Source organism: Salvia miltiorrhiza, chromosome 4 (assembly GCF_028751815.1).
Source record: "Salvia miltiorrhiza cultivar Shanhuang (shh) chromosome 4, IMPLAD_Smil_shh, whole genome shotgun sequence".
NCBI lineage: Eukaryota > Viridiplantae > Streptophyta > Magnoliopsida > Lamiales > Lamiaceae > Salvia > Salvia miltiorrhiza.
The window spans coordinates 39312327-39384415 of NC_080390.1; the positions used below are offsets into that span (position 1 = coordinate 39312327).

A 72089-nucleotide genomic window follows, 5' to 3' on the forward strand; every position below is an offset into this window, starting at 1 on the left:
AATTTAATAGCGAATGCATTAATTTATATAGTAGATGCATTGATTTTAATGGTTCTTATGTTCTCACGATAAGTGTGGTTCTCACTATAACCGCACCCTATATATATATATATATATATATATATATATATATTATATATATATATATATATATATATATATATATATAGGGTATTTGGCTGAAACTAATTAACTTATATATAATATATAAGTTAATTAGTTTCAGCCAAATACCCACAAAAACTCCGAATTGCCAAAGATGACTATAATCAAGTGTGAAGAAGCAGAAATTTATGGAAATGTTAGCCTTCTTCCTTTAGCTTCAGCTTACTTTTCCTTATTATAAAGGTGGAGAAGATCTTGCATGTACTATAAGGAATTGAATGGTAACGTGAGCGGACTCGGTTTCGAAAAGCAGTGAGCTTTCACACTATACAACAAAAAAATCAATAAAAATAATTAAAACATAAACAAGAATTGTTGATTTGTTACCCCATAAAGGTAGGAAGGGTCTTACCTACACCTTGGGCAATGCCCATTGCTGCTAGGATTGTGACACATGGCTTCCTATTCATTCCCTTTTTTCATTAAAAACCAATCAACCCCTTATATTTTACCAAAATAACAAATACCCCACTACAGTTTCATTATAGACAGAATAATCCTTAAAATAGAAAATCATGCACTTTAAAATAAAGATTGGCCCAACATGCTTCCGTACAACTTCAAAATAATTCAAAACATAAATCAACAGTATACCTTTTGTCGATTGGTCACCTTCCGGAGCTTTATCGCGTTTTACGGACTTCTTGCCTCCTCGGCCTTCGTCCAACCACACACTCGCAAGTGATGGTTGCAACCTTCTCCCTTCACTGTGTTCCGGCTTTCGCCGAATGGTCACCTTCAGGAATCAGTTTCCCTCCTTCACTGTGTCTCGACTCCAAATATTTTTGTTGAAAAATGAAAAGAAAATATTTTTACTAAACCGGAAATTGGGCAAAGTTAAATGCGTTAAAAGAGGAATTATAAAATATTTATTTTATTTCATAATAATCTCCCTAAGGGAGGAGACTAACTTGTTTAGCTACTCATAGTAGCTAATTCTTGTATACATAAAATAAAAGAAACAAAACTTAAAACTAAAAACTTTGAAAACAAAATTTAAAATACAAAGATAGTTTCTGAAGAGAGAGTGTGTTGTGTGAGAAATGTGGAGAATTTTCGATGATCCTCTTCTCTCCAGTACTTGTGTTTATATAGAGGTTTGAGCCCCTCTATTATTACTCGGTTGTTGGCCTCGGATTCCATCCTTGTGGCCAGCTTGCTTGAATATGACATCCACCTTCTCTTGTCGGCCTTGATTGCCGACACTTGTTAGTGGCATCACATGGTGCTGGACCCCTGCTTTATCTTCTTGTGATAATGCTGGTAGGGGCCGGCTGCTTTTCTTTCCACTCACTTTTGTCCTGGAGCTTTTGGTGAGTGGTCCTCCTGTTCCTCCACCCACTTTTGTCGTTTCTTTTGTGGGTGCGTTCCTTGCTGTGAATCACATGATTCACTTTGCTTTGTCGGCCACCTTACTTTTTTGGTGCCCGAGGTGTTCTTCCCTTTGGAGTCTGACGCTCGTCGTGTTCATCAGACCGGAACCTCCTTCTGTCAGGTTTCGGGAGGAAACCTTTGCCGAATTCTGGCTCCTTCTGCGACGAACATTGGTCGCAGATCCTCTCGATCCAATGACTCAGATGAGCCATATTGCAGAATTTGCGACGAGTCTCTTTGCTCCCCGCTATCTTGTTTCCCCAAATTGTATGCCTCTTGTTCTCGAAAGACTTTTCGGCAAATTGGGTTGTGGTTCCTGTCATGGTATTGACCAGGAACGTTCCCAGATCTGAGCTCTGAGAGTACTTAAATCTGGACTTCATTTTGTCCATCTCTGTGAGACAGACCCAAAGACCCCATGCTCGTCTCGTGGAGATTTGGTCCTCCGTGAATGTTGAGACGATGGCAGCATTAAATTCAGGAACTTTGATTCGGTTCAAGGCTCCTGTATCCGGTCTCCGAAGCTTGATGAAATGGAAGGCTTCGTAGACTCCTTTGCCCACTGGCTCTGGCGCTGCACTGAAGAAGTACAATTCCAGAACGTCTCCCCTTTTGAGGGACTCGTTGTTCTCCCATGCGTCGAACACCGTTTTCTGGATCCATTTGGGTAGACCCTTGATTTCGGTGAAGGCCGGAGAAGTGGTATAAACTGAGGCTAATGCCCCAAATTCGTACCATTCCTTAACATCGTTTGGATTGGCTCCTGGAGTCATCCAAACCCTTGGATATTTTCCTGCAACATCAACCCGGCAATTTCCCGGATTAATGCCTCTCCTCGTGAGAAGTTTCTCCCACCTATCTTGATACATCTGCCAAGAAGGAGAAGAAATAATAAGATTAGTATCAACCTTAACTTGGCCTGTCATGGGCCTAAGGCTGATCTCTCCCTCTTTTACCCCAGAGGTGGAGGGTTGACATGTTGATTCAGGGAGTGACCCCTTAACAACATCTTTTCCTCGAGCGTCCGGCTGTGAAGCCATTCTCTCAGGACTTGGGCTAGGGGTACTTGAATCCCCTGCTACAGGTAATCCGCCCTGTACGGAAAGCATTGCTTTAGCCCGATTTTCACGGACTGCGCGCAAGAGCGGCTTTTCAGTTGCTTCCTGAAGATTGAATATCTTCATGAAACAGACATCAATTTGGCTAGATACTTTGGCTTCATCAGCCGCTTGTATCTTTCCTGCTTGTTTAGTGTGTAGTACACACTTCTGCCATTCTTGTTGTAGCAGCTCTAAGCTTTCAAAGAGCTGCCCCTGTATTGCCTCGATGGCCTCCGCTTCAGGGAGCTCCATCCCTTGTAAGGAAATCTGCAAGAACATTCTGATCAGATTTCAAAACGACAATATCATAATCATAATATTGGCATTCTGCTTGCCATCTAATTAATCTAGCCTTTTCAGGTTTAGATTCAATCTTTTTAGTTAAGAAAGCTCTAACGTTGGTGTTATCTACTTTCAAAACAAATTTTTTAGCAAGTAAGAATAGCGGCCATTTTTTGAACGCCTTCCGGACTGCAAAAAACTCTTTCTCGTTTATGTGCCATCGCACAGCTTCGTCGTTGGAGAAAAGACCGCTACAGTATCTGCAAGGTTCTTCTCCAAAAGGGGTGATCTTTGTAAGCACAGCTGCCCACCAAAAATCACTCGCGTCGGTGTAAAGGACCAAGTCGTCCTCGTCTTGTGGTATTGAAAGTTTCGGGAGATTTTTACAAATCTCTTTCAACTTCTTCAAACCCTCCCGATGTTCCTCCTTCCAAATAAATGGAACATCTTTCTTCAGTAAAGGACTGAAGATTTTTCGGTGCTCTGCAAGATTTTTGATAAACATTCCTGCAAAGTTAACAACTCCGAGAAAGCTTTGGAGCTGCTTCTTTTCTTTGAGATCCTCTGGAAATCCCTGGACTTTTTCCACAATATGATTTTGCAGAATTATCCCAGATTCATCGATCTCGATCCCCAGAAACTCCATCTTCTGGGTGGCTATGACTGCCTTCTTTTCTGACAGCACTAGTCCTTCTTGTTGACAAACATCCGCAAAGATCTCCAGATGCCTGACATGTTCATGAATGTTTTTTGATGCAATAAGGATATCATCAATATAAACAAACATAAACGAAGAATAATCTTTGAAGAGATTATCCATCTTCCTTTGGAATATCTGAGGCGCGTTGGCTAACCCCATCGGCATGACATTCCAAACATAATGTCCTTGTGGAGTTGAGAAAGCTGTGAACTTCTTACTCCCTTCCTCCATGCGAATCTGGTAAAAACCTGACTTGCAATCGAACTTTGAGAATACCCTTGCACTTCTGATGCAGTTGATGAGGTGTTCTCTACTTGGGATGAAGTATCCATCAAACTCAAGAATATCATTAATCCCTTTATAATTAATGACTAATCTTGGTTTTCCTCGCTTGATCTCCCCATGGTTTCTCACCAGAAATCCCGGACTGCTGTAGGGTGATCTCCCATCTTCGATCAACTTTAAATCAAGGTGTTCCTTGATTATACTCCCCATATCCTGTTGATCTTGAGGGTTCATCAGGATAGGTTTGAACCTTACGAACTCATGCTCCTTTCCAGTTTTAACTTTCAAGGTTGCTCTGAGCTGGTTCCTGTCCCACCATGCCAAAGGATTCTCATGATAACACTTCTGAATCCTCCTTTTGACGTCGGCCATGGACACCTGTTCTTCTTCCTTGATATCTTTGTGTGATATCAGGGATACTTTGAGGATTTGAGTTTCTTCCTCAGAGAGATTCAATCTCTCAGTTCTGCATTTGAGCAAAACTTCTCCGAATCTCCTTTGATCCTTCATTTGAGGTCGCCGGAGTCTGCCATCATCACCACGCTTGCTGCGAAATTTGATTGGCATTGAACGATGAAAAGCTCCATTGAGCCTTTGCACAATGATTTTGTGATCACAATTGGTTGTGAACACTAGTCTTCTGGCTTCATTGTCCTGTATGTACCTCTTGAAGCTTTGCAGAAAATTATTTCCGAATAATATATCTGCTCCGGTATCATGGAAATAAATTGGTGGAGTTTTGACCTTGTACCAAGGTGTCTGTCCTGCTCCGCCGATTAGTATTTCCGTCTGTTTTACTCCCTTTGATAAGAGCAAAACCTTTTTGGAGAAATCCCTTCCTGCAATTCGAGGTAGATCTTCTTCCACTTCTGCTGGAAAGACTCCTCGTTTTGCTGTACAGATTCCTGCTCCTGAGTCCACATAAGCAGCAAAATATTCTGCTTTGTATTTCTCGTATAACATCCCCACCGAGATGTATATCGAGAATGGACTGGTCATTGGATCAACACTCTTTGGCGTCCAATGGTGATCTCCATTCCTCCTGATTTCCATGACCATGGTTTATATTTGTCAAGGAAATCTCGTCCTAAGATCAGGACATCTGCTTCTTGTCCGGCTTGGCCTTCGGTCTGGATTTCAAAACCTCCAACCTCCAGAGTTCCGATATATCGGTTGTCTCCTGGATTCGCCAAATAATACAACGAACTGCAAGGAAACTGGTTTTCCTTGTTGGTTGTATTGATTCTTGTGGAAACCTGTCTCCATCCTTCGGGACATTTGAGCTTAATCCTCATGTCCGGAACTGGTGTTTCCTGGATCGCCCCTCTTTCATATGATTGAGAAAAGCTTCTTGTTATAGGCCCTGAAGTTAGCCTATTTCCTTGGAATGATAGCCTTGGTGCCCCTAGTCTGAGACTCTGGGTATGGCTAAGCACCGGCTTGTCTCCAACATCAATGTCGATTTCCCCGATCTGAGGAGTCTCCACTCTGTTTGGATTTACCGCCTTGGCGACCGCCTTGAATATTTCTGGAATTTCAACAAATTTCTTTCCCAGAAATAATTCTGTGTGATGGGAATTTGATAAGGCATACGAGACTTGATAAGTCAATGAGTATGGCCTATTTCCATCCGTCATTAGCTCCTTCTTCTTGTAGTCCTGATATATTGTCAGGGCTCGGCTGAAGGATGAATCTTGCAGATTATAAGCGATTTGTGGGTAGAATTCGGTTATAATTCTCTTGGCATAGAGATTGCCTGAAAATGCTCCAAGAACTGAAGCTTTAGCATCTCTGATCCTTTTGTCGCAAAGTGCGACATCAATCGGTTGGTCTGTCCCTGGGGAAAGGGATGATTTGATCACCAACTGGATTGCTCCAATATGAATCCATTTAATCGTGCTTGCGACTTCTGGCTTCATTTTCTGAAGGTCTTGGATAATATCCTCGGCCGGAACCAGCTGGATCTCCACCCGATTGCTTGTAATTTCGATTGGAAGCGCCTTTTCTTGGCTTGTTACTCCAAAATAGACATGATGCTTCCTCTTCGTTGGAATCAAGCTATTTAATACTCGATTCAACCTTCCATTAGAAAATCCCTGGTAGGTTTGTACCTCTTCGGACTCTCTGTTGAGTTTCTTCACGAGTTTATTCACCACCTCTTCTTGTGGAATCAGAAAATGACTGGAAAATCCATTCTGATCCTCCTTCTGAGTGTGGTGGACCTCGTGCTCTTCTTTAGTCTGACTCGTCTCCGGATCCATCGGTTATTTCCGAATCCTCAGAACTAAAGATTTCTTCTTGCTCATATATACTCTCATCAGAGGATATATCTTCAAACTGATACACGGGTATCAATTTCTGGTAGAAGATAGCGTCTTCGATATCCGGTGTGGATTCGAATCTTCTTATCTCACTTTTCTCGTTGTCTGGGCAATTGGTCGAAATATGCCCTTTTGCTCCGCACGTCCAGCAGTTGCAATCCTTGAAACTTTCATTTGCTTTGGCCTGAGTACGCCTGAAAGTTCTCCTTGCCGGGATTCTCTTTTGATTTGAGAATCGGTTTCTTGATGATCCGCTCCGTTGGCCTGCGTCTTTTGGTTCGTTGGTAATGGCTGGCATCGTCTGAAGCCCCGCCTCTTTTTGACGAACTTTCTTCTTGGGGCTCAGGTTCGGGCACCTCATCTCCATGGTTCATCTTTAGATCAACCATATTGAGGTTAGCAAAAGATTCTGCTAACTCCTGTAGATCTTCTAATCCGATTCTGTCAAGGCTATTCATGATATTTGCCTTTCATGATTCGGATTATGTCCTTCGGCTGCAACTCTTTGGGTGCTGCATCAAATACAGGGGAATTCGTCGGGTCGTTGGACCATTGCTTCCGAATTTTCCCGGAACATGGTTTTCGCCTTTCGATTTCCTTCATCCTTTTCTGGATATCACGCAAGAGGGTTAATATTTCCTCTTGTTTGAGTGATATTCTGCTTAGCTCCATCGGTAGATCGTACAGCTTGACGCCATAATATTCCACCGTCTTTTGGATCTCCCGCAAATTGACGTTGTCGGAAGAGCTTGGCTCGATCTTTTGGTAGCCTGGAAAAGCTACACTCGCCTTGTCTTTTGGTTCCATCAGTCGTGTGACTGATGTGCCTCGTCTCTGGTTCGTTCAATCGCCGTTCTTATTCCGACGATTCCCACGAGAGTCTCATGGTATGATTGGATACCCGTGATGATATCACGAATAATTTCTGCATCTTCTCCTCGCCGGATATTCGTCACGAGGGCTCGATTATTCCAGTTGAGATCGTCTATAAGACGAGTCGTTTCTCTCTCCAAATCTTGAAGAAATTTCCTGTACAATACATCTCGGACATTCGTCCGGATCCATCTTTCTAATGGAGTCTCCTCCCATATAGGTTAATCCCAAAGGTAAAATCATAAAATAAAATAAATATAATATAATTCCTCAATTAAAACCCGCTCTGATACCATTTTTGGCGAAGCGCGGGGTGCATGAAAACATTTGGAGTTATTCTGATTTTTGTGCAAAGTAAATGGGGTTTTTATGCAATTAAACATTTTTAAGGGGTCAACAAAATATTGTATGGGACTTAGCAAATTTAACCAATTAAAACCTTCCACTTGTCATGATCCTAACATAGAAGTGTATTGCCCAAAGTGTAGGTAAGATATTTCCATAAAGGTATAGGAACAGTTGTGATCGAGATAAAACCCTTTTTTCCTTAAGTCAAAGAATGGTGGTATATAAATGCATGTAAATTTGATTCAAAACACGTATGATGTCACCATAAATTAATTTATTTGATTATAATAAGTTTAGAGAGAGTGTACATACAAGAAAGTCAATCCCTTTTTAAACAACTACATCAGTCTTTTCTAAGGAAACAATATGAAGGATTAATTTTTAAAATACATCATTAATTAGTCTTTTCTAGGGAAACAATATGAAATGAATTGTGTGACATTCTTGAGCAGCCTCTTTCTAGGTAATTTTTTGTTTTCACATGGGTGTTTTTAATCGTTTTTATTCTTTGACAGAATATTAGTAAAGTTTAATAAAAACCCATTACTTAAAGACCTAGCAGATTTGTGAGCTAATACCAAAATTGAAAGAGCTAAATATTTATGTGAGTAAGGATGCAGCGTCATTAATTTCTGAAGCGTATTTAACAATAGATAGCCGTTTGACGATTATTACTTTATTTAGAAGTACATGTATAATATGCTTAATAGCTCATATATACTGGATTGTTATATTTGTTACAATAAATTTTCTTGCATGGTTGATCATAAAATTAATTGTTCCAAATCATGCGGGAACGAGATTTTAATTTTGTATTCTTGATATTTAATTTAGATGATGGATCATATAGATAGATCTATATAAAACGGAAAACAAAAAATAGATATGACTAGAAAACTCAATAGAAATTTGACAGGGAAATACTCTTAATAATTGTATGGTTTGTAAGTTATAATTAATTTTTATAGAGATTTAATTTTTATAATTTGTATACTTTTGAATTTGAAAAGTTAGATATATGTATTACTGAATTCAAATTTATTGACATTTTCTAGTTTAACTTTAAAATTAGAAGATCTGATAGCTCATTACTTTTTTTAGCTACATATTCGAGATCGCTAAATGTTCGTGACTTCTTTTATTCCATCCTTTTCTTGTTTCTGTTCATGTAAATTTGAAATTTACAATGAATAACCAAACCAGCTATAAAGCCCAATTATATTTTATCAAAGTATAAGACAGGTACTATTTATATATATATATATATATATAGGGGCCGCTCCAATGAGACCCCCTATACAGAGACAGTCATTATATCTGCAATGAACTATTAAAAGTAGGAATAATGAACAGTCATTATCCCTTTGCAGGGATTCTAGAACATACCTTCTTCGTCAAAAGATTGACTGTTCCTGAATGCAAATTATATCTGCAATGAACTATTAAAAGTAGGAATAATCACCATTGTACTTTATTTTAAGAAAATGGTGGTTGTTGATGTACTAATATTTTCCAACTCGTGGAAGTAGTGAAATTATACAGAGACAGCATATTAGCTAATAAAACAAACTGCTTTTGAGTAGAGAGATTGCTAGGAGAGAAAAGGTAAAAACTAAGAGCTTTTCACATGTCAAAAACTGCTCTCTTTCTCTCCAAGTATTCATCTAACCAGCCCTGAACCAGCTTGATTTCAGCTGCCCTTAGCTCCACTAGCCAATCGGGATCTTCGGCCGTTGATGGACGCAAATCTATGTGGTGGGCTCCTAATCAGCAATCAAAAGAAAGAGGTCATTTTACAGAAGCACAAAGGGCTTCTTCTCTTTTCTAAATCCAAGCCACAAAGTTTAGTACTTCAAATACTGCAGCAGATTGTTAAATTCAATCAGATCTACATTGGGAAAAGAATGACAATGCACAACACACACCTCATTAAGTTTGGATGAATGTTCTGGTATAGAACTCGATGACACCTAAAAATCTTGAAAAAGATGGTGAACTATATCCAGTTTTAGTAGATTTTTAGCAATCGTCAGAAAGTTCCACTGAAACCTATGGTTAAATTAGGAGCCAGATTGTATAATGCATTAAGAGGATGATGTTTACTTTCAGTGATACCTTGGAAGGATCAAAATAACATACCACAAACTTTAATGGATTAATTATTTTTGAACCTGTGAGATCATTTACACCTTTGGATACTGAATCCTATGTATTATTGATCCATCTATCTCCCAAAGTATAACTGTTAACGTTCCTGACTGTATCAACATACAACTGCTTCCCACAATCATCTCATTTGCAACACTAACGAAGAAGAAGGTATAAGACATTAATTGTAACATTCCCAAGTGCCAACTAAATCAACATAAAACTGGTTTGTCATAGTTACCTTCTTCCGTAACAAGAGCTACAATACTTTCAGAAACATCTTCCAAAACACTGCACAAAATTATTCATCATAGTTAATGATTTATTAGTGAATTCATGTTAAGTTATGGCAAATGTATAAAAACAAACAAACAAACAATATATCAGATTTTACCTGCCACCACTCCAGGGATCCAATAACCCATTTGAGAATATGATGTTGCTCCCGAAGGTTTCCAAGGCATGCTTAAATCCCTATGTAACGGAGAAAATGGAAGAGTCAAAAAACAATATATCAGATTTGTGGTGGTAGAATGCTTATAAGCATTGATTCAAATTGAAACCCTTAAACAACAAAAGCTCAGTGAGGGACTCATCAGGATAGGGGGGTTTTGAGTTAGAAGACAACAGCATACTAAATTCCAATTACTATTTAGTATGGAACCCTCTCAGAATAGTTCAAGGTCCTGTCAGTTTAGGACAATTACGTGAAAAGAGAGATATTATATTGATAAATAGATTTAACTGCAGATAAGGAATTCATATATTACATACATGCCCACCAAATTCAGTAGTTATCCAAGTAGGCCTGGGTTTGACATGATAATCCTCCAAACACCACTCTTCATAATAAGTGTAATTGTAATTGGATTCTGGAAACATGCTGTTCCTGCTAGTAGCCGTTGGCATGACCATCTCAGTGCATGCCTGGTAAACATAGAAAAACATTAATATTCTCGTACTCTGTACTTTCAAGTAAGTATAGAGTTTTATGATGAGAGAAAGCAAGAGAATCATATTGCAAAAAAAAAAAAAAAAATTGCACCTGCCAATTCCACCCATCCATCCCATGAGGATCATCATCCAAATCAAAGCAGTCAACAGTTCCAGTATAGTTGTAATAAACACCTACTCCTTCAAATATTCGTTCTAAGATGCTAGTCCCATCCGGACAGTTATCAATTCTTCTACATACCTGACCAAGAAGGCTACGATGGTAAGCATTTAGGAAAGAAAACATAGTTCCCTTTTACCGATCAGCTTGATCAATAAAAACATTTATACAGAACTTGCTACAGTCAAACTTCAGATTTAAAGCCAAACGAACCTCTTTTATTGGGTTTCCAGGCATTGGCATTAGAAAGTCAGCTGGATATGGGTAATTTGCCATTGCCAAATAACTATAAGCACTATATAGCCAGTCAGAAAGAGCACCAGCACTCTTGAGTTCCCTGGCAATTCAAATTCAATGTCAAACTCAAGAACTATCACCAAGAGTGAAAGATCACAAAGGAAACAGTTTCCAGATACAGGTAATTAGTGAACTGTTTAGGGGAGAAAAGGAAGAGTTTTCGAGCTAGAAACTTGCAGCACATACTTGCAAAATCGAAAAGTCTTAGACAAGAATGAAAGCCCATTCGTTTTCTGTCCCTCGGATTCTATTACATCCCAAGAGTCCTTTATAGTATTGAAGCAGCTAACACTCTCACGCTGCCAAACAAATTAATGAACAGAGGTAAGGACGTGAACACACACACCAATAGTTATCAACCATAATCTGTTGAAGTGATAGGACCACTAAAAAGGTGAAAACCTACCTTAAAATCATTGGAAACAATATCATAAAATGTTTCCGGAGGCACAAGATCCTCAAACTGAAGAATGGGCGCTGAAGAAGCAAGAGCTCCAATGGCAATGTGGGGATACTTGAGTCGCATCCATGATGCTAACACTGTTCAAAGCAGAATCTATAGCTGATCTTACATGAACCAAAAAGCTTCTCATCTAAAGATTCTCTACAACGAAAAAAACAATGGCATTCAAACACAAGAATACATACTTCCACCATATGATCCACCAAACAGCACGACGGGACAAGCCTGAGCCGATAAATTCCTTTTGAGCTCAGTGATGAGAACAGAAAAATCAGCAAGCGCTTGCTCAGCAGTTAAATGGGCTAATGTCGTCGTATTCCTATACGCCTCTTCCCGACTGCCATACGGCATCGACTCTCCATAGTATCGATGCTGCCCACCTCAAATTTCTTAGAACAATTACTTTTCTCTAAATCCTACGTGATACCAAAATTTTAAAAATTCACAAATGAGCCCTAATGAAAATTCATCTCCTCAAAGCATGATCAATACCCAAAATCAAAATTCCTATGTTAACAACTACGACTGCACATGTAAAATTGGTCGAAATAGGAGCAGATAATAATACCTCAGGGAAAACGATCATGGCGCGGAAACGAGGAGCGATCTCCCAGACGAATCCAGTATTGGCGGCAAACCACTCGATGTCGCCTTCATTACCGCAGTAGAAAAAGATGGGGCCGTGGTGGTCAGGGCCCGCCCAGTGCTCGGTGTTTATGAGGTAGCGCTGGCGGAATTTGGGTAGCTCCGAGAAGCTGAAATGGTCGAGATTCTGGTCGAAGTAGCGAGTCTCATATCGGTAAGTGGGAGAAGCCGAATAGTTGGAGCGAGGGAATTTTCCGAGATAGCGGGGAGCATATTTTGATGATCGGGAGAGGCGAGGAGCGGGCAGCGAGGAGAGCGTTGGTGGGAAGAAGGAGAGTACAGCAAAAAAGATTAGGAGAGAGAGAGTAGCTTTGAAATCGGCCATTTCTTACAGAGAGAGAGTTCAGCTGTGGAAGAGACTGTTACAATAACTAATGCAATAACAGGCTGACCAAGCTACTCAAAAAATTGACTTATTCAAAGACTCTGCTCTATCTAGGGATGACAATTTACTCGCGTATAATGGATACCCGCGAAAATCCGAATTTATTAGGGTGGGTTTGAGAGGTATTTGATATCCACGAATAGTTTTATGGTTGCAATTCACTATCCATTAGTTCGTGAGTATGGGTTTGGATACTTACTATCCATACCCGTGAAACCCGTTTACCCGCGAAAAATATCTGCGAAAATACCCGCCAATTACCCGTGAAATACCCGTCAATTATCCATTAAATTTGTTATAAATTTATAATTAAATTTTATTTCGCGGGTATCCGGCGGACAGTGAGTGGCGGGTATCCGACGGATAGTGGATGGCGGGTTTCGACGGATAGCGAGTGGCGAATACCCGACGGATAGCGGGTTCGTGGATACCCGACGGGTAGCGGGTATCCGCGGGTGACGGGTTTGGATACCATTTGATATTCATAGATAGTTTCGTGGTTAAAAACCACTATCCATTTAGTTCGTGGGTATGGATATGGATAGTCACTATACGTACCCGTCGTACCCGATTGTCATTCCTAGCTCTATCTAACGTTTTGAATTCAATTTCATCAGTGTGAGCTGTAATTTTTTCACTTTTATGTAGATAATGATCTCAAACTATGACTACTTTCCCATATTTATTTTTAATTGTGAATAAATAAATAAAAAGAAACTAACACAAATTACGATAAAAATATTAAAAATGATACAATTAGAATTTAGGGTTAATTACATAAAAATGACTACTATTAAATTTTCAATATTCATTTTACACGTTAATTTTAAATTTTATATTGAGCGTGCTTGGTATATTAGTATGGATAATGGGGGATTGATTAATAAGGATAAAATTGCTTAGTTTAAGGCTGATTAGATTCGGGACGTAATGGTTTGGTAGTCAACATAAAAAAAAAACTCCGGATTAGATAATAAAGGTGTTTGGTAGATATGTTTTGGACCATGACATTGTCGCGAAATTACAGTTGTATTTCCATATATAACTTATAATACCACGTGTGCCCTCCATTTTTCTTTTTCGTATTTTTGTGTGATGATTGAGAGATGGAGGGAGTAGTAATTTTTTATAAAAAATTTAAAAAAATATACACAAAAATTAAAAGGGATCTAAAATCAAATTTTGGAAAGCAAGCAACGAATGCTCAACGTCAACTAGTAAATTCCGAATTTCCCCAAACAGATATTGACAACTCTCGAAATGGTTTCGACATCCCATATGAAAGTTAGAAGCATTTCATCGAACGTATTGCGTTTCATACACTACCATCGCAATTGCATTTTGTATAATGTATAAATAATTTCATATAACTCAATGGATGGTCCCAGCCAAGCATACTTTAGGTCTCACCGCCGCAAAATAAGGTGCTGAAAGTGGCATCACTGTAACCCTCGATTTGAATGTCTGCGAACCCTAAAATTGGGGGACCTTTGTATTTTCGATTTTGAATTTGAAATAAGAGGGTAATTTTGAAACCACAAAAAACAAAAGTGAGGGTCAACGACGTATCTAGATTCTTGCTGAAACAGTAAAATTGGGGTGGGCTTTCGCGTAAACTCGGGCCTTCCAATAAAGAATTGTCGCGTACCAAATGCCCGAAAATGCCACTTTTCCTATTTAATCAGCCCACATCTAACCTAGCAAACACACCGTGAAATTATATAATTATTAATTTTGATTTTGGTTTTGCATACTCGAGTGTTTTTCGACCAAATTTTATACTTAAAATAGCCATATGAAATCTTATATATCCAAATCTATGGCTTGGCCCTCTTTATCGAAGAATCTCATGACCACTTGTGTCACCCGAGCTTCTCTATGGAGGAATCTCTCTATTCATTAATAACAAGATAAAAAAATCGAATATTTAGCTGTTTTAGATGCAATTTCATTCTGACAAAAAGAAATCGCAAGAAATTTCGACAAGATGAAATCAAAGAAATCCAATGTTTTGTTGTTGCAATTTTGATTAGATAATTAAGGATTGAGAGGAGGCTAAATACATAAAAAAAAAAAAATAGATTGGATTTTTAACATGTCTAGTAGTATGAAACAACGTCATTTTTATTTTTCCATGCAGTCATATTTGTTGAATTATTTCCACTTTATGTGGAATGGTCCACAAGCCATCAAAATTGACAATGGCTGTGGAAACATTGCAAGATTGTTGCACTTTTTTCCATCAACAATTGCGGCTGGATGAGGAGAAAATATGCAGCCAAAATTCTTCAACAATTGCTGCTGCTCAATGTCAACAATTAGCAGCTCAACTTCACCTATAAATTGAGGTGAGTTCTGCAGAATGAAAGTGTGCAGAAGTGCGAGAAGTGTGAGGCAAAACAAGAGAGAGTGTGGTGAGTGCTTTTTGAGAGAAGAAAAGTGTGAGGAAAAATCATAGGATTTTTCATCTCTCTTAAAATAGTAGCTCAGTCCTCTTGTGTTTTCCAAGTTATTAAACTTGAGTTTTGTGTTTCCCCTATTTTGTGTAGGGAGAATTTTGTAAGCCTACTATATACATAGTGGAAGATTTTCTAGACTACGGTCTCGTGGTTTTTCCCAATTTGGGTTTTCCACGTAAAAATTCTTGTCTCATATTTTCTTATATTTTGCACCAAATATTTTTCTTGGTTTGGATCCCATTTTGTAATCCAGCAAGAGGAAAAAGAATTATCCTGGTTCCGCTGTGCAAGTGTCATTTATTTGGACACTCGTGAATATTTATTCACCACTTTTCCCAACAAGTGGTATCAGAGCCACTTTGGTTCTGAGGCGGATTAAAAATGGAGGAATCGTCGTCGCTTGGTGGTATGTTCAAATTGAACGGATCAAATTACTCAATTTGGAAGCCAAGCATGTTGGATCTTCTCTATTGTAAGGATCTCTATTTGCCCTTACATGGAGATGATGCCAAACCAAAGGATATGAGTGATGATGAATGGGTCATCATGCACAGAAAAACAGTTGGTTACGTCCGGCGCTTCATTGAACACAGTATTTTTCATCATTTTGCTAATGAGGAAAAAGCTGACGTTCTTTGGAGGAAAATGGAAGCTATGTTTGAAAGGAAAAATGCTTTAAACAAAGCTTCCATCATCAGAAAAATCGTTCGCTTGCGATATGCGGAGGGTGCCAACATGACGGAGCACCTCAATGCATACCAGGGTCTTATCAACCAATCCACCAACATGAAGATTTCTCTTGATGATGAAGTCGTAGCTTTATTGCTACTCAGTTCGTTGCCGGACAGTTGGGACACTCTTGTAGTGTCAATCAGCAACTCGGCTCCAGGTGGAGCACTGACCTTGCAGATGGTCAAAGATTGTCTTCTTAATGAAGAATCCAGAAGAAAATATCAAGAACGTTCTTCTGAGACAAAGGCGATGATTGCTGAAAACGGAGATCGAGGGAGAAGTAAAAGTAAAGGCTCTCAATACTCGAGAGATAAATCCAGGGGGAAGTCTAAACCCAGAAAAGACTTCAAATGCCATTATTGCGGTGGTCCAAACCACTATGAGAGAGACTGCAGAAAGAAGAAAAGAGATCAAGCGCGTGGAAATAATGAAAATGCTGAGAAAGACACAACAGCAGTTGCAACTGATGGCGATGTTGTCGTAGTTTGCGATGATGCTCTTGTGAGTTCGTCATGCCAACAAACAGACTGGATCGTTGATTCGGGTGCATCATATCACATTTCACCACATCGTGATATGTTTGCATCCTACACCGGTGGCAGCTTTGGCAAAGTCAGAATGGCCAATCATGGTGTGACAGAAGTTGCTGGTATAGGAGACATTGTCCTGCTTACTGACACTGGATGTAAGCTTATCTTAAAAGATGTCCGACATGTTCCTGATATCAGACTCAATATTATTTCCACTGGCAAGCTCGACGATGATGGCTACATCAACCATTTCGGCGAAGGAAAATGGAAGCTAATCAAAGGCTCTCTAATTGCAGCAAAGGGTAGAAAGCAAAATTCTCTCTACATGATGCATGCAACGTTGTCCAATGGAGAGGTGAATGCAGTCGTCAAAAATTCCTCCATTGAGATATGGCATAAGAGACTTGGGCATCTGAGCCAGAAAGGTCTGGAGATCTTGGCTAGAAGAAGCCTCATCCCTGAGGTTAAAGGAATGCACTTGGAAACCTGTGTTGATTGTTTGGCCGGAAAACAACACAGAGTTGCATTCAAGAGCTTCTCTCCCTCAAGAAGAGCTCAACCTCTTGATTTGGTGCACACAGATTTGTGCTACATGAAAGACAGAACTCTTGGTGGCGCACTATATTTCGTCACTTTCATTGACGATTTTTCGAGGAAAGTCTGGTGTTTTGCTTTGAAAACCAAAGACCAAACGTCGGAGGTCTTTAAGAATTTTCAAGCAAAAGTCGAGAGACAAACGGGAAGGAAACTGAAGTGTGTTCGTGCAGACAACGGCGGTGAGTACCAAGGCCCGTTTGAGCAACACTGCAGGAACCATGGTATCAAGCTTGAGAAAAGCGTCCCAAAGACCCCTCAACACAATGGCGTGGCAGAAAGGATGAACAGAACAATTTGTGAGAGAATCAAATGCATGCTGTCGCACTCCAAACTGCCAAAATCCTTTTGGGGTGAAGCTATGAGGACCGCAGTTGACTTGATCAACCTTTCTCCATCAACTCCTCTGGGTAATGACATTCCAGATAGAGTTTGGTCCGGGAAAGACGTGTCTTACAAACACTTGAGAGTGTTTGGCTGCCGGGCTTTTGTTCACATTCCAAAAGATGAGAGATCCAAGCTTGATGATAAAATCAAACCATGTATCTTCTTGGGATATGCTCATGAAGAGTTTGGTTATAGATTATGGGACCCAGTTAACAGGAAAGTCATCAGAAGTAGGGATGTTGTATTCCTTGAAGATCAAGTTCCTGATGATGCAAAGGAAAAGCCTGAATCTAATTCAGAAGTTCCTGTCAACTTAGATCCAGTTCCTTCACCGACACTCCAGAATTACGGGGGAGATACCCAATCGGAGCATGGTGATCCGATTGATGATGAAGCAGGTGACGATCAGACTCCACCTGTACAAGATGATGTCCCTCCAGTCAGAAGGTCTACCAGAGAAAGACAACCTTCTACCAGATATAGCCCACATGAGTATGTAATGCTCACTGATGGAGGAGAGCCACAGAGTTTTGTAGAAGCCATGGCGCATGACCAAAAGGAGAAGTGGTTAGAAGCCATGAAGGAGGAGATGAACTCCTTAGTTGAAAATCACACCTATGACTTAGTGAAGTTGCCAGCCGGCAAGAGATCGCTGAAAAACAAGTGGGTCTACAGATTAAAGGCTGAGGAGAATAGCTCACAACCAAGGTACAAGGCGAGACTGGTTGTGAAGGGTTTCAGTCAGAAAAAGGGTGTTGATTTTGAAGAGATTTTCTCACCAGTGGTGAAGATGTCTTCAATCAGAGTGGTGCTCGCAATTGCTGCCAGTTTGGATCTGGAGATCGAGCAACTTGATGTGAAGACTGCATTTCTACATGGAGATTTAGACAAAGAAATCTACATGGACCAGCCTGAAGGTTTCAAAGTCAAAGGAAAAGAGAACCTTGTATGCAGGTTGAAGAAGAGCTTGTACGGCCTGAAACAAGCTCCCAGATTATGGTACATGAAGTTTGAGTCCTTCATGTCAACCCATGGCTACAACAGGACCACCTCAGATCACTGTGTTTTCTTCAAGAAGTTCGCAGGAGGTGATTTTATCATATTGTCTGTCTACGTTGACGACATGTTAATTGTAGGCCATGATGCCAGCAAGATTGATAAACTGAAGAAAGAGCTAAGCAAGTCTTTTGCGATGAAAGACTTAGGCGCGGCTAAGCAGATCCTTGGAATGAAGATCTTCAGGGACAGGAAGAGCAAGAAGCTCTGGTTATCTCAAGAACAATATATTGAGAAAGTTCTTGAAAGATTTAGAATGAGCAAGTCGAAGCCAGTCGCCACTCCACTTGCGGGTCACATGAAGCTAAGCTCAGCACAATGCCCGACAAGTGAGACAGAAAAGGAAGAACTGCAAAAGATTCCATATGCTTCTGCGGTGGGGAGTCTAATGTATGCTATGATATGCACTAGACCTGACGTCGCTCACGCAGTTGGTGTGGTAAGTCGATTTCTCTCAAACCCAGGAAAAGAGCATTGGACAGCAGTGAAATGGATATTTCGGTACTTGAGAGGTACTTCTAAACTTTGTCTGAAGTTTGGTGATAACCATATTCTACTTGAAGGATATGTGGATGCAGACATGGCTGGTGACATAGATTCCAGGAAATCCACATCGGGATACCTGATGAGACTTGCAGAGGGAGCTATCTCGTGGCAATCGAAACTTCAAAAATGCGTGGCATTATCCACAACGGAAGCTGAGTACATTGTTGTGACGGAAGCTTGCAAAGAGGTGTTGTGGTTGAAGAAGTTTCTACAAGAGTTGGGCTTGAAGCAAGAGAAGTATGTGCTTTACTGCGATAGTCAAAGCGCAATTCACTTGAGTAAGAATTCGAGTTTTCACTCGAGATCGAAACATATTGATGTGAGATATCACTGGATTCGAGATGCACTTGAAAGGAAACTAATGCAGCTCGAGAAGATCCACACCGATGAGAATGGTGCAGATATATTTACCAAGTCCTTACCCCGAGATAAGTTTGAGATCTGCAAACGTGAAGCAGGTCTAGTTGAATCTCCACATAATGTGGAGGGGGAGATTTGTTGAATTATTTCCACTTTATGTGGAATGGTCCACAAGCCATCAAAATTGACAATGGCTGTGGAAACATTGCAAGATTGTTGCACTTTTTTCCATCAACAATTGCGGCTGGATGAGGAGAAAATATGCAGCCAAAATTCTTCAACAATTGCTGCTGCTCAATGTCAACAATTAGCAGCTCAACTTCACCTATAAATTGAGGTGAGTTCTGCAGAATGAAAGTGTGCAGAAGTGCGAGAAGTGTGAGGCAAAACAAGAGAGAGTGTGGTGAGTGCTTTTTGAGAGAAGAAAAGTGTGAGGAAAAATCATAGGATTTTTCATCTCTCTTAAAATAGTAGCTCAGTCCTCTTGTGTTTTCCAAGTTATTAAACTTGAGTTTTGTGTTTCCCCTATTTTGTGTAGGGAGAATTTTGTAAGCCTACTATATACATAGTGGAAGATTTTCTAGACTACGGTCTCGTGGTTTTTCCCAATTTGGGTTTTCCACGTAAAAATTCTTGTCTCATATTTTCTTATATTTTGCACCAAATATTTTTCTTGGTTTGGATCCCATTTTGTAATCCAGCAAGAGGAAAAAGAATTATCCTGGTTCCGCTGTGCAAGTGTCATTTATTTGGACACTCGTGAATATTTATTCACCACTTTTCCCAACAATATTTATGTCAAACATGACATGTATAGTATTGATTTAAAAGAGATTTAGTCATATTTTTTGAAGCGGTAATTACTGAACTGTTGATTTAATTAAATTTTACCATAGATCAGAATTCCAATCAATTCCCTATTAGTAAATGGCCATCCATTGACCAAGTTTTCCCACTCATCTTTGTTTTGCTTACTTCTAATATTAGTGCGATTCGGCTGTGAGTAAGAAGGAGAAGTTGGCTTGTGCCTTGCTTGTTTTTGTAGAATTCACGCAATTATCATATTTGAAGACAGAGAAAGTAAAAAATGAGAGAGATGATAATTGTGTTAATAGGGAAAAATGCCCCCTTCTTATAAAAACTTGTAAAATTGCCCATTTTTGTTTATGAAAGTGACAATTTTACAAGTTTTTATAAGGATGTGGGCATTTTTGCAAATGTCCCATGATAATTTGTAGTAACCGCTCCAAAAAGGAGACTTATGTTTTCTTATACTCCCTCTGTCCCGTCGAGCTTGAGGTGTTTCTTTTGGGCATGAGAATTGAGCTATTGTTTAGTTATTTAAGTATGTTTGTAAATTTGTGGTTAAGTAGTTATTTATATAATTAATTATTTTAAATTATTTTTTAATATAAAATTTAAATTAATTAAATCTAAATTAATCATTAATTATTTTTTTTATATAAATTTATTACCTATATAATTAATTAATTTTTTTTTTTTTGTAAATTTGTGAACAATGCGTTTTAAAGAGGGAAAGTGAAAATGGGTTAAAAAATAAGGATGTAATTAGTAGCTTTAATTAGGATATTAATTTTCCTAATTTTTGCCAAAAGAGGGTACGACTCAAGCTCGTTGGGACAACCCGAAAAGAAAGAGGACTCAAGTTCGGCAGGACGGAGGGAGTACAATTAACTTACAATCAAAGTTACTGAGTTTTTATACTACGCGTGGGGATGTCAATCGGGTCAACCCACTGGGTTTTGGGCCAGCCCTATCGGATTCCGGATTAATCGGGTGCGGGCTAATTGGGCTGGAGATTTTTTCGGGTTATAAATCTTCAATCCTAACCCTAAACGTTCGGGTTTCGGGCTAGCCCATCGGGCTAATTGGCTTAAAGGCGTAAAAATAAAATAATCATTTGTATTTTGTTATTTTTAATGATCTAATGTATAATGTATAAAATATACATAGAAATTAAAGATATAAATTATATAGCAAGAAAATATGAGATATTATAAAAAACATCAAGATTACATAACATATAAAATAAGTTGGTGACAATAAAATGTTCAATTTTGTTAAAGAAAAAAAATAATAAAATATCCAACAATAGTTTGAACTCATAGAACCAAAGCATCTCAAAAATACAGAAAAGTAAAATGATGAGATTTTATAATATTTTATTATTATTATTTTTTATATCTAAATATTCTATGTTAAGTACTCGAGTTTCGGGCTAGCCCATCGGGTTAGTCGGGTCGACCCTATCGGGTGCCGGGCTATTCGGTTACGGGTTGATCGGGTTGGAACTTTTATCGGGTTGAAAATATTCAACCCTAACCCTCTCGGACAGCGGGTTAATCGGGCCAGCCCACGGGTTTCGGGCTAGATTGACATCCCTAACTACGCGCTATAGCGCTTTTATTTTACACGCTAACCTCCACCATTCATATGTAAGTAGAGATCAATGCTCCAGATTTATTGTTAATCACCAACTGACTGCAAATATTGTTGATGCACTACTGAATGCGTCTTTACCCCTCCTTAAGTTGGAGCTGGTGAAGGTCTACCGTGCCCATTTTGGAAAGCAGAAAACGAAAACCAATACTGAGAAGAGACTTTGTGAAGATATCAACGAACTGTAAATCAAAATCCTTAAGCAGATAAGATAGCCAAAGGAGCTCGCGAACTGTGGCACTCATGGCCCGGTACTCAGCTTCGGCAATGGATAGAGAGACAATAGATTGTTTCTTACACTTCCAAGAGATCAAAGAACGGCCAAGATAGACGTGAAAACCAACAAGACAACGATATGCTTCAGGCTGATCAAGTAAATCTGAGTCATCGTTGGCGAGATTACAACTAGGAGAGAGAGGAATCCCACCCGACTTGCAACCAACCATCCCTACAGGCTTAAGTAAATTCAAAATATATTTCCTTTGGCTAAGAGAAGTCTCGGACTGCCCTCGTGCAATTTCCATCCCAAGGAAATAATGAGCAGACCCCAAATCTCTAATAATGAAGGGACAAAACTCAATATTCCATTCACGAGATGTTTGTTTGATCCCATACAAACTCTTCACCAATTTGCAAACTTGGCTAGGTTCAGCTTTAGTATAACGCTCAATGTAGTTTATCCCATACCCTTGGTTGTAACCCTTGGCAACCAAATGCGCCTTGAATCGTTCCACAGATCCGTTTGTATTCACCTTCACTTTATTTCAATATACAATATCATACATTCATAACTTTAGAATATGTCGAGATGATATCCAAGAGATGTTGTAAATTACGGATCGGTCTCGTTTCCGTTAGTATTTTTTATTTCGAAAAAATATTTATTTATTTATTTTATTTATTTATTTATTTATTTATTATTATTATTATTATTATTATTATTATTATTATTATTATTATTATTATTATTATTATTATTATTATTATTATTATTATTATTATTATTATTATTATTCTAGCTTATACTCCATAAGTATTTTAATTTGATATTTGTAATGTATTTTGAACTCAATTGCATACGTTGAATTCAATCTAACTAAATTGCATACGTTACATAGGTAAGTTCAATGTTGTTTCAAAACATGAAATAAATAATTCAACAAAACATAAATGTAAAAATAAAGTGCAAGTGTAATGTTGTTCCAAAACATGAAATAAATAGTTCAACAAAATATAAATACATAGAAATCAGGAAGATGGACCGAGGATCGGAGACCTAATCAGTAGGGGATTGAGGACCCGACTGCATCATATACTGCTCGAACATAGCCATCCGCTTCTCGAGGGCTTGACGTGCTGCTCGTTCTGCTGCCATGTCCTTTTCAGCCTTCTGTAGCCGCTCCTCCAGCGTGAAGATCCATGTCTCATACATCTGCTGAGACATCCCCGAAGTGTCAGTGCTACTAGTAGACCCCCTACTAACCTGGCTCACACCGGCACTTCCAGTGCCGTACTGTACCGCAGTGACCTCCCGGGTTCTACAATCTCCAAGTAAATCTCATTCAGGTCATCTCGTCCTGTCTCTTGAGCAATGCGATGAATCTCCGCTTAATTCATAAATAACAATGCATAATTGTTAGAAAATAAATACATTTCACTATATATTACTAATATTTGAATAAACTTAAACACTTACATCAAGTCTCCCAGCCCTCTCTGTCACATAACTTCCATCCGAGTATGTGTGGAGACGGAGGAAGGTGCTATAGTTTTGTGCAGTCAGCGGTAGTCCACTTTACGAGCTCTGTTCATGCATGTATAGAAGATAAATAAGTTATTATTTGTGATAATATATATATATATATATATATATATATATATCTTAATTGATAATTACTAACCAGACTCTGCTGTAGGATACGAGTAGACTGAGACCCTCCAACGTGCCTGCTGATCCCTGTACCGGGTCCATTGGGCTCAAACAATCGGTTCGCACGCGCTCACCGAGAAATCGTCTGAACATCCTCCTGCGCTCAGTATGCCTGGTGCCCAGTCCAGAAATCGTCAGTCATGCCTAAGGGTCTTTCCATCGTCTGCCCTGCCTCAGTCCTATCCCTGAGCTTACTCTTCAAGTCATTTAAGGTGTCACTGTACCTAGTATGTGCCTTGTGCTCCCACATCTTCTTCACATCCCGCTCATCCTCAGGGTCCCAAACATATTCTTTCTGTTGAAAAAAATGGTTAAATTAATATATAATATTTTAACAATATGTAATGATAAATTTATATGTATTACAAATTCGATTACATTGAATTCCTCCTAGTACGCGCTCTTCACCCCTAGCGGAGTCAACTTCCAACTGTACCCTCCTGGGTTCTGAATCCTCCTAATTGCTCCTGTTACGTTGCTGATAACACTCATTTTTCCATGGTTTTTAGTGTTCATTTGATGATAATTTTATAGGAAATTGAGTGTTGGATGATTGTTTTGTGCTTAAATTGCTTTATCTTGTAAAATATGATTCTTGCTCGAACTTTGATAGATTTTACAGGATTTTCGAGATGGAATTTGGAAATATTATCATAATAGAAGTTGTAGTTCGTCTCAAGAGAAGTTCGTGAGTGCAAACGGATCGTAAATCGGAGTTCGGACAAGAAAGTTATGGCCAAAACAAGAAAGTCGCACACAGCAGTGAATAGTGTTGACAGAAATTTCCGAATTTTCGGGAATTTTTGGATTTTTTATATTTTCTCAGTATTTTCGAGTTCTACACTGTATTTATCTTCTGTGCCTATATATAGGTTCTTTCCCTGACCTATTAGACACATCTTTTCACATCTATTTACCTCTTTTCATATTTTTCAGTTTTAGACTTAGGATTTTAATGCTTTCATAGATTAGATTTCTTTTCCCGCAAGATTCAAGATTCAAGCTGTTCATCCAGAATTTCTTCCGGGTTTTATTTATTTTATTTATTTCAATTGCTTTATTTTATTTATGCTTTTATTTTATTTTATGATGTACGTCCAGCTAGTTCTTTCATCTGAACCTATGGTTTGTACATAGCTGATTAATTATGTATGTTTGATTTATTGATATCAATTTGCCCTCCAACTTGTGATTCATGATTCCTGGTGCTTAATTTCTTGTGAATTATTTGGCCAATAATTTACATGTCTAGCTGTTCAGTTTGAGTCTTGAATGCGATAATTGTTCAGCCGATTCAGGAATGCATGTTATAGTAGTAGCCTTGACACTTGAATGGGATAGGTGAAACTATAGGGAGCTATTCTTTGTGTACGCTTGGGAGTTAATTTATTCCTTGGAGTCTTGAATGTGAAGGGGGTAAATTAATCTACTTTCATAGGTGTTCGTTAGAGAAGCTTGTGAATAGTTCTGTGATCTCTCATCAGGGTTGGATTAAATTGGTAATTGAATCAATAGATTAAATGCATGTAACTGATTAGTAAAAGTACATCCCTAGGGTCAGAGACTTTTAATATTTGATTTGTTTATCATTGTTTTTCTGTTGTTTAGATTTTTTTTATTAAGTTTAGTATTTGATTCACCGTCTTATTTGTTTTGCCTGTCTACTGTGAGTGTATGTTTAGGGAATAGCTAAAGTAATTTCGGTTTTACAGTCTTTGTGGATACGATACTCGATTGCTTATTATTTACTACAATTGCCTGTGTTAGTTGCAGTTTTTGTTGCTAAGAAATTAGTGATCAACTTTTTGGCGCCGTTGCCGGGGACTGTTTAGATTTTGCTTTAATATTTCCAATAGGACTTTATAGTACTGCAAGTTTTTTTTGTTTTTATTTTTCTTTTCTAACTTTTATAAGTTGTGTTTCTGTAGGTTGCATATGAACACAAGATCTCACGGGAATCCTCTCTTTGAGTTTGACCCTGAAATCAACAAGACCTTGCGCAATCTAAAGAAGCAGAACGATCAAGTTGAGACAGAAACGATGGCTACTCCAGAGCAAATCCAAATTCGAGCTCTGCAAGAGCAATTGAAGAAGCTGCTTGATGCACAGGAGACGAGAGAAGCTCAGAAACAACCAGCCATCAATGAAGCGTTCATACCACAATATGTGTACCAGGAGCCCCCAAGAGTGAACGTTAACAACTTTGAGCTGAAAACGGGTTTGATCACGATGGTCCAACAGAGCCAATATGGTGGACAAGCGATTTAAGACCCTAATGCGCACCTGGCGCATTTCCTGGAGCTGTGTAGCACGGTGAAGATGAATGGTGTCCCTGATGACATTATCCGTCTTCGTCTTTTTCCCTTTTCACTGCGAGATAAGGCGAAGTCGTGGTATCATACGCTGCAGCTGGGAGATAATATCGTGTGGGAGGATTTGGCTCATGCATTCCTACGCAAGTTTCATCCGCCTGGCCTTACATTGAAGTTGAAGATGGACATCATGCAGTTTCAGCAGTACGATGGAGAAAAGCTAGCGGAGACTTGGGAACGGTATCAGGAGAAGCTCAGAAAGTGCCCAAACCATGGATTTGATGAAGGCACGCTAGTGATAATGTTCTACAATGCCTGCGGGGAGCGTACAAGGATGCACATGGATACAGCTGCAGGTGGCTCTCTACTTCAGAAGAGTAGTTCTGATGCATGGAACATTATTGATAGTATGGCTTCTACAAGCTACCAATGGCCATCTGAGCGAATACAATTGAAGAAGGTTGCAGCTGCTTCCAGTTCTGATCCTATTGCAGCAATGGTTACTCAACAAGCAGCGATGGCTACACAGCAGACAGCAATGGCTACACAGCTGGCAGAGTTGACTACAAAACTTGGTGAGTTGAATGTTGGACGTCCTGAGCAAGCTGTGATAGATCCGTCAGTTATGGAAGATGTCAATTATGTGAATGGCAGAAATTATGGGAATTTCCAGCGAGGACAGCCAGGAATGTATGGCAGAAATCAACAATTTCAGCAGGGTCAGCAGCAGTTCCAGCCAGGAGCGCGCCCGCATCCTAACCTTTCTTACGGCAATCCGAATAATGCTTTGCAACCTCCACCTGGATTTTCTGTGTCTAGCGGAGGAGTTATAAATGAGCCGAAGAAGGTATCATTGGAGGATATGATGCAGCAAGTTTTAACAGAGGTGTCTAGCATGAAGACAACTGTTAATTCAAGGATGACTAATTTGGAGTCTCAAGTGGGAAATATGGGGAATAATTTTTCAGCACTGTCCAAGCAAGTGCAGATTTTGGAGACTCAAGTTGGTCAGATGGCCAACCAAGCAGCTGCACAGCACAAGCCAGGCCAATTTCCTAGCAACACTCAGTTCAATCCGAAGATCCAACATCAACAGCCTCAGCAAAATCAGCAATGTCATTCCATCCGGGTGGTTGATAATTTAGCTGAGGATGAAGGTATTTCTGTTTCTCCTCCTCTTCCATTCCCGAGGCCAAGATTAGATGAGCAAAGCTCCAAATTTTTGGAGACATTTAAGAAGCTGGCTGTGAATATTCCTTCTGTGGAGATCTTGAGAAACAAGCCAAATGAGGTGCAAATTGTGAAGGCTGTGATTGAAAAGAAGAGTGCATTCAATGAATTTGAGGAGGTGCTCGCAGTGAAGGAGTATCAATTGCCTCCAAAGAGAGAAGATCTGGGCAGCTTCAATATTTCTGTGAAGATTGGAAAGTCATTGTTTGAGAAAGTGATGTGTGACACCGGAGCAAGCATAAATGTCATGCCTCTCAAAGTTTATAGGAAGTTGCAGCTGGGGAATTTGAAGCCAACCAACAAGACAATTCAGCTTATTGATAAGTCTTGCTCTAAACCTCTAGGAGTTGCGGAAGATGTGCTTGTGAAGGTGAGTGATTTTTTCTTCCCAGTCGACTTTGTAGTGTTGGATATTCCGGAGGATCCAAAGATGCCTTTGCTGTTAGGGAGACCTTTCCTTGCCACTTGTGGAGCAAAGCTAGATATGCAAAGGGGGACGATGACATTGGGAGCCTATGGGGAAACTGTGATTTTCAAGAAACCTCCACCAAAGGAAGTTCCCCAGAATGAAGTGATTAATTTGGCTGACAGTTTTCTAGCAAATTTGGAGGATGAAGAGGTTGAGAAGAATGAGCTGCCCAAGTATGAAGCCAAGAAAAAAACTCCAAAGCCAAAAGAAGTTCTGACTTTTGAGATGTGTTTGTTTTTGGAGCATGATGGGGGGTCTTTGAAAACCCATACCCCCAAGAAGAAAAAAGTGAAATTTCGGATTTTTCGGAACAAGAATGAGAAGGGGGCAATGCTTGTGGAGGATGTCCGAGCCAAGAGAAGTGTTTTTGTGGAGAGGGCACCCAAGAGTAGAAAAGCTTTCCAATGGTTAGAGTGCTGTTTCCGACCTCCATGAGTTTTTGAGGTATCGTCAAGCTCTAGACGTTAAATTAAGCACTTGTTGGGAGGTAACCCAACTGTTTTTCTTTGTTTTTTTTTTTTTAGTTTCTTTTTGTTTCTTTGTTTTCTTTGTTTTTTTTTGTTTTGGGAGTTTAATGCAGTGTTGAGCTTGGAAGATGCGGGAACTCGCGCTTTGTTCATACCACCACCATGGAGCATGTGTTTCTGTGAGTAGTGACACACATATCATCATCCCTCCAAACTTATTTTTGAACTTATGTTCTGTAATAAGTTTGGGGGAGGGGGTGAGAGTAGATATGCGTATCACTTTTATTTTGTTTTTTTTGTTGGCTTTTTTGTTTTATCTTGCTTGGTTGGTGGTGTGTGATTGTTAGCTCCTTTAGATTTCTGGTGAGATGTCAATGATGATTTCTGTGGAAAAAAAATTGAATTTGATTTTCTTTGATGATTTAAGTATAATTGGAACTAATTTGCATAATTCTAGAGTGATTTTGACCTTGACTTTTAGACGTTGAATAAACCTGTGAGATTTTGAGCTATATATGTTTATCATACACAGTTTATTCTTTGTTGTGAGTTTTGTCATTGCATGTGGTGATCTTCTAGAACTTGCCATGGTTTCTGTGTCGAGGTTGCTGTTGTGCCCAGGATTAGGAGATGATTTTAGGCCATCTTTTGTTAACCACATTATTATCCCAAACACTGTCTTTGAAGAAAAAATATTCTTTGTTATCCACTTTGAGCCTATTTAGCTTTTATTCTTTAGCCGGATGATAGTGGGTGATGTAGTATATGGGAATCTTTGTGTGGTGAATATCATAATGGGCCATGAAGAAAGAAGGGATGACATTGTGCTACTATTTACTCTTATAAGCTCTAGAAAGTTGTAAAAAGAAAAAGAAAAAAATTGTTGAGAAAAAAAAAGAGAAAAGAAAAAAAAGAGAAAAAGAAAAAAAGTGTAAAGTCGAGTGTATATTGGAAAATTTGTTAGAGAAGCGACTTTGTGTGTTGGAAATAAATGGAGAGCATAAAAGAGTGTTTAGTTCTGCTTTGTGATGATTAAATCCCTTGAGTTGTGTTGATTATGGTGGCATAGTTGGGAGGAAGATGGAATTTATTCTATACTTGATTTGTGAAGTTATAAGGTTGGTGTTCTTAATTATTTTGAGTCACTTAGCCTATATTTCCCTACCTTAACCAATGTCCCTACATTATAACCCAAAAAGAAAAAGACCTTTTTGATCTTAGTCCTGACACACTTTTAGCGATGGAGATTGTAGACGATTGGCAAGCTTATGGTAAGTGATCTGCATTGCATTGAAATCGATGAGAGCATACACGTCCTATATATTCCATCAAATTGAGAGTTGAGTGAAACACATACTTGTGAGATTCAATTGTTTGGAATGTCAAGGTTGATGTTGCTATAGATTGTGTTTATTGGTGAATTTTATGCTTGATTATTGGAGATTTGATAATTCTATCATTCTTTAATTTTTATGAGGCATCTATGATCTAGAATTCTACCCATTCGTGTTATGATTGTGTTCTTCTCATTATTCGAGGACGAACAATGGCTTAAGTTTGGGGGAGTTGATAACACTCATTTTTCCATGGTTTTTAGTGTTCATTTGATGATAATTTTATAGGAAATTGAGTGTTGGATGATTGTTTTGTGCTTAAATTGCTTTATCTTGTAAAATATGATTCTTGCTCGAACTTTGATAGATTTTACAGGATTTTCGAGATGGAATTTGGAAATATTATCAGAAATAGAAGTTGTAGTTCGTCTCAAGAGAAGTTCGTGAGCGCAAACGGATCGTAAATCGGAGTTCGGACAAGAAAGTTATGGCCAAAACAAGAAAGTCGCGCACAGCAGTGAATAGTGTTGACGGAAATTTCCGAATTTTCGGGAATTTTCGGATTTTTTATATTTTCGAGTTCTACACTGTATTTATCTCTTGTGCCTATATATAGGTCCTTTCCCTGACCTATTAGACACATCTTTTCACATCTCTTTACCTCTTTTCATATTTTTCAGTTTTAGACTTAGGATTTTAATGCTTTCATAGATTAGATTTCTTTTCCCGCAAGATTCAAGATTCAAGCTGTTCATCCAGAATTTCTTCCGGGTTTTATTTATTTTATTTATTTCAATTGCTTTATTTTATTTATGCTTTTATTTTATTTTATGATGTCCAGCTAGTTCTTTCATCTGAACCTATGGTTTGTACATAGCTGATTAATTATGTATGTTTGATTTATTGATATCAATTTGCCCTCCAACTTGTGATTCATGATTCCTGGTGCTTAATTTCTTGTGAATTATTTGGCCAATAATTTACATGTCTAGCTGTTCAGTTTGAGTCTTGAATGCGATAATTGTTCAGCCGATTCAGGAATGCATGTTATAGTAGTAGCCTTGACACTTGAATGGGATAGGTGAAACTATAGGGAGCTATTCTTTGTGTACGCTTGAGAGTTAATTTATTCCTTGGAGTCTTGAATGTGAAGGGGGTAAATTAATCTACTTTCATAGGTGTTCGTTAGAGAAGCTTGTGAATAGTTGTGTGATCTCTCATCAGGGTTGGATTAAATTGGTAATTGAATCAATAGATTAAATGCATGTAATTGATTACTAAAAGTACATCCCTAGGGTCAGAGACTTTTAATATTTGATTTGTTTATCATTGTTTTTCTGTTGTTTAGATTTTTTTTATTAAGTTTAGTATTTGATTCACCGTCTTATTTGTTTTGCTTGTCTACTGTGAGTGTCTGTTTAGGGAATAGCTAAAGTAATTTCGGTTTTACAGTCTCTGTGGATAGAGGTGTCAAACGGTACGGGTCGGGCCAGCCCGGTCCAAATCCATCGGGCTTTGTCTTTTATCGGGTCGGGCCGGGCCGGCCCGAAATCAAATCGGGCTGCAAAATTCTAGGCTCAGCCCAGCCCCTCTCGGGTCATCGGGCGGTCGGGCTAAACCGGCCCATAATTTATACTCCCTCCGTCCCTGAAATAAGTTCCTCTTTTTTCCATTTTGGGACGTCCCCCAAATAAGTTCATCTTTCTTTCTTTCTATTTTTGGACAACTACCCCACCACTAATAATACTTTATTTATTCTTACTTTTCACTTTTTCACCAATCCCAATACTAATTATAACACTTTTTCACCTTTTCATCACTCTCAATACTAATTATAACATATTTTTTTCCACTATCAATACACTTTACCATTTTTCTTAAAACTCGTGCCGTCCCCAAAGAGGAACTTATTTTGGGGACGGAGGGAGTATATTTAAAAACAAAATTGTGACAAAAATAGTTAAAATATATGCTTAGCAGTTAGCATTAAGGTTTTATTCTGTGAATGGTGAGTTTCAAGGATTTTATTCACTGACTAATAATGCACTAGGATTAAGAGAATGTTTGCTACTTTCATTACTTAACTTAATGGACAATGCAGATTAGACTACTTATAAATTAAAGTTTGGTTCGAATTAGAGAATTGTCTAAATGGAAATAAGGAATACAGAATGCACTATTCCTAATTCCTATTGCTGAAATAGAAATTTTATTAGAAAGGAAAAAAAGAAAAATAAGAGTCAAAACAAAAGCAGTCTTAAACACCCGCGAGAAACCACGGGTAAACGAAAACAAACACCTAAACTATGAGAAAATATTTAGAGATTCATCCTCATCCAAAGAGTCGTCGTCGTCCAACATATCTCCACATCTTTTAGAAACCACCGCCGACATAGCTCGAGCAGCGTCGGAAGAAGAATGAATCACAAAATTTTGTAGAATCGCACCTCCATCCTGAGCATGTTGGACTTTATTCAAGAACTCCACTGGCACAATATGTGCTCCTGCGCCCTGCAAAACGGCACCATCCGCACGACTCTTACTCATATCCATACCATTCTTGATTATACGTCGGAGCCGGTGCTTTATAGAGGAATCGGAAACCCTCCCCTTCTTGGTAGAACCCTTTGGGCGCCCACGGCCGCGAGGAATGGGAGAATCCTCCATCATCGCCTTTCCTGGCATCACCACCAAAGCTAGATCCGATTGCGGGACCTGAAGCATAGTCTCCGCAGAGGAAGACGACCCAAGTTGGGCCTCAGGGAGGACCTGATGTAGAATCACCGCAGAAGAGGGAGACCTGGGTCGGGCATCAAGAACAGGCTGCCCACCAGAACCCGTCGAAAATGGTTCCCGATGTGAAAGGGACGCCGAGGGGTGAGGATCCTCAAACGGCCCCTTAGGCAAAGGCTGCGTGTCATGTCGCTCTGGATTATCCGCTTCCTCTTCAACCGAAAATTCCCCCTCCTCAACATCGAGACTAGCAAATTGATTTTTTCCCGTGGCCAGAGACTCCTGCTGCTCTTTAGGCTTCCAGTTACTAACTTTAGCAGGAGGCTTGAAAGTATTCAACACCTGTTTGCTGACTTCCTTCGCTGGCATATTGGCATCCTTGTTCGTCCTCTGATTATTGCCTTCCTTAGTTGGAGCCTGCTTGGAATCATTACCATCGGCATTGATTTTAAGCCGCTTGCATTCATCGAGAACGTGGCCTGTTATTTTGCATAGAGAGCAGTAGCGAGGCAAATGTTCATAAACAAATTCCACATAAAAGGAAGTAATATCGCAATCAATTGTCATAGAGTCAATTAAAGGAAGAGACAAATCAATCTCAACAAGCAATCGAGCAAAACTTCCCACTTCCCGATTCGCCGAAGCGCCATCCAATTTGATAGGAAATCCTAACGTACGTCCCATGGCCGCAAAAACCTCTGGGTGCCAATATTCAGCGGGCATATTATATATGCGAACCCAAACTTGACTGAGGGAAGAAATCTCCTTATTAGGATCAAATCTCCTAATTCCTATTGTGTAGCTTTGTTTTGACTACCAAATGATAAAGGTCGAGATAAGTTAACAACTAAAATCAGGATTCAAATTACTTTTTAGGTTTTAATGTTATAATTTATGAATTTTTAAATATATAATTTAAATAATAATTTATTTATTTTGGGCGGGCCAAAAAGCCCGAAATCCCCGGGCTTTTTAGCCCGAAAGCCCGATCAGCCCGGCGGGCTCATTGGGCGGGCTTTCTAGGCCCGGTTTTTTATGGGCCTATTTTTTTAGAGCCCAACCCGGCCCTAAACTCGGGCGGACCGGGCCGGTCCATCGGGCCAGGTCGATTTTGACAGCTCTATCTGTGGATACGATACTCGATTGCTTATTATTTGCTACAATTGCCTGTGTTAGTTGCAGTTTTTGTTGCTAAGAAATTAGTGATCAGTTGCTTGCTGACAAACATGGTTTTCGTACCTCACTTTCGCATGAATTGTTGTCATTTTTCCCCACGAATTGATTGTTAATATGTGTTTGTATCCCAATTTCGAGTTTTGTTGAGATTTGATGCTTGGTGTAGCTTTTGGAGTGATTTCAGGAAAAAGCGATGATCAATTGGAGAATTTTGGAGACATGAGATTGAAGTACGTCTTGAGAGGAATCCGTGAGAACGGACGACACCAGAATCGGAGCTCGAACGAGGGAGAACGGAGCTGCCAAAGCCGGCTGCGCAGGACCCTACGGCCGCGGCAGCTGGCCGTGGCTGAGGAACACTGGACCGCGGTCCCACCCACGGCCGTGGGGGTGATCGCGGCTTCTTGCATCGACAGTCCAAAATATTTTTGGGAAGCACCCGCGGTCCGGGCCGCGGCCGTGGGCTCCGGCCGCGGTGGTCACCGCGACCGCGGGGAAAAGGCGGGCTTTTGCCCTTTGTGGACCCAGACGCGAATTTTAGCCCCACAACTCTCTTTTCTCCCTTTTCTCCCTTCTTTCTCATATCATTCAACACACACTAAATTCCATCTTTTCCAATCCTCCATACTAAACCCTTACCTCCATTAATACTCACACCTACCATTTGAAGAGGCATTGAAGATGAGAGAAGTTAGAAGATTGGAGAAAGCCCATTAATAGGATTTGTCACTCATTACTCTCTCTCTTTCATATATGTATTTCTTTGATTTAAGTATGTTGTTTGTGAACATGGTAAGCTAAATTCTCTTTTGATTTGGGGATAAGGCTCATGGATGATGTAATGGATATATTTTGTTTGCTCAATATATGTCTTGATTAATTCCTTGTCATTATCTTTTCAAGCCCTAGTAATGAAATGTTGGCCACTCTTTATGCATTTCTTATTTGTAATTTGAATCGGGAGAGGATGATTACAATAGATTAGGTGCTTGAAACATATCGACTTAATAAACCGGGAGGTTGAGAGTTGGGTGAGAGTTTATTGATCATTTGTGCTTTTGGGAGTTATAGGTTACAAATTAACCGGGGACGGCAACTATGACCCGTAAACTACCGTTTTAGTCGTCCGAGAGGGGGCTAGAACTAGTGGAGAGATCACTCTAGATAAATAAGAATGTCAAGACTAATATTGAGCTACTTTGAAGTCTAATTGTTAATCCATTGATGCCTAGTCCCTAAATCACCTTTATCACTTGATTAATCCACTTTATTTGTTTGATTTAAATTGTCTTTGAACTTGTTAGGTAATTAATTAATTAGATAATCAAACCAACCACCTTATTGTTTAGTCTAAACAATCCTAGTGCAATGAATTAGGATAATCACTAGAATTAAACTACTAATCCTTGTGGAATACGACATTGCTTCCTTATATTGCAACTACATTGTACACTTGCGGCGTAGCAAAAATAAATAGTGAACACTTGCGATGCCCGGTGGTTCCATAAACTCTTTGTGGATATATTCCAATATGTAAAAGTAATATAGGAAATTATTTGTTATACGAGAAATATTATTTAAATTAAAATACTTACCCACTAGCCATCCTTCTAAATAGAAACCTCCATCTGTCGCCCCTAGGCCAATCCCTCCTGATCTCGGCAACCGAGGGGCATCTGGGCCTTGTAGCCCATGAACTAGTGGCCTGGGGAGTGGAACCCTCAGGTGTCGCAGAAATGTGCGGCCCGAACCCTGAAGAGGTCTGAGACAGCTGCTCAGACTCAGACCGAGAAGACTGGCGAAAACCTCTACGACTAGACATGTTACCTGTTTCAAATTGATTCAAAAAAGCATAGACCTAATAATTTATAATAATTTCAATTCAAATAAAACACATCAAATACATTAACAAATAAAATAACAAACAGAACACATGAAAAACATCAAACATCAAATATTTGAAGTTTTACATTAACAATTAATCCAATCACCAATCAGTTCGTAACCATCACTACCGTCATCATCAGATGACTTGTTTATGTCTTCATCTGTGACATGTTCATCATCATCTTCAATGTCAACGATTCCACCGAGGGGATGAACAACACGTGGCGGGTCATCGTCTAGAATTGTGTGGGTAGACATAATAGTAACAACCTCTTCTTGAAATGGTTGATCTAATGTTGAGTTAGATGCGACAGTAGAGACTTCAACCTTTGATCTTGCATTGACTTTGCATGAATTGAGTCATAAATGATAACTTTGAGTAAGTATCATATGAAGGGTACGATGGATTATCGGCTGAGTTCAACATGTCATATATCTGTTGAGCAGTAGGATTGGGCTGCTCTTCGAGATTTGGAGGATTTTCATAATTACTAGCATGATCATACATCATCCTTTGGTAGTTACTGCATGACTCATCATCCTCATACATTCTAGTAGGTTCTGGCGGCCTAATCACTGGTACTTCCCCGTGATAAACTCATGTTGTGTAATTGTGGACAAACCCACGCCTAATAATATGTTCTATGACTGTAGGCACATATAAAAAGGCTGCGTTCTTACACTTCCTACATGGGCACCTAATGTTACATACTTCATCTGTGTATGCCGTTTGATTTATCGCATACTCAAGGAAACTCTCAAGTTCCGTTTGAAATGCAGAAATACATCCACATACGATTATCACTTATTCTTGTAAATTCTAATTGAAAAAAATAAATAAAATATCATAAATTACTTGAATCAAACAAAATTTCGGCAGCATAACCCCACTATCCTAACTACCAAGTGCTCAACTCTACCAGCAGCTTCGTTAACCATAATGGTTCTAATTTACTAGGTCTACCCGACCCCCAATTGTTAAATATAATATAAAATAAGAAATAAAAAAAATGCAATAATCAAAATTAAAAACAATCATTTGTTGGGAGAAGATCCTTAAAAAATAATCAATTTCTATCCCAAAGAGAGAAGATCCTTAATAAATTGATTAAATCTATCCCATAATATAGTAGCATATATGTAATCATTTTATCCTAAACACAAACTATCATACTTAAACATTTACCAACATACTTATTCAAAAATTTTACTTAAAATTTACTTATTCATACTTAATCATACTTAATCTAACAAATTTATCTAAAATAAATAAATTAATCCAACAAATTCATACTTAATCTGCTGAAATAAGATTTTATTAAAAAGAAACAACGGAAAACCAAAAACCCTTGAAAGCACAAAGCTGCAGACTAAGGGCCGAGCCTCGTTAAAACCTCAAAACAGTTGAGGAAAAAGATTACTCGTCAAGGATCAAGGTTGACAGAGCTGAGTTAGGAGGTCTCAAGGATTCCGGCCGAACCATTACCCTTAGGCCTCCCGGCTCGAAACCGATCCAGAACGAAGAAAAAAAACAAAAAAATCACGCGAAACGAGTAAAATAGGGAATAGAAACATCCTCCTTGACAAAATCATTTAAACCAGCAATGGCATGAGGCCAAAAACCCTCTTCCCTAGCTTGAGAAGCCAAAAAATCCGCCGATCTGTTGCCCTCACGAAAAATGTGGGAAATGCGCCATGTGAAAGTATGGAGTTTGGAGAGAGCAAGCTGCCACCGAGGCTTGAATCTCCAAGGAACCGTTTCAGAGTGCGACTGAAGAAGCTGAACTACGTAAGAAGAGTCCGACTCAAACCAAACTCTCTCCCATTTGGCACGATGCACAGATTCAATCGCAATAATAATAGCTAAAAGCTCTGCTTCGAACGCAACCCCCTGGCCGCCTGAGAAATGATAACAACCAAGAACGTCATTGAAGGCATTCCTAAAGACGCCCCCCGCATGAATCCTCCCTTCACGAACCGAACCATCAGTATTAACTTTAATCCAAGACGGCGGTGGAAGGTGCCAAGCAACGTAAATATAGGAGAGAGGCTTCCTGGGTTGTCCAGCGATGGAAATATTCTTAAGAATGAGAAGATCAGAAACCGAGTTGGCCATAGTACCAAGGACAAAATTGTTGGCAGCTTCACAAAGAAAAACCCGGACCTGCTTGAGAATCAAGTGGCGCGAAGGTGCTAAATTTTTGTGTATGACGTTGTTGCGGTGAGACCAGAGACTCCAGAGGAGAGAGACTACCCCAGCTTTCCACAAATTGCCAACTTGTTTGCTGTTGTTCTGGTGGATAGAGAAGCGAATCATGCTGCCCACGTCCAACGGCAAAGGTTTCTTAATCAAAAACCAACGAAACACATCCGCCCAAATAGAAGCCGAGAAGGGACAGTTTAACAGAACGTGATCCATCGTCTCTTCCGCTGCCGAGCAAAGTGCAGCGGTTCGGCCCCTGAATACCAAAGAGGCGGTTCAAATCAAAGGTAGGAAGCTTGCCAACAATAGTGCGCCAGACAAAGAGAGATCGCCTAGCGGGGATAAAAGGGGCCCAAATCCAGGAGCCCCAGTCGACCTTAGGGAACTGAGGTCGAATGTGAGCAAAGGCCGAAGCAGCTGTAATGTTCCCGAAACCCGAGTGTATCCAGGATCTGTCGTCCGCCAGTCCAGGAATGGGGGTAGATATGATGTCGAGAGAAATGCGCGGGAAAGACTGCATAAAACTAGAAGTGAGGTGCCATTTATTATCAAAGTAGTAGTCTGAAATTTTCTGAGAGAAATATGGTGTCATGAACTCCGGAATTTGAATTTTGTCGATCAACCGATATCCGAGCCAATTATCTCTCCAAAAATAAATCGTATCTCCAGTGCCAATCGTGCAGAAGGTATTCGAAACAATCTCCCGAATCGTCCTTCTAACACCAGTCCAAATCGACGAACTCGCCCATTTGGAAGCCCAATCCATGGTTTGAGTGAGATATTTCTGACGAAGCAGCCGATAGCCGAAGCTGTTCATGTTCATAATATACCAACCAAGCCGAAACATGAAACTATTATTGATGTCAGAGAAAGATTTGACTCCAATGCCGCCATGTTCCTTCAGAGCACGAGCTCTGTTCCAACTCACAGAAAAAGAAGGTTTCTTCAGAGTACTCCCAGTCCAGATGAACGCTTTACAAGCTCTGTCAAGAGCATGCAGAAGTTTCGCTGGCCATTTATAAACAAGCATGCTATGTACCGCAGCACTGTTGATAACAGAAGAGACTAAGCAGAGCCTGCCCGCCATAGAGAGTTGACCACCTTGCCACCTAGGGAAATGGGCAAGAATCCGATCATAGATAGGTCGAAGCTTAGCAGAAGAAGGTCGTCCCGAGAAAATAGGCACTCCCAAGTATGTGAAAGGCATGGAGCCAATGTTGAAGTCCAAAACCCGTTGAAGCCGAGAACGTCGCCCAGGAGACACCCCTTTCCCGAAGTAAAGAGTAGACTTATGCTTGTTGCAATATTGACCAGAGACCGTGGCATATAGCTGAAGAATCGAGTCAATCATAATGCAATTACGCTTTGATGCCTGACAGAACAGGAGGACATCGTCAGCGTAAAGCAGATGAGAAGGGAAACTCAAAGATCTCGAGAAACGCATGCCGGTGATTAAACCCCGATTAGCAGCATCCAGAAAAATACGGCTAAGAACATCTTCCGCCAAGGCAAAAAGAATGGGAGACAAAGGATCTCCTTGTCTTACCCCGCGGCCGCATTCGAAATAGCCATAGAGAGCACCATTGAACCTAATAGAGATGCGAGCCGAGCTTAGAATAGTTTTGATCCAAGAGCAGAAAATATTGGAGAAGCCAAACTCTTGAAGCACGAACAGAAGAAAATCCCATCTAAGCGTATCAAAGGCCTTATGAATGTCGACTTTAAGAGCCATGTTTTTGCAGTGTAAAGACCTCTCCATGCAGTTCGCCCCTTCCGAGGCAAGAGTGATACACTCATGAATAGAACGTCCCAAAATAAAGCCAAATTGATTGTTGGAGACGATGGTGGCAGCAGCAGCATTCAGCCGGATCGCCAGAATCTTGGAAATAACTTTGTAAAAGAAATTGCCAAGAACGATGGGCCGATAATCAGAGATAACTTTTGCATCTACTTTTTTGGGAAGAAGGCTCAGAGTATTGGAATTGAGACCCGAAGGGAGATAATGATGAGTGAAGAATCTTCGATGGCGGAAGTAAAATCATGCTCAATAATGTCCCAAGCGGAACGGTAGAAAGTACCTCCAAAGCCATCCGGGCCGGGAGCGCTATCTTTGTCCATAGCAAAGACCACCGCTTTGATCTCCGTCGTAGTCGGACAAGTAACCAAAGCCGAGTTCTGGTTCACAGTGAGGCTACTGGTGATATAATTAGTAATCCACGAAAGATCGCCCCCAAGATTCGAATCCGCCGCAAAAAGAGATTTATAAAAGTTTTCCACATGAGACGCCAAAGTGTTATTATTATCAACCAGGACGTCGTTAATCTCAAGATGCTTGATGGTATGACTAGCGCGCTTCATTCTCACCATGTTATGATAAAACTGAGTATTTCGATCTCCATCCTGGAGCCATCGAATTCTACTTTTCTGGCGAAGCAGGTCATCTTTCCGAGAGAGCATGACCGAGATAGAGGCTTCAAGTTCAACTTCTTGATCAAAGAGCTCCTCAGAATAGCCAGCATTATCGATATGTGTCTGCAGAGAAGAGAGCTTATTATAGAGCTCCTCAAGCGAAGTGTTGAAGTTCCCAAAAGTGGATTTATTCCAAATTTTGAGTTCCTTCCTCAAACGTTTCAACTTGTGCATCATACGCACCATGGGGCAGTTCGAATCAACCACAGGAGCCCAAGAACGTTGAACCATTGGAATAAAGTCAGAGTGAGAACTCCACATGTTGAGGAAACGAAAAGGACGAGTGCCAGAGGTATTAGGAGGAGTGGAACATTTAAGCAAAATAGGAGCATGGTCAGAGCCAAGACGAGGCAACACCCGGCTCTCAGAAGAGTGCCATTGCGCAGCAAAATCCTCGGAGAAAAGAGTGCGGTCCAGCACAGACTCAGTAGTCATAGGAAATTTGCGCCTGTCCGTCCAAGTAAAAAAAGGCCCAGAGGTGGGAGCTTGAATGAGAGTATGACGATCAATGAAAGCTTGAAAATCTCTACTGGAAATACGACTGGGAAGCCGGCGTCCACGCCGCTCATGAGCTCCAAGCATATCGTTAAAGTCTCCAAGAATCACCATTTGAGGGACCATACAAGAAGAGATATCATCCCAAAGAATCCTGCGAGTGATATAATTACAACTCCCGTGAACAATAGCCACTCTGAAAGAATAGCTAGAAAACAAGATGTCAACAATAACCATCTGGTCCGTGGACATGATCAACGAGCAGGTAACCCCGGTGGCGATGAGAATCCAGATGTTGGAAGCATGAGGGGTGCGATCATTTTGATGGAAAGGAGTCAAATTGATAGATTTCCAGAAGGAGGCCGGAATATGAAGAAAGTTAGTCTTAGGTTCAATAATGCCCAGGATAATAGGATGATGAGCATGGCAGTAATTGTGAAGCAAATTACGTGCCGTGTCCGTCATACCACGAATATTCCAAGATAGAATATTCATTGAGAAAGGTGGATATTTTCGTCCTCCTCCTGAGGATCATAATCATCATCCACCAAATCACCCCATTTCCGTGAAGAAGCGGTGTCCATACTTTTACCAGCAGCAGAAGAAGTTTGATAGATAAGGAACTCTGAAATTTGGACGCCTTTATCCACCGCTTCCTTAACCAAAGAGTTAAATTCCGTCGTGGTCCCCTGAAGTTGTCCTACCGGATCCCCAATAGGAGCGGCCTGGTTGTGTCGTAGACGATCTTTGATAGTCGGAGAAGCCGTGCGCACCAACTGTTCGACAGTTTGCTTAGGCGGCCTACCCCGCCCTCGTTTGATTGGCACGGATTCAATCATGTCATTTGTAGTACGACTAATTGCACCATCTGTTCGACAGTTTGTTTCTTGTTCTGGCCTTTCACTAGCACTATTTGCCTTTTGATTTTGAGTTAATGTAGTTTCTAAAATCTGCACTTTCATCATGTTTCCCAAGGCCACCTCCTTATCAGCAAAAATATATGTCTCAGTGTTCTTGTTATTAATTACATCTTCGGGTATTATATGTGGTACGATGTTCGAATCAGGAACGGGTCGGCACGCAGCTGCAAGCAAATCAGGTCCGGACAAACCTTCTTTACGCTGGGGCAAATTATGTGCCCCATCTGTCTGACAAAACTCGTCAGCGTTAGTGTGATTAATATGTTCGGCAGCGCTGATAATGGAAGTCCTCTCCTTGTCAATGACAGGCTCCTGGTTGACGGCCTCATCTCCGGAAGGCTCTTGAGATAAAGCATCGAAAGAATTACCGATAGGAATATCTTTATTTTTCTTCCATTCTTTCCCCAAAGTTTTGTTGTGAATGTTTTTGAGAGAAGGTTGATCCGAGCTTGTAGGATTCGTGATGTCCGTGTTGTTGTTCTGCTGTTTCTTGCGGCGACATTGAGCAATGTTATGACCTGCAAGATTGCAAAAGCCACAAAAATGCGGCAAATTTTCATAAACGAATTCAACCTCGAACGAACGCGTCCCCTTATCCACCGTGAGAGTTTCGGGAATAGGCTTAGAGACATCCATGTCGACAAGAACACGAGCAAAGTGACCCACTTGTCCAGAAAACGCAAAACCATCAAGTTTAATAGGAAGACCGACATATCTGGCGATGCCGATTATCACTTCCGGATGCCAGTATTCGTGAGGAAGATAATAGATTCTCAGCCAGACTTGGGAGAGAGCAGATGATTCTTTGTATGGGTCAAAATCCGGAACCCATTCCCTGATTCGAATAATACCTTTGTTCAATTTCCAAGTAGCCCTAGATTTTGCCGTAGCAAGCTCAGATTCATTCGCGAAAATAATCGAAAAGAAACCTTTCCCAAGTGGCACCACACGGATCGCATCCGAGGTTTTCCATAAAGCCATGAGTTCTTGTTTAATGTCAGAAGCAAATCTGGGGGCGTCTCCCTTATTCAGCAAAAGCCTGGCGTGAACAGCGAACTCAAACTCCTTGAGTTTACTTTGATACAGGGCTTCTGGAATCCGAAGAATAGATTTGTTGCCAATGTTTACCGGGTGAAGAGCGTTGAAATCCTGGGCGAAAACATCTGCTGGTTTGGGAACTGATCGTTGGACCGTTCGCGCAAAAGAGAGTTTGTTCCTTTTCGTCTCATCGTTATGGCTATAAATTCCATGCCGCGTCGAGTTGACAAGAGCCTCGGAATGACTCTTGCTGTTCTCAGAAGCGGGTTTGAGAGTGGAACTCGAGGGAACATCCGAAGGCCGAGTTTGGTTCTTACCGGAAGAAGCAGGCAAAGGCCTGACAAAGTTGTTGGAGATTGGAGGAAAATCTGAAGCCATGGACTTCTCTGACACAAATCGTCGAACACGTTATGTGCACAGCGGAACCATTCGCTCCTAAACTAGTCCCAATCTAATATGCTGATTTTTCTATGGGAATTGATCAAATCACAGAAAATCAAAGATACAAAAGAGTCAACAACCTAGCAGACATCAACCAAGCAGTCGATCTATGAAATTCGGCTTTGAGAGAAAATCAAAGAAACAAAGCGGAAGTAAAGAAAAACAATCACCGTGCAAAAACTGCCTCACAAAAGTGTTCAAACGGATCGAAGAGAAGGTGATAAAAATCACTCTATCGAGAAGTCAGATCACTAACCTCTCACCAAGAGCTAAACAAACGTTCTGGAAAGGTGGCTGGGAGGTTGGCCGTCCAGTTCTTCACCGAACAGCGGCGTCGTTCTCCTCAGCTGGGTGAGCCGGATCTCTGGTTGGCCGTCGTTCTCTGCGGCGGAGGCGCTTGGCCCCGCGGGGAGGGCGAACGGCGAGGATGAGCGAGACGGTGGAGGCGCGGATCGGGTGCTGGCGAAGCTGGGTCACGGTGTCGGAAAACAAATCAATGGTGCTGATGAAATCTGATATTTCTGGTGATGAAATCTGATCTTTCTGGCGTAGCTGGTAATTCTGGCGATGAAATCTGATCAAATGCCGCCGCGGCGAAACCCCGAACTGGGTGTATCAGAAACTGTTCACAGTTGAGAGAGTTTTCGGCAAGGATCGTCCTCTGTTCAAGTCTTTACCATTACAGCGCAAGTGAACAAGAGAGACATCGAGGATCCAAATTCATACTTAATCATACTTTATAAACTAACAAATTCATACTATAAATTAATTAGAATTTACTTAATCTAATAATTTTAATCTAACAATTCTAATTTAACAAAATAATAGTACGGTAGTGCTCGGCGGCGAAGCGGTGCCAGGGCAGCGGCGGCGGGGCTGAAATGAGAGAGAGAGGTTCAGAGAGAGAGAGAGAGAGACGAAAGGAAGGGAGGGAGACTTACTTAGACAGCACCGGCGGCAACGGCGAGCGAGCGAGAGAGAGAGAGAGAGAGGGTTGGCGGCGCGAATGTGCTGTTAGGGCACATTCTGCCCGATTTTGTGGTTTCAAAGTATTAGGCTACCCGCTTCACGTTTACCGACGGCACACGACACCGGCGATAATCACCGACGGCCACTGTCATCGGTAGTTTAAATTATTTAATAAATATTATATATATATATATATATTCCCCGACGGTACAGGATATCACCGACGACGTCGGCCGTCGGTAAATGTGATGTAGCCGACCCGCACTTCTTGCCGTCGGTGAGTTGTTGGTGATTTTTCTCGGTAAATCGCGCATTTTTTGTAGCGAAAAAAAAAGAGAAAGCATTTAAAGGCATAAACTTCTGTTATTTCTTTTGTCATGATAATTTTACCTATTAAATAGAACACACTCTTAGGGGGCGTTTACAATTGGTCGATTAACCTTGATTGATAAAAATAGTAAGATTAATTCCTTATTTACTTTCATGGATTGAAACTTTAGAATTCCCAAGACTCTTTAATATTTCTATTATTCAAGCTAGTTTTGTTTATTTTTATCCCATAAAAATAGTGAGATTGGAGAAATCCTGATAATAAAAATACTCAATTATGTATATATTTAACAATGCAAAGTAAACGTTACTTAGGGTGCGTTCTCTTTGGTTGTAAATTTATCATAGGAAAATGAAGGATAAACAAAATTTAACCCTTTAAATCATTCCTTTCTTTTTCCACATTTCCTACTCGACCCTTACTCATTCCTCATTTACACTACAAAGGAGGGATAATATCATCACATCATTTTTGGAGGGATATCCCTTCTTTGTAATGTAAATGAGGAATGAGTAAGGGTCAAGTAGAAAATGAAAGGATGGATTTAAAGGGTAAAATTTTATTTATCATTTCTTTTCTCATAATAAATTTACAATCAAAGAGAACACACCCTTAATGTTAACTTATACTCCCTCCGTCCACCAAAAAAACTCCTACTTGCCCTTAAATATTTGTCCACGAAATAAACTCCTACTCTAGCTCTGCTTTAGGACAATTATACCCATCCCTTGGCTTTTTACAATTACCTACACTTTTACCTATGGGCCCACTTACTCTACCATTACTTATGTAATTAGTCTCCCTAACCTTATTATGATTCTTATATTGTTGTGGTGTTGTTGTTATGTTTAGTATATACTTATTATTATATTATTTGTTATTATTATTATTATTATTGTTCTTATCTTTATTATTGTTATGTTATTAGTTATTGTTATTGTGATTGTTGTTTGTTATATATTATTATTAATTATTATTATTATTATTATTATTATTATTATTATTATTATTATTAAGTAGTATTATTATTTTATTATTATTCTTATTAATTATTAGTATTATTATTATTATTATTACATTATTATTATTCTTATTATTATTCTTATTCTTATTATATTATTATTTTATCCTCTTATTATTATTCTTATTATTATTTTATTATTATTATTATTATTATTATATTATTATATTATTATTATATTATTATTATTATTATTATTTTATTATTATTATTATTATTATTATTATTATTATTATTATTATATTGTTATCCTTATTTGTTATTCTTATTCTTATTCTTATTATTATTATTATTATTATTATATATTATATTATTATTATTTATTATTATTAATTATTATTATTATATTAATATTACATATTATTATTATTATTATTATTATTGCTATTATTATTATTATTGTTATTGTTATTATTCTTATTATTGTTATTATTATTATTATTATTATTATTATTATATTGCTATTATTATTATTATTATTGTTATTGTTATTATTCTTATTGTTGTTATTATTATTGTTTTTATTATTATATTTTATTATTATTATTTATTATTATTATTATCCTTATTATTATTATTCTTATTATTATTATTATTATTATCCTTATTATTATTATTATTATTATTATTATTATTATTATTGTTGTTGGTGTTATTATTATTATTATCATTATTATTATTATTATTATTATTATTATTATTATTATTATTATTATTATTATTATTATTATTATTATTATTATTATTATTATTATTATCTTTATTATATTTTTCTTATTATTATTCTTATTATTGTTATTATTGATTTTATTATTATTATTATTGTTATTATTTTTGTTGTTGTTGTTGTTGTTGTTATTATTATTATTATTATTATACTTATTATATTTTTCTTATTATTATTATTATTATTATTATTATTATTGTTATTATTATTATTATTATTATTGTTGTTGTTGTTGTTGTTGTTGTTGTTGTTGTTGTTGTTATTATTGTTGTTGTTATTATTATTATTATTGTTATTATTATTATTATTATCAAATAGCTAGTGAAAGATTAGTAAAAGTAATCACAATACATAAACACTACCTTTTTAGTCTTTTACACCACTTTTTTCAGTTTTCTTAGTCTCCGTGTCGAACTCCAACTGGGAGTTTTTTTGGTGGACGGAGGGAGTAATGGATTTTAGTTACTGCATTAAATAGTTAAGTATCTTTTGTTTTTGTCTTTTGTTGATACAATATTAAATTGTCCGAATGTAACTTTAAGTACTAGTCGTGATCAGAATCTACTAATATTGGAAAGCAATAAAAAAGTTAAAGAACCTAAAAACATGCAGAACTATGAGAAGTGTTTATATATCGTCCAAATAAAATTTTAACTTAAAGCAAATGTTTTACGTAATGCTTATATACATTATTTAATATTTTAAAGACAACTAACTTAATTAGATTAGACTTTATCCCCACCACACACACAAAGAAAAACAACTTAGATTAGACTTTCTGACTTTCTTGCACACGAGCGACAAAATTCATGTATTGGTGGCAAAACTGTTCCATCCACTTGTTTGTTTGTATTTAATTGTTTGATAAATATTGATTGGATAGGATTATAATCTCATTAGATTAGATTATCCTTAGATTTTGTCTATTCATGTCGTTATTCCCATTCATCGTTGTTAAGTGCGCTTATACGGTCCACATTCCCTAAACAAATGATTCGTTCAGAATACAAGTATGGGATAAATATAGGGGTAATTGTCTGTAAATTTCTAACGTTTACACGGAATTGGTTTTTGCACCTTTTTTTATTTTTCTTCTTTTAAATACCTAACCTTTAGTTTTTGTCTGGAATTTATCCGGTGACCGGTTTTTACTGACACCGGCGCCGGAAATTACAAGGTGGCAGCCGGAAAGTGACACCTAAGCAAATTTAGGACATGTGGAAAAAAAATAAAAAAAATGATAAAAAAAAACATCCACATCATCATCTTTTCCATTCTCCCACCTCCCAAACCCTAACTCCCCCCCCTCCCCGCCGGCGCCGCCTGCCGCCACCACACGCTGGCGCCGGCAGCACCTTCCCCCTTCCTAGACCCGTCGGCCTCCCCCTCCCCAGACCCCGTCTACCCCTCCCCTTCCCCAAAATCCCGTCAGCCCCTCCCCCATCCCCAGATCCCGGTGCCCCCCTCCCCAACCCCAGATCCCACCGCAGCCTGCCACAACCACACGCCGGCGCCCGCCGCCCCCTCCACCTCCCCAGACCTCGCCGGCCTTCTCCTCCCCCTCCCCTCTCTGAAATTTCAGCGACAGCAGCGGCGAAGCCGCCGCCATCGTTTCTCCCTCAAACCCCATCTCGGCACTACAACCCAAAGCCCTAAATCCCCAAATCCGACCCCCACCTCGGCACCGCCACTTCCCCCTCAACAGAGGCACCTCCGCCTCCGCCTCTCTCCCTCCACACCAGCACAACTCCCTCTCCGCCGCCCGCACCAACATATCCAAAATCCAAAAAACTTAGAAAATCAAAAATTCGAATTCACCATAAAATTGCAAAAACTCAGACGCTGAATTTCGTGCGCCGCGTCGCCGCTGAAGTCCGGATTTCAGAGCTTGGATTCGAAGAAAACAGAGGGGGCTCGACTCTTCTCCCTCAAATTGTGTGCTTCTGTTTGGGAGTGGCGGTGGAGGGTGAGGGAAGGCGAGGGGGCGGCGGTGGTGGTGATGGCAGAGGATGGGGGAAGGGGAGGTGGCGGCGGTGGAGGTGGCAGGGAGCGGCGCCGGTGATCGGTTTGGGGTGGGGGGAAGGGGGAAAACGGAAAAGACGATTGGGAGGGGGGGTTTCTTTTCTTTTTCTTTTTCTTTTTCTTTTTAATTTTCTTTCCACATGTATTTTTTATTTTAAATTTCTTTAGATATTTTTTCCACATGTCCTAAATTTGCTTAGGTGTCACTTTCCGGCTGCCACCTTGTAATTTCCGGCGCCGGTGTCAGTAAAAACCGGTCACCGGACAAATTCCAGACAAAAACTAAAGGTTAGGTATTTAAAATAAGAAAAATAAAAAAAAGTGCAAAAACTAATTCCGTGTAAACGTTAGGAATTTACAGGCAATTACCCCATAAATATATATAACACTCTATGTTTTTTGCTTCAAAACTCAAAACCCTTTATAAATTAGTGGCCGACCCGTTATTCATTATTCATATATTTTGGATTCTGTATCACACTTGAGAGGTGCGATAGCGTAAAATCTTTTTTATACTATATCTTACGAAATATGATATCGAAGTCTAATAATTTAATATATATCACAGTTAGGAATGTCAATCTAGCCCGAAACCCGTGGGCTGGCCCGATTAACCCGCCATCCGAGAGGGTTAGGGTTGAATATTTTCAACCCGATTAGCCTGTAACCGAATAACCCGGCACCCGATAGGGCCGGCCCGACTAACCCGAATACTTAATATTAAATATTTAGATATAAAAATAAAAAAATGATAAAATATTATAAAGTCTCATCATTTTACTTTTCTGTATTTTTGAGATGCTTTGCTTCTATGAATTCAAACTATTGTTGGATATTTTTTTTTTATTGTTTTTTCGTTAACAAAGTTGAACATTTTATTGTTACCAACTTATTTTATATGTTATGCAATCTTGATGTTTTTTTCAATATCGTATATTTTTGCATTTCATGCTTGCTATATAATTTATATCTTTGATTTCTATGTATATTTTATACATTATACATTAGATCATTAAAAATAACAAAATACAAATGATTATTTTATTTTACGCATTTAAGCCGACTAGCCCGATGGGCTAGCCCGAAACCCAAATGTTTAGGGTTAGGGTTGAAATTTTATAACCCGACAAAATCCCCAACCCGATTAGCCCGCACCCGATTAACCCGAAACCCGATAGGGCTGGCCCGAAACTCGGTGGGCTGGCCTGATTGACATCTCTAATCATAGTCAAAGATATCATGTTTTATCCCATATCACGTAGCAAACGAAATGTATTGATAATTGAGAGTGTGTGTGAATACACGTGAATACATCAATAATTTTTATGTATAAATATTTTGGTTTGGATTCAATTCTCAAGGAGACAAGATTTTTACCATATTAATTGGATACAACAATTCATCAGTTACATTGATTTACTCATAGATATCATTGATTTATTCGTGATTCTCATTTTTCACGAACTTTATTCTCAATGGAACCACATATCATACAGATATAGTGAGAATCCAATTTATTTTGATATACTACGTACAAGATAACTTATAGACCATATGATCGTTATATTTACTATTCAGATCTAACACTACTAGATTTACGAACAAATCAATGTAACAAACAAAATCAATAAAATTTATGAACAAATAAATATAACGCACGAACAACCATATTAAATTAATGTAGCGAAATTTTGTTCCTTTAGAATTCGAAACTTGGTGAGAATACAGTTCATGCGTTATATTAATTTGTTCCTAAATTTTATTGTCTTGTTTATTGATCTCATTTCACATGAATAACTTAAATGAATTTAATCATATAAATTTGGTTATCCAAAATCTTTTCTTATTATAAGGACCTTTCTCACAAAATCCTTTCTATATATTTCTCTTTCAAAGTTCCATCCAGTCTTTGGTACAATAGATTGAAATCCCAATGGAAAAACTAAATATATATATATATATATATATATATATATATATATATATATATATATCATTTATTTTAAAAAATTAAGAAAAAAGTCAATGCTAATCCAGTAGCTTTTTTGCTTAATTACGCATTTAAAGACAAAAGATCTATTCGATTTCTTAATTTTCAAATGACCATAATGATTTGAAGCAATCATGTGTTGTTGCATAATGCATAAATAAAGTGTGTTACATAGTCTGACTTGATTATTTGTAAAACAAAAATTAGATTGGCGAATTATAAGGATTTTTGTTTGTTTGGAGTTAAGTAATTTATTAAATGACCACATCCATTTAATTAAAGAATTAGTAGCATTAAGTTTTTTATATCTTCAAAATGAATAATTCTAGTTAATTTTGAAATCTAAATTTAGTTTATTAAAAAAGACACTAAATTTAGTGACATACATACATGTGTATTAAACTTTCATTCCAAAACATTTGAAGCAAGAGTAATTTTTAAGCGCACACTCTGGTACATTTAAATACACTACGAATTCATTCTAATTGCATAGTTTAATTGTGATTAATATCTTAATTATAAATTAATACATTATAATTAGATATTAATGAATCCTAGTTGAATAAAATAATACTGGATGCACTGTGAATCGGAATGCAGATTATCAATTTTGTTAGATTCCCAGCATATCCCAAATCTACACATGCCAGCCATCGAATGATATCATCTTGAAAATCCAAAAGTGAAATCTAAAATTTTTCCAAATCTTAGACAAGATGCCTGCATCAGAATTAATAATATGGTTTAAGAATTTTCTCTAGCTAGGTTAACAAGTAACGACTATACATACTACTCTCATGGGCAAAACGATAATTAAAACTAAACTAACATACACTACAAAAAAGCGTAAATAGCGACGACAATTACCGGCGGCGATTTTGCCGTCGGTAATTACCGATGGCACGGCGGCGGCATTTCAGGCGACCCGCCCTTTCGCAATCACCGGCCAATTACCGACGGCAAAATTGCCGCCGGTAATTAGCGACGGCGACGCCGCCGGTAATTTTATTATACGCATTATATGTTTAATTTTATACATTTACCGACGGCGTTTTACCGTCGCTAATTAGCGACGACAATTGCCATCAGTAATGAATTAATAATCGGGCACGCGGAGCCCTTCTTTTTTCAGTTTGCGCCGCACAGAACCCCCCCCCCCCCCCCCCGCTCCCCCCTCTTGCTGCTGCTGCTTCTCCTTCTCACGTTTTTTTGTAGATATATAAACGTAGATTGGTCAAATGACAAACAAACCTGACTTGAACTCGACTCATTAAATATGAACTTCACTCGGTCATAGGTTCAAGTATTTTCACCACATGCATATATCAATCGGTTATAGGCATAAGACGGTAACACCCTTATTGTCACACACGCTACAGCTTCATGCCCAATCTTTCCTTCAGTGAATAAGCCCCATAAATTATCAGTTAATGGGTTCATCTATTATAGTCAAAGACTCTTCCTACGTTGGCCTCTCACTTGAAAGAGTTATGCACAAAATGTGTTAAGATTTAGAAAGACCCAATTCAATTATTACATGGAGTTAACTAATAATCGTGACTCCAACACTAGTTGTACTATTCGCAGGATGAAATTTCTTTCACCTTTTACCCTAAGGTTACTTGTGGTCAAAATCCTTTAACCAATTAGTGATCAGTTAATTAATTAACTTGCCCAGATCATATTAAATCAAACCTAGTGTATCAGGAACATATTCATGCAGTTCTTAAGCCCATTTTGACCTCACGAGTTTAAGTGTTCATGCTTAATTCATCTTTCCGAAATCAGATTAAAGAAATTAGCTAGACATAAATAAAATAAACAAAACAAAACACATAAATGAAACCATGCTGAAATGAAAAGAAAATTTACTTAAAGTAAAAGAGTACTTACGGCCAAAAGTGTCGTATAAAACATGAACATAAAATGAAATGTTTAAGCCCACAGACGGGCGTAGCTTGCTTCCCACACTATCTTTCAATTTATAGCACAACAAAAATGGTCACTCAATCGTTACCATCAGGCGAGAAGCCTTCAGATATTAATAAGAGCGATTAAGGCTTGAGAAGGCCCAGCCCATAGAGAGTCGGCTGGAACGAGGAATCTCATGATTCATCCATATCTACAGGCTTAATCTTGAAGATTCGAACCTTTGTGGATAGGGTAGAGGTTTAACCCTACCAGCCTCTTCATGGATGACCATCACCTTCTGTCCAGATCAAGCGTCTACACGTCGTTCCTACCTCGTCCGTCTGTTCTGCTGTCTCATGCCCTTGACCTTCCATCCAATGCCACTAGATCCTGTGCGGTACTTATGGTCAAAGGGTTGGTTCACTTGGCCACATATATTTCAGACTTTAATCTTTAATCCAGGTTGCTTTATGCCCCAAAACGTCTCTGTTTTATATACATGCCTCTCTCCAGGAATGCAGTAGCATTATGCCCTACCTGCACATTATGTCCAAAAAGCGGGTTCTTCCCGGAACTATGCCCTCCCGGGCACAAGACACATGACAAAATAAAGAAAATTTGACTTGATCTAGACCTAAAATAGACACAAAAACGAGCACAAATATGAGCTCATCAGAGGTATAGATAAACAAAGAAAAAATGACTTGATTTAGGCCTAAAATAGACACAAAAACGAGTACAAATATGAGCTCATCATATATATATATATATATATATATATATATATATATATATATATATATAGGGGGCCGCTCCAATGAGACCCCTAATTTTAGTGAGATCTAGGGCACGATCTGGTACGTGCATTTATTTTATCAATCTTATGGCTGATATTGTATCTGAATGGTGATTTTTTTTTCGCGGGTTCGAATCCTGGAGGGAGCAGAATATTTTAAATTTTGGTATTCATCAGTATATACTGTTCATCAATATATACGGCCCTGTTCATCAGTATATATGTCTTATTCATTACGAATTTTTTAACTTGTATTTTTCATCAATATATACAACTTGTTCATTAGATATACGTTTTGTTCATTAGTATTATATGTCTTATTCATTGTACTCATGTTACACGAAAAATAGGGGGTCTCACTGGAGTGCGCTCATATATATATATATATATATATATATATATATATATATATATATATATATAGGGAATAGATCAATGAAGAATGCTAAATGTAGAAGGAAACAACGAAGGCTGAATAACTCAATACATTTACTGAATAAATCATGCGAGCGCATGAACGAAAAATATACGTGTTTATTCAGTAAAATAACTATTTGTGCGGTCGCGTGATTTATTCGGTAAATTTATTGACTTATTCAGAACGAAATATAGTTACTTCTTCATAGATCCCAACCCTATATATATATATATATATATATATATATATATATAAAGGGTCAGGTTCTACAAGAACATGAGCTTATACAAGAAATTAAGAAACATTGAACATATCAGTCATGCGGTTGAACATACAAATAATTTTAAATATTCATCAAAAATCTAGATGCGAAATTTAATTTTAATTATTGACCGTTTGATGGATCAAGATTAATGGCTGAGATTCCGTCTCCTTTCTTCGAAAATATTTGTGTGTTTCTATAGAACTTTGTCCTATACATATATATATAAGGGTGAGCTAAAATAAAAACATATTTTAGAATATAAAACAGGAACCATTTTCAGCCCTTAGATCATCAATATCTACAGTTGATTCATCACCTTGTTGGATGAATTCATGGTCTCAAGTTCGAATCCCATAGGTAGCAAAAAATTTATTTTTCGCAATTCATACATTTTTCCAACGAATTCATACGTGTTCTACATCGAATTTATACATTTTAGCTAGTTCGTATTTTATATGTTAAGAAGTGTTTATACCGTAGCTCTCCCCTATATATATATATATATTTTAAAATACGCATGCACATACATGATATTTCTATCAAAATGTCATATGTACGCATGTATGACTGTATATATGTTATGAAATAGTATGAGGTATATTTTTTAAAAAGACACTCACATATGTGATGCTTCTATGTGATGCTTCTGTTGAAATATCATGTATATTACAGAAAAATGACAATTATACATGATGTTTCTTACGAAACTATCACCAAAATATCATGTATGACAAAACTACACGCACATATATGATATTTTTATTTTCAGAGCGTAATCTATATAGAAAATGCGCTCATATATATGATAGTTTTTTCAATAGTTATTACGTATGTTGAGTCATATATATTCATTTTTTTAGTAGCGGCCAAGCAGTAGAGTTTTCAATTAAAACTTTTGTTAAGTTCATCATCTTCTAAGTACCAAAATATATCTTGTATATGTACATTGATATCATCTAATGCACAAATTTTAGGTATATTGTTTTACAACTTTCCAAGTTCGAGCAAAACTAAAATACACTCAATTACATAATTAGCACCTCTAACTCTTGCAGCAGAATATTAATTATTTGAAATTAATATGCAACTTTTACATCGATGCAACTCGTAAATTCATCAGGTATATATATAAAGGAGTAAATGACCAAGAATTTAGACGCAAAGCAAAAAAGTATTAATTAAAATGCATAAGAGTATTTATACTGTATTAATAATATTATACAGAATTAAAGGGTGACCTAACTTTTGATGGGCATAGCAGACAGTGCATTATTGAAATATTTTATCCTGCAAAAGCCTAGAGATGAGTAGGTCCAAACATACATCTTTCTAGTTAAGCAAAGATCTGATTCGTGATCATCAATCCTATTCTATCCTCCCTCATGCCTCATGGTGTGCTTCCCCCTACTATGTTTCATCACTTCCCACCTTCTCTCTTTCCCACACAACAAAACCGATTATTTAAGTATTAAATTCCATGAGATGTTACATCTATTGGTGTGATACCAAGTTACAAGATTATCATATCAATATTATGAGTTTCTAATTCAAAATTTGTTATTCGCATATGTGACATAATGTCTTCCTCGTTTACATATACTAACGTGATGGTCTATGCGATGCATGCATCTAAAATTATTCGAGTAAATAATAAAAAGTAGATAAGTTTAATCAGAATTTTCAAGTATTTAAATTAATACTGCATTTTTTTTTATCATATTATACTTATTTAAAAACAAAATCAAGTATTGATACCATAGGTATAATTAAATTTTTAAGGATACATTCTTTTATAATAGTTATGGATAAATAGCACTCCATAATCCATATATATCATATTAGAATATTTCCCTTAAATTAAACATATAATTAGAATGTAACAAGCAAACTAAATTCTGTAAAATAGGAGTACTATTTTAAATAGATATAGATTAGAATTCTAAATACTGGAGTACTGTGCTATGATGATTTTCTCCATATTTTCAAGTGGCAAAATTAAGGAATCAAGGTCACTCTTTACAAGAGATCATTTAATTACTCAAGTTCTACTGGCGTATGAATTGTACTCCCTCCGTCTCGCTTTAAATGATCCACGAAGATTAAGAAATATGTGATAAATGTATAATTAAAGTGGTGATGAGACAACCCAAAAAGTAGTGTTAAACACCTTATTTTAATTTTAAATTTGAGTTGGATAATTTGAAATGGGACAACCTAAAATAGAAATTAGGTCATTTGAAGTGGGACGGTGAAAGTATTTGTTTTTGTTTGAATAGCTTATACTAGATTAGTTATTGGTTTGGGTATAGTCTAATTTATACTAGCTAGATTTTTTTTTTAATATATATTCATGATTCTTGTATATTCAAAAATATAAAAATCTGAGCAATATCTCTAGAACTGTAGTATATATGAGCAACTCCAATTGACTAACATGCTTTTAAATTATTTCAAGTTTTGATTAAATGTTAGTATTATTTTAAAAACTCATATTTGACGAATATTTATGTGTATAAATTATTAATCTACTATTCATATCGTAGCTAGTGCATATCTTATCTCATCTGGATGTGCAGTGGACAATACATTCCATTCCCCACGTTGCTTAATTTGGTTGGAAAAGAGGGGCAACACTTAGCCAGCAAAGTAACATGATGCCCATTTCTAACATATCAATTAATTAATCAAAGACATGGTGTAAGAGGCACCTCATGTGGTCTGCTTCAAACTACTCTTACCTACTAATTGTGTGTGCATCCCATGAAACACCTTTTTCTAGCAACAGGGGTATTACTAATTAATTATTTAACATTATAAATAATTATAAATTTATTTTGCCCCTTATCTCCAACAAGAACACATTATTAATGGATTAAAAATCTAATCTCTCAGTTACTATGAGGAATTAAGTGTTTTTGGACCACTTGGACTTATTAGAATGATTGAAAGAATATATCTTTGTTGTGAATGGAATAACTATATATGTCTTTGTTTCTTGTTTAAATATGATAATTAGGATACAAATTATTCAAGCCTACAAAGTCTGAATCGGTGCTATAATTGGGTCAATTAACTTTTGGATTATTTTATACTCGGGCACGATATAGTGTTTATAAATATGCTATATTTTGACTTGTTTCAAATATATATATATATATATATATATATATATATATATATATATATGTGCTTTATTAATTTTGACATAATTTTTTATGTCTGTATGATCTCAATTAACTTTTTTCCCGCGCACTTATTTTTGTTTTATAGCACACTTTTTAAATTTTAGCAGGAAAACATGACCGACACAATTTGTATGGTTTACAATCGATTTAAAATAGATAAAATTAAAGTTAATATAACCATTGAAAAAGTGCGCTTTAACTAGTCTACCAACTTTTGCAACTTACCATGATTCTGTCACCCGTCGTTAATAATATTAATTTACAAAAAAAAAGAAAAAAAAGAAGAAGTAATGACGCCTTAACGTTCACCTTTTAAATAATAAAATAATTAAACTAAATCCTAATCAAACCCCTAATTAATATTTAATGAATGAATGCAACCATTTGCACAGTTCAGAAAACAATTATACAAAAGTTTTAATTTGCGGTTGGAAATAACGATTGTGGTGGCAAAAAATCATCAGCCGCGAAAGTGTTAGCATAAGTAAGCAAACAAGGATGATAGTGTAAGTTATTTTGTAAATTAATTAATTCATTTATAAAAGTGTTAGCATAATCCTTTACGAACTGACTCATTAAGTGTAATAAAAAATAAAATCGACTGATTTGCTCATAACTTTGTGAAGCATTCACCAAGTCGAATCTTAATTAAATAACACATATACAAAACTGATAAATTAATTTTGACCTTGAACGAGGGTGATATTTTCAACCTATTCTTTGTAAGGGTTGGCTATAATTAAATTGACGCTAGTGGGGACCCATATACATTAAATTTAAAGCCGAATGCTCCCAAGAATCAAGAGAGAAAAGATAATGTTATAAAGAATGGAGATATGAAAAAATGGGTTAGCATCTAGCAAGCAGGATTTGAATTCTCCAGAAAAAATGAAGGAAAAAGAAAATAGCAAAAGGGATATATGTTGAAAGTCATGGGTTTTGATGGTCACGTGTCCACGTACTCACTCTTTACATTGATTCTTGACATCTGATTTGTGCCACATGGCGTGCCGTGGTTCTTTTGCTTTCCTCGTTCTTCTTGTTGCTCCTCATAATTGGCCATAACCGTAAGTGGGGTTCGATCGGTCAACCATTTTTTATTTCTTCTCATTTAAAATCGAGCTCTACAATGATTTTTTTTTTCATTTTTACTAAGATTCTTGATTATTTTTATTATTCAAACTAATTTTACTTTATTCTTATTTCAGTGAGATTAGAGATATACTACTCTTGAGAATAAAAATACTCAATTTTACATATAATCAATTATGCAAAATAAACGTCACCTAAAAGTATACTTTCTCATAATTTTCCAACCCAAATTCCTTTCCCTTCTCATGAATTCATTCCTCCCTTGAATGTTATTTGTATTAATCATATGCACCCCACCCCGACCCACCCACCCACCAACCCACTCACTAGTTCGCTTACAAAAGCCTTTCCTCCTTGGTGCTGCTCCTCATTTCTCTCACTACACACCAACAAAAAAGAAGTCTCTCTCTCTCTCTCAAGCATATACCTATACCATCACACACAACACACACCTTTCTCCTTTCCCATACAAAAAGAAGTCCAAACTTTAGAGCAAAAAATTAAATCAATAAAGACACATGGGTGTTGATGATGATTCATGCCAAACCCGTCTGGTTCTAGGATTGGGAATTAGGAGCAGCGCAGAGAATTCGAAGAAGTCATTATCATCCTCGCCATCTCTCACTCTCACCCTCTTCGGCGAAACCATTAATAAGAGGGTTGATGTTTGCTCCAACGACAGCGCCGCGTCTTCTCTCTCCAACGCTAGTGTGAAGAGAGAGAGAGAGGTGGGCAGCGAGGAGGTTGATGAAACAGAGAGAGTCTCATCGAGGGGTAGCGACGAAGACGACGACGGATCCAATGGGAGGAAGAAACTTCGCCTTACCAAAGCTCAGTCTGCGCTTTTGGAGGAAAGCTTCAAGCACCACAGCACTCTCAATCCTGTCAGTCTCTCTCTCTCTCTCTCTTCTCTCTCTCTTTTCTCTCTCTCTTTTCTCTCTGTGTCTCTTATCCTTGGCGTGTATTTTCAGAAACAAAAGCAAGATTTGGCGATGGAGTTGAAGCTTAGGCCACGACAAGTTGAAGTTTGGTTCCAGAACAGAAGAGCCAGGTCAGCCCATCATCAAAATCAATCACAAATCTCAATACAAACATGTATATAAGAAATTTCACAAACATAAAATTTCATAAAGATTAAAATCTTAAATTATTTTAAAAACAAGAAAAAGAAGAGTTATAGACATAAAGACGAGTCGAAAAGATTATCTTTTTGGTGTCGGATAGATTTGAACGGACCCGTTGCCTCAACTTTTAGCTTTTGCTTTTTGTCTTTTTTTTATTACTATTTTTTTTTCCTCAATCCAAATTTTATTTTTGTTGTTCAATTAATTTTACGACGGTAGTGACTTAATACATTCATTGGAAAATTCTCAAATTTTCACTTCAATCCTTATACATTCCCTCCGTCCCCCAAATAACTTTCTAGTTGGGACGGAATGAGTTTTAAGAAAAAGTTATTAATGAAATTGATAATGGAAAAAAAATACTATAATTAATTAGTATTAAAAATGGTGAAAATATATTATAATTAGTATTGAGAATTGTGAAAAGTTAAAAAATAAGAATAAATAAAATATTATTAGTGGTGGGTAATGTTCAAAATAGATAGAAAGTTATTTGAAGGATGTCTCAAAAAGAAAATATAGGAAGTTATATTAGGGACGGAGTGAGTATATGTATACTTATTCCGAATAACGCCAAAAGATATTTGGGTCCATATAATAAGGAATGAATGCGAATATTAATAAACGAATAATTTATAATAAAATATAAAAGAGAAAGTAATTGTATTTTTTAAAGATTTAATATTTGTCAAAAAAATAGGAGAATAAAATAAAAATATTTTTTTAATGAAAAGAGAAATAATTGATATAAATAATAATTTATGCAGGTGTTTATAATGTATTAATTTTTTATTTTAAAAATTAATTTATTGAAATAAGGATTCTAAATAAAGAAATGTAATTCATTGAACTAGGATGAAAAGAGTTCACGTATATTTATAATTTTTAGCTTTAAGTAAACAATGATTTGTTGTAGCAATTAAGGTCGGTAAAAGGTGCGTTGTTTGTCTGAATCCCTCTAGTAGTAGTAATATTATTATTTTTTCAATTTGCTCAAGCTAGATTTAAGGTATTTTTAATTTCTTTTTCTTAAGATATCATTAGTGCTAATATTTTGTATTTCCAAATTTTTATTTTTTAACCATATCTTAGATATAATTTACTTATTTTTTGTATTTCGAAAGTTTCCATTTTTTAAAATAAAGGACCCAATTTTAAGAATTTACATAGAGTTTTCTTGTGTTAGGTAGCAAAAATTAAGCATGAAAATGAGTTAACGATTAATTGTAATTGTAATGAATATCGACAGGACTAAGCTGAAGCAAACAGAAGTGGAGTGTGAGTTGTTGAAGAAATGCTGCGAGACGCTGACCGATGAGAACCGGCGTCTGCAGAAGGAGCTGCACGACCTCAAATTAGCGCCGCCGCTCTACATGAAGCTGCCGGCGGCGGCGACGCTCACCATTTGCCCCACCTGCGAAAGGTTCAGCAGCAGCGGCGGCGGCCCTGCGGAAAACGCCACGAAGAGCCCTTTTGCTAAGCCGCACTTCTACAATCACTTCACCAATCCATCGGCAGCGTGTTAGGAAATAAATGTTTAATTTGTTGCAGAATATATATATATACATATAGTGTATATTGATCCCACAATTAACCCTGTTTTTTGGTTCGGTTAAGGGCATGTATTAAAAACTCTCAGTGTACGTAGCTTGTTATAGAAAGTAGATAATTAAATACTGAGTGTTAATGATGGTTTTTTTCTTTATTCTATTTTTGTCAAATGGATGTATCCGTGTATGTGTTTTATATATAGAATATAGTGAAGGAATTATTGACTGTTGCTTCTTGACGATACATGCATGTGCCCTTTTCGTTTGTTTTATCTTGTTTCAGAATCTGACGATACATGCATATGATTAATTTTTGTCTGAGATTTAGTAGGTTAGAACTTATAGATTGGCTTCAAATACTATTTTCTTTCTGAAAACAGGGCAAACTCAATCTGCAATTTTTCGTAAGTCTTTCTGCAATTGTTGCGTGATGTCAACATATATTTTTCAATTTGAATATAGTTATCTGGATTTAATTCGTAAGTTTTGCAAGTCTAGCAACCAGTAAACATATCATACACAGGGCCGGTCCTGACAAAACTGAGGCCCTGGGCGAAATTAAAAAATGGGGCCCTAATATAATATCATACTACCACTACAAAAAAATGTATAATTTGCGACCAAAATTACCGGCGGCCCACCGACAATGGAGGGGACGACCGTGTTTTTCAAAATAGCGGCGGAAATACCAGTGGCAAGGATGCCTCCGGTGATCACCGACGGCGCTGCCGCCGGTATTGTTAATATTAATTAATTTATATACTTAAATATATTACCTGCGGCGAGGTGCAACTAGCATTTGCATTTTAAATTGAACTTTAACTTTTAAATGCAACTAGCATTTGCATCTCGTGCAATGCACTGAAAATATTTTTTGTTTTTACTATTTGTATAAAATTAATACTAATTTAATTATTATACTTATAAATATAATAAAAAATTAAATTTAATTGAATATATTTGAATTGAATCTTAAAAAAATAAAAAAGAATTCACAATTATAAAATTTGATATTAAAAACAAAAATAAAAAAATAAGTTAAAAAAATTAAAAATAAAATACTCCTAATTTAAAAGAATTAAAAATATATTTATTTAAAAAGATGAGAGAGGAGAGAGAAATTTATAAAACTTTAATATTTAAACATGCATAAATTTTACATTTTAAATCAAATATTTTCATAAAATATAGTATCATATTAAATCTTATCATGATCTTTAATTTGATATGCATATTAAATATTTTATAATTAATTGAATTTCACAATTTTGGAAAGAAATGTAACAACAAATAAGAAGTAAAAGAAAATGAAAAATGAAAATAAAAAGAAATATATATAGTTTAAACATAAACCTTCAATTTTATTATAACTACAAAATTGTCACTCAATTTTGAAATTAATTTGAAATTGATTTCAAATTGAAAACTCTCTTTTTAATATAGTATAGATATAAATTTGACAATAAATTATGTTGGGCCCAAAATCAATAGATGAACTATTTTGTTAGTATACATAAGATCTATAATTAATAGGATATATTAAAAATTTTGGGCCCTCAAATTTTTGGGGCCCTGGGCCGTCGCCCATGCCCGCCCACCCTCAGGACCGGCCCTGATCATACACACTACTTATTTTGTTTGTTCGCAACAAAGGAACGTGAACTTATTCAGGAGTAAAATTTTGGTTTTAGGTATCAAATCTATCTCCTAGTGTTGCTTGTTATAGTTTGAGTGATTGGATTTGTAATCCATCTTATTGCCTTAAGTTGTTGTAGTTTGGCTCCTTGTGTGTAATAAAATTTTCATTTACAAAAAAAAAATAGACGATCTAAATAAACCCATGTTTCTTTTTTAGTTCATGAGAATTCACAATCACGTTTTGATGGACAAATTCATGTTCTTCTACACTAATTAGCAAACGTAAATCATACTTGAAAAATCATAAATAATATACCTAAATTTATAAAAACATTGGTGGAACAAGATCGGAAACTACATTTAAAAATCAGGATTGACAAATTCAAATATATAGAAAAGTTAGTGGAATTTGTATTTAAAACTTTTGATTTATAAAAATTGGCCACTTTACCATGAGACCATCCTAGAGAACTTTTATTATTATTATTAATGTTAATGTATTAGAGAATGTGTGTGCATGCATAGATCTAGAAAAGTGAAGAGTTTGAAAGACAGAAGGGAATGTTAAGGAGGCGTGTGGAGTAAGAAATGAATGGGGAAATTTGATTGTATTTAATCCGTTGAAAATAAAAAGTGAAAAGAAGATTGGATGGACGGGTTTGGGTCGCGTGAGATGCCCCAACTTTTAGGGGACCGGGTAGGGTCCATCCCACGTGATGTTCCCGTCTCCCCTCTTCCTCACCACTATCGTTTTATTTTGATGCACACCTTTTTTTTTTTTTTACTATCCACCCTTTCAAGATAAAAGTTTGCTGCGTAGGATGCGTGTTGATCTAGCGGTATGAAGTTAATGCTCAAAATCTAAGGTTCTACATTTGAGTTTTTATCACGCGATTTTTAAATTTATTTATTTATTTATATAAGAAATAAAAAATTTGCTATGCATCAGATCGGTTCGGACTCGATTCGAATTCAATTTCAATCTTGATTTATGATCTGAATTTGGATTGAATTTATCTAAATTCTAATTTATGACTTACATAAAAATCGGATCAGTCTGAATTCGACCCGAATTATATCTTTGATTGAAACCTGTATTCAAATCGAATCAAATTTAAGTTTGACTCAGATCTGATTTTCGCACATTAGAATATCCACACTGGGAGGCGCTAAGAAGAGGTGCTAATTGGTAATGCCCACCTTAGCGCCCTCCTCTCTCTAGTGCATTGAATCCGGCGTTAGAATCTTCATTTCCATTTGATCATATTTTTACTCTTATATTTTAAAATTCAACATTTCATTAAAATTAAAATTATATTAATTAAAATATAATATAATATTTTAAAATTAAAAATATTAAAATTAGTCAAAGTGGAAATCATGGGAAATGTCTAAATGTTATTCGGTATCTATACTATATTTAAAATAGTTGGTATTGCATGCGGACTCCTGCATACTATGCGGCCGGGTTGGCCCTAACCCACGTCCGCATCAAACATATATATTACAGATTTTAGTAAATAAAAAAATGTGTGGCGTGGTGCAATGGCAACACGCGTGTGCTGTTTGTTGGTCTCTTATCCTAGAGGGCAGGGGTTCGGGCAGGGGTTTGAAACCCACTGCCCTCTTTTTGGCATGCGTTTTTTTTTTTACTTTTTCTCCATTCTTTTTTTTGGCCTATGTTTTTTTTTTCATTTTTCTGATTTTTCCTCCATATATATATATATATATATATATATATATGTGTGTGTGTGTGTGTGTGTGTGTGTGTGGGAGCGTTCCAATTAGACCCCCTATTTTTAGTGAGATCTTAGACACAATCTCGTGCGTTTATTTTATCAATCCTATGGCTGATATTGTACCTAGAGGGCGAATTTTTTTCTCAGGGTTCGAATCCTGGAGGGAGCGAAATATTTTAAATTTTGTTATTCATCGGTATATGTTGCATTGTTCATCGGTATATACTTTCTTGTTCATTAGTATATACTTCCTTGTTCATCAATATATATGTTTTATTCATTGAAAAATAAGAGTCTCAGTGTCACACGAAAAATAAGGGTCTCATTGGAGCGTATTGAGAGAAAAAGTGTTGCAGAGAATAGAAAGGTTTATTTGAATTTGAAAAGTTGAAAAGAAGCTACAAGAGTCTATGCTATTTATATGAGCGAAAACACACACAAAGCATGAGGGCACGTAGGCCAGCTCAACATCTGCTTAACCAACTAAAAATGAAAGCATGCATACGGCATGCACGATATAACCACTTCTTATACCCCCCCCCTTCAAGATGGAAGGTAGATACTAGGCATTCCCATCTTGAGCATAATGTTGCACTGAGCAAGTGCAGTCAAGGCTTTTGTAAGAACATCTGCAAGCTGATGATCATTCTTGATATGCAACAGCTTTATCACACCATTCAAGTATTTATCACGCACAGTATGGCAGTCTATCTCGATGTGCTTAGTGCGCTCGTGAAATACTGGGTTGTTGCAGATATAAACGGCAGCTTTGTTATCACAGTACAGAGGTGTTGCCCGCTACGGATGAACCCCAAACTCCTGCAAGAGATTTCGCACCCATGTTACTTCACAGCTGGTTTGAGCCATAGCCCGACACTCGGCCTCGGCAGAAGACATGAAATAGTGGTCTGCTTCTTGGATTTCCAAGAGATCAAAGATGAGCCAAGAAACACCGCAAAACCCAGTGACTGAACGTTTGGTAGTGGGGCATGATGCCCAGTCTGCATCAGAAAAGGAAGATAACTCCAAGGTTGAGTTTTTATCTAAAAATAAGCCATGTCCCATTGTTCTTTTCAAGTACTTCAAGACTCTTTCAGCGGCAGCCATGTGACCTCCACATGGTCTAGAAAGAAATTGGCTTAGATTATGAGCAGCAGAAGTAATATTCGGTCTTGTTAAGCACATATAAAGCAGTCTCCCTATAAGCCTGTGATACGTAGTTGAATCATCCATTAGAGATCTGTGACGCCCGGGGACGAAGTGCGGAGTGATCGCCGGTGCAAAAGAGGCACGGACAAGGAGCGGCTCCGATTAAGACTTCCAAGCAGAGGGGCATGGGGATGAACCGGAACACACCCGAACAAGAGGGATTCCGAGAATATGCAGGTATGGGACTGCATATTCGAGGAGAGCTTAAAAGATTTGATTAAGCTACTCATATCAATAAGATGCATCTTCTTTTATGGTGCCCACGTGGAAGAAACTCCAAGGTTAAGCGTGCTTGGCTTGGAGCAATTCCAGGATGGGTGACCCCCTGGGAAGTTTCTTGGGGAGCGTGCGGGTGAGAACAAAACACGCTAGAAAAGACTCGTATTGGTCTGTGGGGACAATTGTCAAGTCTGGAGCCGGGCTGTTACAAGATCCCTCATCTAAATCCAAATGTTTTCTTGATTCCATGGGTGAAGAAGTAGGCTTGTAATTAAGAAGACCTGCATCCTTCAGTAAATCAAGCACATATTTACGTTGACATAAGTAGATACCATTGTTGTTGTGAGCTATTTCAAGACCCAGAAAATGAGAAGGCTTCCCCAAGTCTTTGAACTTAAAATTCTGTCCCAAAAAGTCTTTGAAAGAACTCACCAAATTGTTATCATTGCTGGCCAACATTATGTCATCAATATACACCACTAGGCACAAAAACTTTCCATTTTCTTGCTTAAAAAAGAAAGAATGATCACATGTAGACTAAGTCAAGCCAAATTTTCCCAAAACTTCAGAGAATTTTAAGTACCACTGCCGAGATGCTTGCTTGAGGCCATAAAGTGATCGTTTAAGCTTTCAAACTGATCCAGCAGGATATGGATTCCCCCCTTCATCAAGCAAGCCGTGAGGTAATTCCATATAGATATTTTCTTCAAGTTCGCCATAGAGAAAAGCATTATTAATGTCTAAGTGTGTAAGAGACCACCCATAGACAGCAGCAAGAGAGAGCATGATTTTCACTGTGGTGAACTTAGCAACAAGAGAGAATGTGCCCAAGAAATCAACTCCAGCATATTGTGTATAACCTTTTGCCACGAGCCTAGCCTTGTAGTGATCCAAAGTGCCATCAGCATAGAATTTGGTCCTAAAAACCCACTTGCAACCAATAGCAATCTTATCTGGAGGTAGCAGGGTAATAATCCAGGTATTGTTCTTAATGAGAGCCTCTAATTCTGCGTGCATAACCTTCCTCCATTCAGCATACAAAGAAGTTTGGTGGTATGAAGAAGGTTCAGGAATAGAAGATAAGGAGCAAACAAGTCGATAATAGGCTGAAGACAAACGAGAGTAGGAAATATATTTGTGCATTGGATAGGAAGAACAAGTGACAGAATTGCAAATGTAATCAGAGAGATGAGCAGGAGGCTTGGCTACCCTTCTTGTTCTGGTAGTAAGTACTGGTGCAATGGGAGTAGCAACCTCAGTATCTTCCACAGAATCAGAAGGAGCAGGAGATAAATCAGGAGCAGCAGGAGATGAGATAGGAGCTGAGATATCATTAGACTGTGAAGAAGTATCAACTGAAGTTATAGGAAAAGTGAATTGAGGTTCAGGAAAAGTAGAACGAGGGAGATGAGAAAAAGGAAAGACATTCTCATGAGAAATGACATCTCTACTAATGTTAATGGTTTGAGCAGCAATATTCAGTATCTTGTATCCCTTATAACTAGAGGGATAACCAAGGAAGACACATCTCACAGCTCTAGGATCAAACTTGGACCTATGGCAATCTAAACTAGATGCAAAACATAGGCAACCGAAAACCCGCAAATGTGAATAACTAGGAGACTTTTGGAAGAGCATCTCAAAAGATGTACATTGCCGAGGCAGAACAGATGAAGGAGTTCTGTTTATAAGATATGATGCAGTGTGTATACATTCCCCCCAATATGAGATAGGTAAGTGAGACTGAAATAAGAGGCTTCTAGCCATATTTAAAAGGTGTTGATGCTTTCTCTTTACCCTAGCATTTTGTTGTGGAGTAGATAAACAAGAGTGTTGAACTATGGTCCCATACTTGGTGTACAATTTCCCCAAACTAAATTCAGGTCCATTATCACACCTAATGACTTTAATGTTCTTATCAAACTGAGTGTGAATGGTGCTGAAAAACTGTGTAAGAATATCTCTAACATCCGATTTGTGTTTCATGAGCAATGTCCACATAAACCTAGAGTAATCATCCACAATTGTAAGAAAATAGTTGTATCCTTGAACAATAGGTTTAGAATAAGGACTCCAGATATCACAATGTATGAGATCAAAAATAGCATTGGAAATATGCTGAGAAACAGGGAATGATAATCTCTTTTGTTTAGCTAAAGGACGAATTTCACAAAGTGATTATTTACAATTGGAAAGAAACAATGCTCTAGACAACAATTGCAACTTATTGGCTAATAGATGTCCTAGTCTATGGTGCCACAAATCGGCAAAAACAGCAGTTGACATAGCTGGTAAAGTACTAATGGAGGCTGCTTGAGAGGCTTCTAAAGCGTAGAGATTTCCAATCCTGCTACCCTTCCCAATCACAGTCCCCAGAGAAGCTCCCCGAATGATAAAATCATCATGAGTAAAGGTCATTGAACATTAGGAAGAACTAGCTAAGGAACTAACAGAGACAAGGTTATATGAGAATGTAGGTACACATATAATAGATGTAAGAATGAGGGAATGAGAGAGTCGGATAGTGCCAGTGCAAGTGACCTTAGCACTACTGCCATTAGGAAGATTTACATGAGTATTTTGAGCTATAACAGAAGAGGTGAAAAGAGAAGCATTATCGCATACATGGTGTGTGGCTCATGTGTCTAATAACCGAAATGAAGAAGAGATTAAAGAGAATATGAGAGGAGTTATAGTGATTGTACCACTGAAAGGATGAGAAGCTTGTGCAGGAGCAAAAATAGTACCTTGGAACAACATCTCCTGAATTATTCCCACAAGATCCAGTAGATGAAGTTATGGAAGAACTTTGCATCTGATTCTGCAAATAACTAATCATTTGAGTCATCTCGGTAGCAGATAATCCAATAGAACCTGTGACATCTCCTATGCTATCACCTGCATTAGTCTGATGCAGAGCTTTCATGTTAGCATTATTAGAATAACCAGGAGGTTCTCCTCTTCCATAACCTAGTGGATAACCAATAAGAGCATAACATTTATCCACAATATGATTTGTTCTCCCACAGTGTGTGCAGATAAATTTCCCTTTGTTAGCTTTGCCTCGAGCAAAACCTGTAGAATTTATGATAGATCCAGTTGTATCACCAGCAATCTGAGATAATTGAGGCACAAAATCAATAGACCTATGTCTCTCTTCTTGTAAGACAAGAGAAAATATCTTGGATAGAGGTGGAAGAGGAGTTGTAGAGTTGATCTGAGATCTAATCTGAGAGAAAGAATGATTCAAACCAATGAGAAACTGCATGGAGCATTCATGCATCTGATACTCATTCCATTTCCTTGAACTGTGACATCGACAATTCTCACAAATGCACCAACGCGTAGGCTAATAATCCCTATATTCATCCCATAGAACTCGGAGCTCGGTAAAATAAGCACTAACATCATCAGATCCTTGTTGCAAAGTGAATAATTGTTGCTTGAGTTGACAAATTCTGGCTAGATTGCCTTGTGAGAACCGATCCTTCAAATCATTCCAAATGTGAGTTGCATCATCTATGTACATGATGCTGGAGCTGTTATCTGGTGCAACAAAATTGCAATCCACGATACTACCATACTATTGCAGCGCATCCATTGAGTAAACAACAAATCAATGTGGTGAGGATGAGGAATAGATCCATCAATAAACGCGAGCTTGTTCTTCGCGATAAGAGTAGTAGTCATCGAGCGATTCCAGTTAGTATAATTCGCGTCGTTCAATTGTTGAGTGACAAGTTGAATGCCTGGATTGACGCTAGTAGAAAGAAAATAAGGACTAGACTGATCCTCATAGGGAGGCAGTTGATAGTTAGGATTTTTGGTGTTTGAAGGTGTGGCAGGAGCCATGGAAGAAGAAACAGCGGAAGATTAATATTTTACTCTGGATACCATATTGAGAGAAAAAGTGTTGCAGAGAATAGAAAGGTTTATTTGAATGTGAAAAGTTGAAAAGAAGTTACAAGTGTTTATGCTATTTATATGAACGAAAACACACAAAGCATGAGGGCACGTAGGCCAGCTCAGCATCTGCTTAACCAACTAAACATGAAAGCATGCACACGGCATGCACGATCACTACTAGAAAAACGCTCATAGATAACGGATTTTTTCCGTTATCTATGAGCAAAAAAACTGTTGTGTATAGTGGTGTTATCTATGATACGTATCATAGACAACGGTTAAAAAATCGTTATGTATGTGAGAATAGATAACGGTACGAGACGCTCATACATAACGGTATGAAACCGTTATCTATAATGATTATACATAATGGTTTATACCGTTATGTATGAGGATTTTTCCGTTATGTTTTGTATTTTTTTGTTTTTTTTCCTATCATAGTTAACAGTTTTTTTTCTATACATAACGGTATGAAACCGTTATCTATAATGCTTATACATAACGATTTATTACCGTTATGTATGAGGATTTTTCCGTTATGTTTTGTATTTTTTTTGTTTTTTTTCTATCATAGTTAACAGTTTTTTTTTACTTTTTATAACAGTTTTTACCGTTATCTTTGATAGAAATACATAACGATTTTTTTGTACTTTTTATACTGTTATGTATTTCAACTACAACAAGCATATTTAATATTTTTCTCGATTTTTATGTTATTTATCTCAAGAAATAAATAAATAACTTTAAAACAACAAAATGATAAAATCACCAATAACAATATTATATATCATCCAAAATATTCATACATTACCATACAAATGAACCAAGTATCAAGTACATATGATCATTGCATATTTCGATTCAAAATTGAAAGTTCCAACTATCTTATAGCTAAAACAAAAATCTATCATATTATGTGTTCTAGCACCAAGTCCTCATGAACTAGTTGACCTGCTATGATGAATTTGCAGCAACTAACTTAGGAGAGAACCCGACACACAAGCTCAACCTGCCAATAGAAAAATAATCCAAATAAAATATGTGAAATAAAAGAAAAGCAACCATCAAAGTACTAAGGATTAAGTAATAACATATATCAAAAGAATTACTAAGTTAATTAGTGAGGAATAGTATCAACACAGTATAACATGGTTCTGTACAATTTCTCACAATACTCACACACAAATAAATAAATGTATATATATGCAGCTCTTTACTATAACCGAACAGATACAGTAAAATTCACTTCTTATTCAAGTAGCTAATACCACAAGTAGAAAGAAAGGTCATCTGCTTGCAACTATAGATGTCTTTAAAAGATTAGGATTGGAAAAAGTTTCCAATTGAGAAAAGGTAGCACATAGCAAATTAACTTTGGCTCGTGGCAGTAGTTTGTGAGAAAAAGGTGGCACATAGCATCAGAATTTTTCAGTAGCATTATATATAAACCGGAAAACTGGACGAGAAAAAGATAACAAACAATATGTTGACTTTTGTTTCACACTACATCATGAATCACATTAGATAATCCAATTCGAGCAAGTTTCCAATTCAAAGCCTTTACCTCTTTAAGTTGAGTAATTCTGAAGATACAGACAAGTTTCTAATGGATTCTATTAGTATACTATGTCAAAATTGGTCTACATGCTAAAGGTATTTTTATATTCTCTAAAGTCTTCTCCCAAGCCTCAAAACTCCAGTCACTAGCAAGACTACACCAATTAACTCATCAAAGCACAAATGCGAATCAACTATCAAAAAAAGGTGAAAGTAAGCATTATTAATACAATTTTCTATCAGAACTCCATCAAACAGTATAAAGCCAAATGCAGTAAAATAAATGGAGGTGCTTGTACATGCAAATAGATTGATGGTTAATTTACATTTAAAAGCTGAAGGGTACATGTTGTATATATCTCTTTTTGAACAATGTTTTTTTTTTCTCAAATAAGTTGCTGAACATATGAATAATTATAAAAATGGGTGAACCAACAACCATAAGCATAAAGTTGGAACTAGAGCAAGAAAAATGATTGAAGAACATCTCGGCCATTCACACTGGTAGAGCTCAACAATTGAAGAACATATGCCCTTTCATACTTTTCAGCTACACCATCACATGCTGCTTGCAAATTGACTCAGAATTGTGAAGCAAAATTATCATTACCAAAACAGCACAAGAAAATATTCTTTCATTACCAAAACAAATGCATGCAGAGATTACATACATACCCTGTGCTGCAAGCTTCACTCAGCATGCTTACTGAATCGGCTGTAATTACAAAAGCATCTGCTAAAGCTAGATGTCCCATATGTGGATTTGGATATGTTCATTACAGTCAAAATGATTTCAGAAACCTGTTCATTACAGCATGACTAAGAATTTAGCTTCAAATAAATAATTACCTAAATTGTGAAGAGAGTAGTACGCACAGTCCTGGGAGTTCGACGAGAAAACGATATTTTGATACTTCCACAAGTTGAAAGAATACTTTTCATTGCAGCTGTAAGCTGCATTGCAAGATCAGTTGTAAGCTGCATTGCAACAAGAGAATAGCATATAAGCATTAACAAAAAAAAATTAGAATCTCACAAATTCTGAAATTATGAAATACTTTCTAATTAATATCTAAGTAAGAAGGGAAGGATGACCCCGGATGACCCAGTAATCAGAACTTCTCTTTGAAGCTGTTACAATCTAAAAGAATGGGCATTTAGTCTTCTGATAACTTCTAAATGTGCCAGTACATTATTGAAATTATATGTGAAGAGGTGTACATGCTGACATCAGGGTAATGGATCAATGATTCCTACTAACACTGTCAAAAAGTTTTAAGTGTCCAGAACAATTAAATGCGTAACCTACTTGTAGGATCTCCAATGGAAACAACAAGTAAGGGTTTAGGCAAGAGTGTCATCTCATCATGCCAAGCAGAAGCTGCAATCCTCAAAGCATCAGAATCAGCCTGGTGTAGAGCTCCCACTGTAAGGACCTAAGAGTAACTTTTCAGCCATATGAAGCTTACAATCAATGTCAAATAAAGGGGAAAGAAACAAGCATAATTGTCTTTTGATTATCAAACAGTTAGCTGTGCAGAGAGTTTCGAATAAGTAACTAGAAGTAACAACAAACACCCAATTCATTGAGTCTTTGATAAAAGCTAAATATAGAACAAACAACAATCTAAGAACTGATCAAAAGATTCAAAACCAAGACGCGGAGAAACTATAGTAATCAACTATAAACCT

General features: G+C 37.5%; 2 protein-coding genes across 2 annotated transcripts; one reads left to right on the top strand and one right to left on the bottom strand.

Moving 5' to 3' along the window:
• Nucleotides 1-8890: 8890 nt before the first annotated feature.
• On the bottom strand, nt 8891-12538 carry LOC131021584 (uncharacterized). Its single transcript, XM_057950843.1, has 10 exons — nt 12039-12538; nt 11656-11842; nt 11414-11547; nt 11194-11306; nt 10924-11047; nt 10642-10791; nt 10371-10523; nt 9991-10070; nt 9838-9887; nt 8891-9211 (listed from the first exon to the last, which is right to left on the bottom strand). Exons 1-10 carry the CDS (start codon nt 12438-12440, stop codon nt 9072-9074), a joined length of 1533 nt encoding a protein of 510 aa, XP_057806826.1. The 5' UTR covers nt 12441-12538; the 3' UTR covers nt 8891-9071.
• Nucleotides 12539-57441: 44903 nt separating this feature from the next.
• Nucleotides 57442-60355, top strand: LOC131021585 (homeobox-leucine zipper protein HAT22-like). The gene is made up of 3 exons (XM_057950844.1): nt 57442-58339; nt 58427-58506; nt 59829-60355. Exons 1-3 carry the CDS (start codon nt 57974-57976, stop codon nt 60103-60105), a joined length of 723 nt encoding a protein of 240 aa, XP_057806827.1. The 5' UTR covers nt 57442-57973; the 3' UTR covers nt 60106-60355.
• The last annotated feature ends 11734 nt before the right edge of the window (nt 60356-72089 follow it).

Coding starts and splice junctions, on each gene's coding strand:
- LOC131021584 (XM_057950843.1), bottom strand. CDS start 12,440: ATGGCCGATTTCAAAGCTACTCTCTCTCTCCTAATCTTTTTTGCTGTA. Junction 11,548..11,655: donor TGGTGGATCATATGGTGGAA/GTATGTATTCTT, acceptor TGCTTTGAACAG/TGTTAGCATCATGGATGCGA. Junction 9,212..9,837: donor AGCTCTTGTTACGGAAGAAG/GTAACTATGACA, acceptor ATTGCTGATTAG/GAGCCCACCACATAGATTTG.
- LOC131021585 (XM_057950844.1), top strand. CDS start 57,974: ATGGGTGTTGATGATGATTCATGCCAAACCCGTCTGGTTCTAGGATTG. Junction 58,340..58,426: donor ACCACAGCACTCTCAATCCT/GTCAGTCTCTCT, acceptor GTGTATTTTCAG/AAACAAAAGCAAGATTTGGC. Junction 58,507..59,828: donor TTCCAGAACAGAAGAGCCAG/GTCAGCCCATCA, acceptor GAATATCGACAG/GACTAAGCTGAAGCAAACAG.